Source organism: Aegilops tauschii, chromosome 1 (genome assembly GCF_002575655.3).
Source record: "Aegilops tauschii subsp. strangulata cultivar AL8/78 chromosome 1, Aet v6.0, whole genome shotgun sequence".
In the NCBI taxonomy this organism is placed as follows: Eukaryota; Viridiplantae; Streptophyta; class Magnoliopsida; order Poales; family Poaceae; genus Aegilops; species Aegilops tauschii.
The window spans coordinates 408,977,354-409,049,442 of NC_053035.3; the positions used below are offsets into that span (position 1 = coordinate 408,977,354).

Here is a 72,089-nt window from a genome sequence, read left to right on the forward strand (position 1 = left end):
TCAATGCCCGACCACTGCAGAAGATAGAGAGAAAATGAAAGTCATTCCCTATGACTCAGCCATAGGTTCTATCATGTATGCAATGCTGTGTACCAGACCTGATGTTGCCTTGCTATAAGTTTAGCACGGAGGTACCAAAGTAATCCAGGAGTGGATCACTAGACAGCGGTCAAGAACATCTGAAATACCTGAAAAGGACTAAGGATATGTTTCTCATTTATGGAGGTGACAAAGAGCTTGTCGTTAATGGTTATGTCGATGCAAGATTTGACACTGATCCGGATGACTCAAAGTCGCAAACCGGATACGTATTTATATTGAATGGTGGAGCTGTAAGTTGGTGCAGTTCCAAGCAGAGCGTCGTAGCGGGATCTACGTGTGAAGCGGAGTACATAGCTGCTTCGGAAGTAGCAAATGAAGGAGTCTGGATGAAGGAGTTCATATCCGATCTAGGTGTAATACCTAGTGTATCGGGTCCAATGAAAATCGTTTGTGACAATACTGGAGAAATTTCCTTGGTGAAGGAATCCAGATTTCACAAGAGAACCAAACACATCAAGAGACGCTTCAATTCCATCCGCGATCTAGCCAAGAAGGGAGACATAGAGATTTGCAAGATACATACGGATCTGAATGTTGCGGACACGTTGACTAAGCCTCTTCCACGAGCAAAACATGATCAACACCAAGACTCCATGGGTGTTAGAATCATTACTATGTAATCTAGATTATTGACTCTAGTGCAAGTGGGAGACTGAAGGAAATATGCCCTAGAGGCAATAATGAAGTTGTTATTTATATTTCCTTATATCATGATAAATGTTTATTATTCATGCTAGAATTGTATTAACCGGAAACTTAGTACATGTGTGAATACATAGACGAAACAGAGTGTCCCTAGTATGCCTCTACTTGACTAGCTCGTTAATAAAAGATGGTTAAGTTTCTTGACCATAGACATGTGTTTTCATTTGATGAACGGGATCACATCATTAGAGAATGATGTGATGGACAATACCCATCTGTTAGCTTAGCATAATGATTGTTTAGTTTTACTGCTATTGCTTTCTTCATGACTTATACATATTCCTCTAACTATGAGATTATGCAACTCCCGAATACCAGAGGAACACCTTGTGTGCTATCAAATGTCACAACGTAACTGGGTGATTATATATGCTCTACAGGTGTCTCCGAAGGTGTTTTTGGGTTGGCATAGATCATGATTAGGATTTGTCACTCCGAGTATCGGAGAGGTATCTCTGGGCCCTCTCGGTAATGCACATCACTATAAGCCTTGCAAGCAATGTGACTAATGAGTTATTCACGAGATGATGCATTATGGAACGACTAAAGAGACTTGCCGGTAACGAGATTGAACTAGGTATGATGATACCGACGATCGAATCTTGGGCAAGTAACATACCGATGACAAAGGGAATGACATATGTTGTTATGTGGTTTGACCGACAAAGATCTTCGTAGAATATGTAGGAGCCAATATGAGCATCCAGGTTCCACTATTGGTTTTTGACCGGATATGTGTCTTGGTCATGTCTACATAGTTCTCGAACCCATAGGGTCCGCACGCTTAACGTTCGATGACGATTTGTATTATGAGTTATGTGTTTTGGTGACCGAAGTTTGTTCGGAGTCCTGGATGAGATCATGGACATGACGAGGAGTCTCAAAATTGTCGAGAGGTAAAGATTCATATATTGGAAGGTTGTATTCGGACATCGGAATGGTTCCGAGTGATTTTGGTATTTTACTGGAGTACCGAGGGGTTACCGGAACCCCCCGGGGAAGTATTGGGCCAACATGGGCCTAAGGGAGAGAGAGGGAAGCCCGCGGGGGTGGCCGCGCGCCCCCCTCCTAGGGAGTCCGAATAGGAAAAGGAGGAGGGGGCGGCACCCCGTTCCCTTTCCCTCTCCCTCTCCTTCCTATTCCCTCCGGTGGAAGAAAGGAAAAGGGAGGGGGGGCGAATCCTACTTGGACTAGTAGTCCAAGTAGGACTCCCCCCATGGTGCGCCCCTCCTGGCCGCCGGCCTCTCTCCCCCTCCTTTATATACGTGGGCAGGGGGCATCCCAAAGGCACACCAAGATTTCTCTTTGCCGTGTGTGGTGCCCCCCTCTACAGTTTACTCCTCCGGTCATAGCGTCGTAGTGCTTAGACGAAGCCCTGCGCGGATCACATCACCATCACGATCACCACGCCGTCGTGCTGACCGAACTCTCCCTCGACCCTCTACTGGATCAAGAACTCGTGGGACGTCATCGAGCTGAACGTGTGCTGAACACGGAGGTGCCGTACGTTCGGTACTTGGATCGGTTGGATCGTGAAGACGTTCGACTACATCAACTGCATTAACATAATGCTTCCGCTTTCGGTCTACGAGGGTATGTGGACACACTCTCCCCTCTCGTTGCTATGCATCTCCTAGATAGATCTTGCGTGATCGTAGGAATTTTTTTGAAATTGCATACTATGTTCCGCAACACTATGCCAGTGCTGGCGGCGCTGAAGCTCAAAACGACTGTAAATCAAGGGTGGTGGCGGAGCTACCAGACGTCCGGCACGGGGGAGGAAGAAAAAAATGAGAGAGCAAATGGATTCGGTAGGTCGAGGGGGTGGATTTGGTGCAATTTGTGATGGGGTAGGCCTATCGGATCTGACGTGGTGGACGCGCTCGACGCTCCCGGACATCCCCATATCCGCCGTACATTCGGGCTGGATATGAGGAGTGCCGGTCAACCTAGGCGTTTGAGATCCGTTTGAGGCGTCTGTCTATGTTGATTTTTTTGACCGGTCAATGACCGGGGCGTCCGCCCGGGTGTTTTTTTGGGGGAGGGGGAGGGGTGAGGCGCCCGACTGTAGATGCTCTAATATACTCCCTCCGTCCCATAATATAAGAACGTTTTTGACACTATACTAATGTCAAAAACGTTCTTATAGTATGGGACGAAGGGAGTACTATTCTTTGCATTTTAATCCAAGGAGGAAATAATTCTATATAAGAATTTAACGTAGCATTAACCTTTTTCGAGATGGGCTGCACTACCTCGGTCGGATGAAGACTAGATTGGGTTGGCCGCCTCGGCAGCCGTTGGATTGCGCGTGAGACAGTCGTCTAACCCATCGCCGAGTCAGCCGCAACATTTGCAACAAGCACCATGTTGCGCTCGTTTGCTTTGCAATAGACCCCTTGTTGCAATTGATTGAAGTCCAATATCCCGCCGAGTGAGCCGCAGCCTTTGCAACAAACACCAGGTTGCGCTCACTTGCTTTGCAACAGTCCCCTTGTTGCAAATAATCGAAGTCCATTCTACCACCTAGTCAGCCGCAACGTTTGCAGCAAGTACCATGGCGCACTCGCTTGCGTTGCAACATACCTCCTTTTGCAATGGAGAAAAGGCAATAGGTGCGGGCGGATTAGATTGTTCAAAACAAACCGAATAGCTTGAGACGCGGCGGATGCCGCGACGTGTTCATTCAGAGCAAGTATAATAAGCTTATGTAAGCAGGTTGTAAGGATTGAAATGTAACTTTTCTACTGACGTGGAGGGAAAAGAAGAGGAGAGAGAAGAGGAGCCGGCTACAGAATAAGAGCCAGCTGCAGCACGTGCTCCTAGGCACTACTCCCTCCTTTCCGGTTTATAGGACTCAATTCAAAAATCTAATCAACCAAGGTAGATGGTGAGTGGTGGAATATTTTTTGTAGTTTGCAAAAACACCCAATTAATGCTCTTGTTTTCCTCAAAAAATAGTGTTTACCAATGTATTAATTGCAATACATGCATGCATAAAGTACATGCATTGGTCAATTTTCTTTTAATACTTGCATGCAATGATTTAATCCACCTTGGAATCTGAACATGTGATGGGGAAGAACCAAATTGGGCCTTATAAAATGGAAAAACTAAAATTTTGAGATAAGCCCTATAAACCGGAAAGGAGGGAGTATGTGAGAGTGGGAGGCGGGCCATTTATTAATGAAGTAGCACATCTTTGTATCTTACTATTATACTTGAAGGCTACAATGTTGACTATAGATGACATGGCAATGTCATATAGCCATCAGCTGGCTGTACTATTAACCATGCTCTTAGTGGCAAAATTTCGTGTTTTGACCCTTTTCACGTCTAAAATCGAGATCTGACCCCGTTATGGAAAATTTTCGAGATTTGACCCTTTTGCTACCGCCGGAGACCCCGGTGGTAGATGTGTGCAGGCTACCGCCGCCCCTCGTGGCGGTAGGTTCCCTGACGCCGTCTGGCCGTTAACGGCCGTGTACACGTGGCAAAGGGACCTACCTCCGCCGGCTACAGCGGTAGGCTGTTGCAACCTATCGCCGGGCTCTCTGGCGGTAGGATCCTGGATAAGGTTTTGAAGGAGGGGGATGTGCTGCTCCTGTTGGAAATATGCCCTAGAGGCAATAATAAATGGTTATTATTATATTTCTTTGTTCATGATAATAGTCTATTATTCATGCTATAATTGCATTGTCCGGAAATCGTAATACATGTGTGAATACATAGACCACAACGTGTCCCTAGTAAGCCTCTAGTTGACTAGCTCGTTGATCGACAGATAGTCATGGTTTCCTGACTATGGACATTGGATGTCATTGATAACGGGATCACATCATTAGGAGAATGATGTGATGGACAAGACCCAATCCTAAGCATAGCATAAAAGATCGTGTAGTTTCGTTTGCTAGAGCTTTTCCAATGTCAAGTATCTTTTCCTTAGACCATGAGATCGTGCAACTCCCGGATACCGTAGGAGTGCTTTGGGTGTGCCAAACGTCACAACGTAACTGGGTGACTATAAAGGTGCACTACGGGTATCTCCGAAAGTGTCTGTTGGGTTGGCACGGATCGAGACTAGGATTTGTCACTCCGTGTGACGGAGAGGTATCTCTGGGCCCACTCGGTAATGCATCATCATAATGAGCTCAATGTGACTAAGGCGTTAGTCACGGGATCATGCATTGCGGTACGAGTAAAGAGACTTGCCGGTAACGAGATTGAACAAGGTATTGGGATACCGACGATCGAATCTCGGGCAAGTAACATACCGTTTGACAAAGGGAATTGCATACGGGATTGATTGAATCCTCGACACCGTGGTTCATCCGATGAGATCATCGTGGAACATGTGGGAGCCAACATGGGTATCCAGATCCCGCTGTTGGTTATTGACCGGAGAGGCATCTCGGTCATGTCTGCATGTCTCCCGAACCCGTAGGGTCTACACACTTAAGGTTCGGTGACGCTAGGGTTGTAGAGATATATGTATGCGGAAACCCGAAAGTTGTTCGGAGTCCCGGATGAGATCCCGGACGTCACGAGAGGTTCCGGAATGGTCCGGAGGTGAAGAATTATATATAGGAAGTCCAGTTTCGGCCACCGGGAAAGTTTCGGGGGTTACCGATATTGTACCGGGACCACCGGAAGGGTCCCGGGGGTCCACCGGGTGGGGCCACCTATCCCGGAGGGCCCCGTGGGCTGAAAGTGGAAGGGAACCAGCCCTTAGTGGGCTGGGGCGCCCCCTTGGGCCTCCCCCCATGCGCCTAGGGTTGGGAACCCTAGGGGGGAGTTCCCCCTTGCCTTGGGGGGCAAGGCAACCCCTTCCCCCCTTGTGGCCGCCGCCCCCCCCCCCCCCTGAGATCTCATCTCCAGGGCTGGCGCACCCCCCCCAGGGGCCTATATAAAGGGGGGGAGGGAGGGAGCAGAGAACAGCCTTGGGCGCCTCCCTCCTCCCCTGCAACACCTCTCTCTCTCTCGCAGAAGCTCGGCGTAGCCCTGCCGGAGAACCGCTACATCCACCACCACGCCGTCGTGCTGCTGGATCTCCATCAACCTCTCCTTTCCCCTTGCTGGATCAAGAAGGAGGAGACGTCGCTGCACCGTACGTGTGTTGAACGCGGAGGTGCCGTCCGTTCGGCACTCGGTCATCGGTGATTTGGATCACGGCGAGTACGACTCCGTCATCCACGTTCATTGGAACGCTTCCACTCGCGAGCTACAAGGGTATGTAGATGCACTCCCTTCCCCTCGTTGCTAGTACACTCCATAGATGCATCTTGGTGAGCGTAGGAAAATTTTAAATTATGCTACGATTCCCAACAGTGGCATCATGAGCCAGGCCTATGCGTAGTTACTATGCACGAGTAGAACACAAAGCAATTGTGGGTGTTGAGTTTGCCAATTCTTCTTGCCGCTACTAGTCATTTCTTGTTTCGGCGGCATTGTAGGATGAAGCGGCCCGGACCGATCTTACACGTACGCTTACGTGAGACAGGTTCCACCGACTGACATGCACTAGTTGCATAAGGTGGCTAGCGGGTGTCTGTCTCTCCTACTTTAGTCGGAACGGATTCGATGAAAAGGGTCCTTATGAAGGGTAAATAGAAATTGGCAAATCACGTTGTGGTCATACGTAGGTAAGAAAACGTTCTTGCTAGAAACCTACAAACCACGTAAAAAAAACTTGCAACAACAATTAGAGGACGTCTAACTTGTTTTTGCAGCAAGTGCTATGTGATGTGATATGGCCAGAAGATGTGATGAATGATATATGTGATGTATGAGATTGATCATATTCTTGTAATAGGAATCACGACTTGCATGTCGATGAGTATGACAACCGGCAGGAGCCATAGGAGTTGTCTTTATTATTTTGCATGACCTGTGTGTCATTGAATAACGCCATGTAATTTACTTTACTTTGTTGCTAAACGCGTTAGCCATACAAGTAGAAGTAATCGTTGGCGTGACGACTTCATGAAGACACAATGATGGAGATCATGATGATGGAGATCATGGTGTCATGCCGGTGACAAAGATGATCATGGTGCCCCGAAGATGGAGATCAAAGGAGCATGACGATATTGGCCATATCATGTCACTATTTGATTGCATGTGATGTTTATCATGTTTTTGCATCTTATTTTCTTAGAACGACGGTAGCAAGTAGGATGATCCCTTATAATAATTTCAAGAAGTGTTCACCCTAACTGTGCACCGTTGCGAAGGTTCGTTGTTTCGAAGCACCACGTGATGATCGGGTGTGATAGATTCTAACGTTCGAATACAACGGGTGTTGACGAGCCTAGCATGTACAGACATGGCCTCGGAACACACGCAATACACTTAGGTTGACTTGACGAGCCTAGCATGTACAGACATGGCCTCGGAACACGGAGGACCGAAAGGTCGAGCATGAGTCGTATAGAAGATACGATCAACATGGAGATGTTCACCGATCTTGACTAGTCCGTCTCACGTGATGATCGGACACGGCCTAGTTGAATTCGGATCATGTTTCACTTAGATGACTAGAGGGATGTCTATCTGAGTGGGAGTTCATTATATAATTTGATTAGATGAACTTAGTCTAAAATCTTTACACTATGTATTGTAGATCAAATGGCCAACGTTGTCCTCAATTTCAACGCGTTCCTAGAGAAAACCAAGCTGAAAGATGATGGCAGCAACTATACGGACTGGGTCCGGAACCTGAGGCTCATCCTCATAGTAGCCAAGAAAGATTATGTCTTAGAAGCACCGCTAGGTGAAGCACCAATCCCAGAGAACCAAGACGTTATGAATGCTTGGCAGCAGCGTGCTGATGATTACTCCCTCGTTCAGTGCGGCATGCTTTACAGCTTAGAACCGGGTCTCCAAAAGCGTTTTGAGAAACATGGAGCATATGAGATGTTCGAGGAGCTGAAACTGGTTTTTCAAGCTCATGCCTGGGTCGAGAGATATGAAGTCTCCGACAAGTTCTTCAGCTGTAAAATGGAGGAGAACAGTTCTGTTAGTGAGCACATACTCAGAACGTCTGGGTTGCACAACCGCTTGTCTCAGCTGGGAGTTAATCTCCCGGATGACGCGGTCATTGACAGAATCCTCCAGTCGCTTCCACCAAGCTACAAGAGCTTTGTGATGAACTACAATATGCAGGGGATGGAAAAGACCATTCCCGAGGTATATTCAATGCCGAAATCAGCGGAAGGGGAGATCAGAAAAGAACATCAAGTGTTGATGGTGAATAAAACCACTAAGTTCAAGAAGGGCAAGGGTAAGAAGAACTTCAAGAAGGACGGCAAGGGAGTTGCCGCGCCCGATAAACCAGTTACTGGGAAGAAGTCGAAGAATGGAGCCAAGCCTGAAACTGAGTGCTTTTATTGCAAGGGAAGTGGTCACTGGAAGCGGAACTGCCCCAAATACTTAGCGGACAAGAAGAAGGCCGGCAACACCCAAGTTATATGTGATATACAAGTAATTGATGTGTACCTTACCAGTACTCGTAGTAGCTCCTGGGTATTTGATACCGGTGCGGTTGCTCATATTTGTAACTCAAAGCAGGAACTACGGAATAAACGGAGACTGGCAAAGGACGACGTGACGATGCGCGTCGGGAATGGTTCCAAGGTCGATGTGATCGCCGTTGGCACGCTACCTCTGCATCTACCCACGGGATTAGTTTTAAACCTCAATAATTGTTATTTAGTGCCAGCTTTGAGCATGAACATTGTATCTGGATCTCGTTTAATTCGAGATGGCTACTCATTTAAATCTGAGAATAATGGTTGTTCTATTTATTTGAGAGATATGTTTTATGGTCATGCCCCGCTGGTCAATGGTTTATTTTTGATGAATCTCGAACGTAATGTTACACATGTTCATAGTGTGAATACCAAAAGATGTAAAGTTGATAACGATAGTCCCACATACTTGTGGCACTGCCGCCTTGGTCACATTGGTGTCAAGCGCATGAAGAAGCTCCATGCAGATGGACTTTTGGAGTCTCTTGATTACGAATCATTTGACACGTGCGAACCATGCCTCATGGGTAAGATGACCAAGACTCCGTTCTCCGGAACAATGGAGCGAGCAACCAACTTATTGGAAATCATACATACCGATGTGTGTGGTCCAATGAGTGTTGAGGCTCGCGGAGGATATCGTTATGTTCTCACTCTCACTGATGATTTAAGTAGATATGGGTATGTCTACCTAATGAAACACAAGTCTGAAACCTTTGAAAAGTTCAAGGAATTTCAGAGTGAAGTTGAGAATCAACGTGACAGAAAAATAAAATTCTTACGATCAGATCGTGGTGGAGAATATTTAAGTCACGAGTTTGGTGCACACTTAAGGAAATGTGGAATAGTTTCACAACTCACGCCGCCTGGAACACCTCAGAGAAATGGTGTGTCCGAACGTCGTAATCGCACTCTATTGGATATGGTGCGATCTATGATGTCTCTTACCGATTTACCGCTCTCATTTTGGGGCTATGCTTTAGAGACTGCCGCATTCACTTTAAATAGGGCTCCGTCGAAATCCGTTGAGACGACACCGTATGAATTATGGTTTGGTAAGAAACCTAAGCTGTCGTTTCTAAAAGTTTGGGGATGCGATGCTTATGTCAAGAAACTTCAACCTGAAAAGCTCGAACCCAAATCGGAAAAATGTGTCTTCATAGGATACCCTAAGGAAACTATTGGGTATACCTTCTACCTCAGATCCGAAGGCAAGATCTTCGTTGCCAAGAACGGGTCCTTTCTGGAGAAGGAGTTTCTCTCGAAAGAATTGAGTGGGAGGAAAGTGGAACTTGATGAGGTGATAGTCACCCCTTCCGAACCGGAAAGTAGCGCAGTGCGGGAAGGACACGTTCCGCACCAGAGTGGTACGGCAACCCTGTCCTGGAAATCATGTTGTTAGACAACGGTGAACCTTCGAACTATGAAGAAGCGATGGCGGGCCCGGATTCCGACAAATGGCTAGAAGCCATGAAATCCGAGATAGAATCCATGTATGAAAACAAAGTATGGACTTTGACTGACTTGCCCGATGAACGGCGAGCCATAGAAAACAAATGGATCTTTAAGAAGAAGACGGACGCAGATGGTAATGTGACCATCTACAAAGCTCGACTTGTCGCTAAGGGTTATCGACAAGTTCAAGGGGTTGACTACGATGAGACTTTCTCACCCGTAGCGAAGCTGAAGTCCGTCCGAATCTTGTTAGCAATTGCCGCATACTATGATTATGAGATATGACAGATGGACGTCAAAACGGCATTCCTTAACGGCTTCCTTAAGGAAGAGTTGTATCTGATGCAGCCGGAAGGTTTTGTCGATCCTAAGAATGCTAACAAAGTATGCAAGCTCCAACGCTCCATCTATGGGCTGGTGCAAGCATCTCGGAGTTGGAACATTCGCTTTGATGAGATGATCAAAGCGTTTGGGTTTACACAGACTTATGGAGAAGCCTGTGTTTACAAGAAAGTGAGTGGGAGCTCTGTAGCATTTCTCATATTATATGTGGATGACATACTATTGATGGGAAATGATATAGAATTCTTGGAAAGTATAAAGGCCTATTTGAATAAGTGTTTTTCAATGAAGGACCTTGGAGAAGCTGCTTATATATTAGGCATCAAGATCTATAGAGATAGATCAAGACGCCTCATTGGTCTTTCACAGAGTACATACCTTGACAAGATATTGAAGAAGTTCAATATGGATCAGTCCAAGAAGGGGTTCTTGCCTGTATTGCAAGGTGTGCAATTGAGCACGGCTCAATGCCCGACCACGGCAGAAGATATAGAAGAGATGAGTGTCATCCCCTATGCCTCGGCCATAGGGTCTATTATGTATGCCATGCTGTGTACCAGACCTGATGTAAACCTTGCCGTAAGTTTGGTAGGAAGGTACCAAAGTAATCTCGGCAAGGAACACTGGACAGCGGTCAAGAATATCCTGAAGTACCTGAAGAGGACTAAGGATATGTTTCTCGTTTATGGAGGTGACGAAGAGCTCGTCGTAAAGGGTTACGTCGACGCTAGCTTCGACACAGATCTGGATGACTCGAAGTCACAGACCGGATACGTGTATATTTTGAATGGAGGAGCAGTAAGCTGGTGCAGTTGCAAGCAAAGCGTCGTGGCGGGATCTACATGTAAAGCGGAGTACATGGCAGCCTCGGAGGCAGCACAGGAAGCAGTCTGGATGAAGGAGTTCATTACCGACCTAGGGGTGATTCCCAATGCGTCGGGCCCGATGACTCTCTTCTGTTACAACACTGGAGCTATTGCCCTTGCGAAGGAGCCCAGGTTTCACAGGAAGACCAGGCATATCAAGCGTCGCTTCAACTCCATTCGTGAAAGTGTTCAAAATGGAGACATAGATATTTGTAAAGTACATACGGACCTGAATGTAGCAGATCCATTGACTAAACCTCTCCCTAGGGCAAAACATGATCAACACCAGGACGCAATGGGTGTTCGATTCATCACAACGTAACTAGATTATTGACTCTAGTGCAAGTGGGAGACTATTGGAAATATGCCCTAGAGGCAATAATAAATGGTTATTATTATATTTCTTTGTTCATGATAATAGTCTATTATTCATGCTATAATTGTATTGTCCGGAAATCGTAATACATGTGTGAATACATAGACCACAACGTGTCCCTAGTAAGCCTCTAGTTGACTAGCTCGTTTATCAACAGATAGTCATGGTTTCCTGACTATGGACATTGGATGTCATTGATAACGGGATCACATCATTAGGAGAATGATGTGATGGACAAGACCCAATCCTAAGCATAGCATAAAAGATCGTGTAGTTTTGTTTGCTAGAGCTTTTCCAATGTCTAGTATCTTTTCCTTAGACCATGAGATCGTGCAACTCCCGGATACCGTAGGAGTGCTTTGGGTGTGCCAAACGTCACAACGTAACTGGGTGACTATAAAGGTGCACTACGGGTATCTCCAAAAGTGTCTGTTGGGTTGGCACGGATCGAGACTGGGATTTGTCACTTCGTGTGACGAAGAGGTATCTCTGGGCCCACTCGGTAATGCATCATCATAATGAGCTCAATGTGACTAAGGCGTTAGTCACGGGATCATGCATTGCGGTACGAGTAAAGAGACTTGCCAGTAACGAGATTGAACAAGGTATTGGGATACCGACGATCGAATCTCGGGCAAGTAACATACCGTTTGACAAAGGGAATTGCTTACGGGATTGATTGAATCCTCGACACCGTGGTTCATCCGATGAGATCATCGTGGAACATGTGGGAGCCAACATGGGTATCCAGATCCCGCTGTTGGTTATTGACCGGAGAGGCGTCTCGGTCATGTCTGCATGTCTCCCGAACCCGTAGGGTCTACACACTTAAGGTTCGGTGACGCTAGGGTTGTAGAGATATATGTATGCGGAAACCCGAAAGTTGTTCGGAGTCCCGGATGAGATCTCGGATGTCACGAGAGGTTCCGGAATGGTCCGGAGGTGAAGAATTATATATAGGAAGTCCAGTTTCGGCCACCGGGAAAGTTTCGGGGGTTACCGGTATTGTACCGGGACCACCGGAAGGGTCCCGGGGGTCCACCGGGTGGGGCCACCTATCCCGGAGGGCCCCGTGGGCTGAAAGTGGAAGGGAACCAGCCCTTAGTGGGCTGGGGCGCCCCCCTTGGGCCTCCCCCCATGCGCCTAGGGTTGGGAACCCTAGGGGGGAGTTCCCCCTTGCCTTGGGGGGCAAGGCAACCCCTTCCCCCCCTTGTGGCCGCCGCCCCCCCTGAGATCTCATCTCCAGGGCTGGCGTACCCCCCAGGGGCCTATATAAAGGGGGGGAGGGAGGGAGCAGAGAACAGCCTTGGGCGCCTCCCTCCTCCCCTGCAACACCTCTCTAACTCTCGCAGAAGCTCGGCGTAGCCCTGCCGGAGAACCGCTACATCCACCACCACGCCGTCGTGCTGCTGGATCTCCATCAACCTCTCCTTTCCCCTTGCTGGATCAAGAAGGAGGAGACGTCGCTGCACCGTACGTGTGTTGAACGCGGAGGTGCCGTCCGTTCGGCACTCGGTCATCGGTGATTTGGATCACGGCGAGTACGACTCCGTCATCCACGTTCATTGGAACGCTTCCGCTCGCGATCTACAAGGGTATGTAGATGCACTCCCTTCCCCTCCTTGCTAGTACACTCCATAGATGCATCTTGGTGAGCGTAGGAAAATTTTAAATTATGCTACGATTCCCAACAGCTCGCCCACTCACTCATTCACCCCACTCTTCTGTCGAGCTCTCACTCTCTCCCCCTCTTCTCCCCCACCAAATCACCCACTAGATCCCCCTCCATTGCTTGAGATTTGTCCGGTGGATCGAGGCCATTTGCATCACCCAAGGTACCTCCCCCATCCCCCCTTCATTTGGTTGGTTCAAATCATGCATTTTGCTCATTTTGTTGGAATCACTAGTTCATGGTTTTGTTGTGGTGAAATCAATGTATATGATGCATTTAGGGTAATGTTTGTGCTTTGACAATGTATTGTGTCACTAGCATTGTTTGGGTAGTAAGAAATATCATTTAGGGTTTTGTTAGGGTTAATGACATGGTTAGGGTTAAGGTTGTGTTTATGGTTATGCTTAAGTAAATGCCTATATGACGAACTATTAATTAGGGTTTTGTTAGAGTAGGTACCTCTTGAATTATAGCTCCATCTACTCCTAGGGTTCTAGTTTTTGTCAAGAGACGGTTAGGATTTTTGCCTTGGATGATCGTTATAGTAATCCCTCGACTTGTAGGATGGGATCGATCATCTTTGTTGAGACTTCCGCGGAGGCGGCGGTGAAGCGTGAACGTGCAGTCATTGAGGAAAAGATGGACTTGTGGGCCAATTCCATTGATGCATTGAATGCGGCTTGTAGAGATTTTTCAAAGTATTATGTGTCGAAGTGCGATGATGCTAGAGTTAAGTTATACCAAGCTAAAGAGAAAAACATAAGCAACCTCAAGAATGAAGAGAAAAATCATAGACACGCTCTTGCAAGGCAAATTGCATTGTGTGGACCAAGGGATGAAGTGAATGAGATGGACTATAACAACCCTGGCCAGATCATTGATTGGCTAGTTAGGCAAGCATCGTCGGCGATACTTAGTCGGGCAACTCGTTGGGCTTGGGTCTGTTGGAAATATGCCCTAGAGGCAATAATAAATGGTTATTATTATATTTCCTTGTTCATGATAATTGTCTATTGTTCATGCTATAATTGTGTTATCCGGAAATCGTAATACATGTGTGAATACATAGACCACAACGTGTCCCTAGTGAGCCTCTAGTTGACTAGCTCGTTGATCAACAGATAGTCATTGTTTCCTGACTATGGACATTGGATGTCATTGATAACGGGATCACATCATTAGGAGAAGGATGTGATGGACAAGACCCAATCCTAAGCATAGCGCAAAGATCGTGTAGTTCGTTTGCTAGAGCTTTTCCAATGTCAAGTATCTTTTCATTAGACCATGAGATCGTGTAACTCCCGGATGCCGTAGGAGTGCTTTGGGTGTACCAAACGTCACAACGTAACTGGGTGACTATAAAGGTACACTACGGGTATCTCTGAAAGTGTCTGTTGGGTTGACACGGATCGAGACTGGGATTTGTCACTCCGTATGACAGAGAGGTATCTCTGGGCCCACTCGGTAATGCATCATCATAATGAGCTCAATGTGACTAAGGAGTTAGCCACGGGATCATGCATTACGGTACGAGTAAAGAGACTTGCCGGTAACGAGATTGAACGAGGTATTGGGATACCGACGATCGAATCTCGGGCAAGTAACATACCGATTGACAAAGGGAATTGTATACGGTATTGATTGAATCCTCGACATCGTGGTTCATCCGATGAGATCATCGTGGAACATGTGGGAGCCAACATGGGTATCCAGATCCCGCTGTTGGTCATTGACCGGAGAGGCGTCTCGGTCATGTCTGCATGTCTCCCGAACCCGTAGGGTCTACACACTTAAGGTTCGGTGACACTAGGGTTGTAGAGATATTAGTATGCGGAAACCCGAAAGTTGTTCGGAGTCCCGGATGAGATCCCGGACGTCACGAGGAGTTTCGGAATGGTCCGGAGGTGAAGAATTATATATAGGAAGTCCAGTTTCGGCCACCGGGAAAGTTTCGGGGGTTATCGGTATTGTACCGGTACCACCGGAAGGGTCCCGGGGGTCCACCGGGTGGGGCCACTTATCCCGGAGGGCCCCATGGGCTGAAGTGGGAAGGGAACCAGCCCTTAGTGGGCTGGGGCGCCCCCCCTTGGGCCTCCCCTGCGCCTAGGGTTGGAAACCCTAGGGGTGGGGGGCGCCCTAATTGGCTTGGGGGGGAAGCCACCCCTTTCCCCCTTGGCCGCCGCCCCCCCTTGGAGATCTGATCTCCCAGGGCCGGCGCCCCCCCCCCAGGGACCCTATAAATAGTGGGGGGAGGGAGGGCAGCAGCACCACAGCCCCTGGCGCCTCCCTCTCCCCCTGCAACACCTCTCCCTCCCGCTTGTGCTTGGCGAAGCCCTGCCGGGATCCCGCTATATCCACCACCACGCCGTCGTGCTGCTGGATCTCCATCAACCTCTCCTTCCCCCTTGCTGGATCAAGAAGGAGGAGACGTCGCTGCTCCGTACGTGTGTTGAACGCGGAGATGTCGTCCGTTCGGCGCTCGGTCATCGGTGATTTGGATCAAGACGAGTACGACTCCATCAACCCCGTTCACTTGAACGCTTCCGCTCGCGATCTACAAGGGTATGTAGATGCACTCCTTCCTTCTCGTTGCTAGTATACTCCATAGATGGATCTTGGTGATGCGTAGAAAATTTTAAAATTCTGCTACGATCCCCAACAGTGGTATCAGAGCCAGGCCTATGCGTAGTTACTATGCACGAGTAGAACACAAAGCAATTGTGGGCGTAGATGTTGTCAATTTTTCTTGCCACTACTAGTCTTATCTTGTTTCGGCGGTATTGTGGGATGAAGCGGCCCGGACCGACCTTACACGTACGCTTACGTGAGACAGGTTCCACCGACTGACATGCACTAGTTGCATAAGGTGGCTAGCGGGTGTCTGTCTCTCCCACTTTAATCGGAACGGATTCGATGAAAAGGGTCCTTATGAAGGGTAAATAGAAATTGGCATATCACGTTGTGGTTTTACGTAGGTAAGAAACGTTCTTGCTAGAAACCTATAGAAGCCATGTAAAAAAACTTGCAACAACAATTAGAGGACGTCTAACTTGTTTTTGCAGCATGTGCCTTGTGATGTGATATGGCCAGAAGATGTGATGAATGATATATGTGATGTATGAGATTGATCATATTCTTGTAATAGGAATCACGACTTGCATGTCGATGAGTATGACAACCGGCAGGAGCCATAGGAGTTGTCTTTATTTTTTGTATGACCTGCGTGTCATTGAATAACGCCATGTAAATTACTTTACTTTATTGCTAAACGCGTTAGCCATAGAAGTAGAAGTAATCATTGGCGTGACAACTTCATGAAGACACAATGATGGAGATCATGATGATGGACATCATGGTGTCATGCCGGTGACGAAGATGATCATGGCGCCCCGAAGATGGAGATCAAAGGAGCAAAATGATATTGGCCATATCATGTCACTATTTGATTACATGTGATGTTCATCATGTTTTGCATCTTATTTGCTTAGAACGACGGTAGTAAGTAAGATGATCCCTTATAATAATTTCAAGAAAGTGTTCCCCCTAACTGTGCACCGTTGCGAAGGTTCGTTGTTTCGAAGCACCACGTGATGATCGGGTGTGATAGATTCTAACGTTCGCATACAACGGGTGTTGACGAGCCTAGCATGTACAGACATGGCCTCGGAACACACGCAATACACTTAGGTTGACTTGACAAGCCTAGCATGTACAGACATGGCCTCGGAACACGAAAGACCGAAAGGTCGAGCATGAGTCGTATAGAAGATACGATCAACCTGGAGATGTTCACCGATCTTGACTAGTCCGTCTCACGTGATGATCGGACACGGCCTAGTTAACTCGGATCATGTTTCACTTAGATGACTAGAGGGAAGTCTATCTGAGTGGGACTTCATTGAATAATTTGATTAGATGAACTTAATTATCATGAACTTAGTCTAAAATCTTTACAGTATGTCTTGTAGATCAAATGGCCCACGTTGTCCTCAACTTCAACGCGTTCCTAGAGAAAACCAAGCTGAAAGATGATGGCAGCAACTATACGGACTGGGTCCGGAACCTGAGGATCATCCTCATAGCTGCCAAGAAAGATTATGTCCTAGAAGCACCGCTAGGTGAAGCACCCATCCCAGAGAACCAAGACGTTATGAACGCTTGGCAATCATGTGCTGATGATTACTCCCTCGTTCAGTGCGGCATGCTTTATAGCTTAGAACCGGGTCTCCAAAAACGTTTTGAGAAACATGGAGCATATGAGATGTTCGAAGAGCTGAAAATGGTTTTCCAAGCTCATGCCCGGGTCGAGAGATATGAAGTCTCCGACAAGTTCTTCAGTTGTAAAATGGAGGAAAATAGTTCTGTCAGTGAGCACATACTCAGAATGTCTGGGTTACACAACCGCTTGTCTCAGCTGGGAGTTAATCTCCCGGATGATGCGGTCATTGACAAAATCCTTTAGTCGCTTCCACCAAGCTACAAGAGCTTTGTGATGAACTTCAATATGCAGCGGATGGAAAAGACCATTCCTGAGATATATTCAATGCTAAAATCAGCGGAGGTGGAGATCAAAAAGGAACATCAAGTGTTGATGGTGAATAAAACCACTAAGTTCAAGAAAGGCAAGGGTAAGAAGAACTTCAAGAAGGACGGCAAGGGAGTTGCCGCGCCCGGTAAGCCAGTTGCCGGGAAGAAGCCAAGGAATGGACCCAAGCCTGAGACTGAGTGCTTTTATTGCAAGGGAAGTGGTCACTGGAAGCGGAACTGCCCCAAATACTTAGCGGACAAGAAGGCCAGCAACACCAAAGGTATATGTGATATACATGTAATTGATGTGTACCTTACCAGTACTCGTAGTAGCTCCTGGGTATTTGATACCGGTGCGGTTGCTCGTATTTGTAACTCAAAACAGGAGCTGCGGAATAAGCGGAGACTGGCGAAGGACGAGGTGACGATGCGCGTCGGGAATGGTTCCAAGGTCGATGTGATCGCCGTCGGCACGCTGCCTCTGCATTTACCTACAGGATTAGTTTTAAACCTCAATAATTGTTATTTAGTGCCAGCTTTGAGCATGAACATTGTATCTGGATCTCGTTTAATTTGAGATGGCTACTCATTTAAATCCGAGAATAATGGTTGTTCTATTTATATGAGAGATATGTTTTATGGTCATGCACCGCTGGTCAATGGTTTATTCTTGATGAATCTCGAACGTGATGTTACACATATTCATAGTGTGAATACCAAAAGATGTAAAGTTGATAACGATAGTCCCACATACTTGTGGCACTGCCGCCTTGGTCACATCGGTGTCAAACGCATGAAGAAGCTCCATGCAGATGGACTTTTGGAGTCTCTTGATTACGAATCATTTGACACGTGCGAACCATGCCTCATGGGTAAGATGACCAAGACTCCGTTCTCCGGAACAATGGAGCGAGCAACCAACTTATTGGAAATCATACATACTGATGTGTGCGGTCCAATGAGTGTTGAGGCTCGCGGAGGATATCGTTATGTTCTCACTCTCACTGATGACTTAAGTAGATATGGGTATGTCTACCTAATGAAACACAAGTCTGAAACCTTTGAAAAGTTCAAGGAATTTCAGAGTGAGGTTGAGAATCAACGTGACAGGAAAATAAAGTTCTTACGATCAGATCGTGGTGGAGAATATTTAAGTCACGAATTTGGTACGCACTTAAGGAAATGTGGAATGGTTTCACAACTCACGCCGCCTGGAACACCTCAGCGAAACGGTGTGTCCGAACATCGTAATCGCACTCTATTGGATATGGTGAGATCTATGATGTCTCTTACTGATCTACCGCTCTCATTTTGGGGCTATGCTTTAGAGACTGCCGCATTCACTTTAAATAGGGCTCCGTCGAAATCCGTTGAGACGACACCGTATGAATTATGGTTTGGGAAGAAACCTAAGCTGTCGTTTCTAAAAGTTTGGGGATGCGATGCTTATGTCAAGAAACTTCAACCTGAAAAGCTCGAACCCAAGTCGGAAAAATGCGTCTTCATAGGATACCCTAAGGAAACCATTGGGTATACCTTCTACCTCAGATTTGAAGGCAAGATCTTTGTTGCCAAGAACGGGTCCTTTCTGGAGAAAGAGTTTCTCTCGAAAGAATTAAGTGGGAGGAAAGTGGAACTTGATGAGGTGATAGTCACCCCTTCCGAACCGGAAAGTAGCGCAGCGCGGGAGGATGTTCCTGTGGTGCCTACACCGACTGGGGAGGAAGTTAACGATGAAGATCATGAAGCTTCGGATCAAGTTACTGCTGAACTTCGTAGGTCCACAAGGACACGTTCCGCACCAGAGTGGTACGGCAACCCTATCCTGGAAATCATGTTGTTAGACAACGGTGAACCTTCGAACTATGAAGAAGCGATGGCGGGCCCGGATTCCGCCAAATGGCTAGAAGCCATGAAATCCGAGATAGGATCCATGTATGAAAACGAAGTATGGACTTTGACTGACTTGCCCGATGATCGGCGAGCCATAGAAAATAAATGGATCTTTAAGAAGAAGACAGACGCGGATGGTAACGTGACCATCTATAAGGCTCGACTTGTCGCTAAGGGTTATCGACAAGTTCAAGGGGTTGACTACGATGAGACTTTCTCACCCGTAGCGAAGCTGAAGTCCGTCCGAATCATGTTAGCAATTGCCGCATTCTATGATTATGGGATATGGCAAATGGACGTCAAAACGGCATTCCTTAATGTCTTTCTTAAGGAAGAATTGTATATGATGCAGCCGGAAGGTTTTGTCGATCCTAAGAATGCTAACAAGGTATGCAAGCTCCAGCGCTCCATCTATGGGCTGGTGCAAGCATCTCGGAGTTGGAACATTCGTTTTGATGAGATGATCAAAGCGTTTGGGTTTACACAGACTTATGGAGAAGCCTGTGTTTACAAGAAAGTGAGTGGGAGTTCTGTAGCATTTCTCTTATTATATGTGGATGACATACTATTGATGGGAAATGATATAGAATTCTTGGAAAGTATAAAGGCCTACTTGAATAAGTGTTTTTCAATGAAGGACCTTGGAGAAGCTGCTTATATATTAGGCATCAAGATCTATAGAGATAGATCAAGACGCCTCATTGGTCTTTCACAGAGTACGTACCTTGACAAGATATTGAAGAAGTTCAATATGGATCAGTCCAAGAAGGGGTTCTTGCCTGTATTGCAAGGTGTGCAATTGAGCACGGCTCAATGCCCGACCACGGCAGAAGATAGAGAAAAGATGAGTGTCATCCCCTATGCCTCGGCCATAGGGTCTATTATGTATGCCATGCTGTGTACCAGACCTGATGTAAACCTTGCCGTAAGTTTGGTAGGAAGGTACCAAAGTAATCCCGGCATGGAACACTGGACAGCGGTCAAGAATATCCTGAAGTACCTGAAGAGGACTAAGGATATGTTTCTCGTTTATGGAGGTGACGAAGAGCTCGTCGTAAAGGGTTACGTCGATGCTAGCTTCGACACAGATCTGGATGACTCTACGTCACAAACCGGATACGTGTATATTTTGAATGGTGTGGCAGTAAGCTGGTGCAGTTGCAAGCAAAGCGTTGTGGCGGGATCTACATGTGAAGCGGAGTACATGGCGGCCTCAGAGGCAGCACACGAAGCAGTCTGGATAAAGGAGTTCATTACCGACCTAGGGGTGATTCCCAATGCGTCAGGCCCGATGACTCTCTTCTGTGACAACACTGGAGCTATTGCCCTTGCCAAGGAGCCCAGGTTTCACAGGAAGACCAGGCATATCAAGCGTCGCTTCAACTCCATTCGTGAAAGTGTTCAAAATGGAGACATAGATATTTGTAAAGTACATACGGACCTGAATGTAGCAGATCCGTTGACTAAACCTCTCCCTAGAGCAAAACATGATCAACACCAGAACTCTATGGGTGTTCGATTCATCACAATGTATCTAGATTATTGACTCTAGTGCAAGTGGGAGACTGTTGGAAATATGCCCTAGAGGCAATAATAAATGGTTATTATTATATTTCCTTGTTCATGATAATTGTCTATTGTTCATGCTATAATTGTGTTATCCGGAAATCGTAATACATGTGTGAATACATAGACCACAACGTGTCCCTAGTGAGCCTCTAGTTGACTAGCTCGTTGATCAACAGATAGTCATGGTTTCCTGACTATGGACATTGGATGTCATTGATAACGGGATCACATCATTAGGAGAATGATGTGATGGACAAGACCCAATCCTAAGCATAGCGCAAAGATCGTGTAGTTCATTTGCTAGAGCTTTTCCAATGTCAAGTATCTTTTCCTTAGACCATGAGATCGTGTAACTCCCGGATGCCGTAGGAGTGCTTTGGGTGTACCAAACGTCACAACGTAACTGGGTGACTATAAAGGTACACTACGGGTATCTCTGAAAGTGTCTGTTGGGTTGACACGGATCGAGACTGGGATTTGTCACTTCGTATGACGGAGAGGTATCTCTGGGCCCACTCGGTAATGCATCATCATAATGAGCTCAATGTGACTAAGGAGTTAGCCACGGGATCATGCATTACGGTACGAGTAAAGAGACTTGCCGGTAACGAGATTGAACGAGGTATTGGGATACCGACGATCGAATCTCGGGCAAGTAACATACCGATTGACAAAGGGAATTGTATACGGGATTGATTGAATCCTCGACATCGTGGTTCATCCGATGAGATCATCGTGGAACATGTGGGAGCCAACATGGGTATCCAGATCCCGCTGTTGGTTATTGACCGGAGAGGCGTCTCGGTCATGTCTTGTAACGCCCCGGATCCGGTGCGCCAGGTGTCTGCCAGTTTTTCGCTGTCGTTGCCATGTCATTTTCTTGCGTGCTGCATTTTGCCATGTCATCATCTGCATTTCATATCATGTCATCATGTGCATCGCTTTTGCATACGTGTTCGTCTCATGCATCCGAGCTTTTTCCCCGTTGTCCGTTTTGCAATCCGGCGCTCCTATCTCCTCCGGTGCACCCCTCTTGTTTTCTTTCGTGTGCGGGTGTCAAACTTTCTCGGAATGGACCGAGGCTTGTCAAGTGGCCCTAGTATACCACCCTTAGACCACCGGTCAAGTTTCATTCCATTTGGAGGTCGTTTGGTACTCCAACGGTTAACCGGGTAACCGCGAAGTCCGTTTTGGTCTTGCAGCAAAACCTCCCTTCTAACAGTCCCAAAACCCCTCTAAGTCTCCGCCATGCTCTCGGTCGTTCGATCACGATCGCGTGGGCGAAAACCGCACCTCGTTTGGACTCTCCTAGCTCCCTCTGCCTATAAATAGGTGCCCCTCCCCGATTTTTCGCGCAGATGAACCCTAGTTTTTCCCCTCTCGCCCGCCGGACATGTCCGCCCGCCGCTGGACGCCGTCCGCCGCCGCTCCCAGCCAATCCGGAGGCGACACGTCACCCGCGCCGACTCTCTCTCTCCTCCCCGCCGCCGCGGCCCGCGGAGCCCATCCGGGGCCCGCGCGGGCCCGAGTCGCCGCCGCCGACGTGGCCTCGCTGCCCGGCCACGGCGCCCGCCGCCTCGCCTCCTCCGGCCGCCGGGCTCCCGCCGCACCGCCGCCTTCACCGGCGCCGGCCGCCGCCCGGCCGCGCCTTGCCCCGCCGCCTGGCCACCGCCCCGTGCGCCGCCGGTGTGCCCCGCGCCTCCCCGTGCGTCGACGGAGCCTCGCCGGCCCCGTCCTCTCCCTCCTCCCTCGGCCATGGCGCCGCCCCGCGCCGTCCGGCGAGCTCCCCGCCGGAGCACTGCCGCCTCTGCCCCCGAGCTCGAGCAGCCCATCCTCGAGCCAGATCCACGGTAGCCCCCGTTGACTTTCCCTCTCTCCCTCGTTTTCACAAAGTCATTGTATTTTATCAGCATGTGCTCCTGTTCGAGATGCCATAACTCCGTGCGTGTAGCTTCTATTCGCGCGTGTAATATGTCAAATTGTTCGCCTCGTGATGCTCTACATTTTGTTCAATTGCACCATGTTCATTAGAGGTGATCTTGATGCCCAAATCTCTGTTGGAAGAGGGCTAGTTGCTGTTATTCTCTGGTTCTTATCAGAACTTGGAGATTTGTCATTTTTGTATGATTTAATCTGTGCATCTTTTGGGCATGAGCTCTACATGTGTTTTGAAGTATGCCATGCCATCTTTCCAGTGGTGTAGTCCATGTATTTTTGTGATCTCTGTGGTGACTAGCACAAGCATGCAAAGTAGGCTCCATAATATTTCTGATTTCAGGTACTTAGTGATTTCTCTAAGTCCTTGTCTGCTGTAATTTTGTTGCCATGTAAACTTGATGTTTCAGAGATATCCATGCATATTTTGGAGATGTTCAGTAAGGATGTTTTGTAGATATTGTTGTAGTTGATCCATTGCGGTCCTTGTTTGCTATTATGGAGTGCCATAGCATGACTCAATCTTGCTCTACTTTTGCTATAAAATATTTCTGGCATATTCTTAACATGATATTCAATTTTTCCAAGCTTATTGTACTTGATCCATACATGCTATGGAATTGTTCTTGCCATGGATAGCTTCATAAACATGCCATCTTGCTGTAGGTATGCTTGTTTTGTCATGCATTGCTCTGTAGTGAGTGCATCAAGCTCACAAAGGGGCCTACATATTATTATTTCTGCCATGCTCTGTTTTCTGCCAAGTCTGAAACCTGTTAACGAAACTTGCTATGTTTACATGCTTGGCATCATATCTTCTGGTCCCTTTTGGCTTATGATCAGTAAGGGACTTTTGTCATATGATTTGAGTAGATTCATGCCATGCCTTGTTTTGCCACGTTAAGTTCCTTTAGCATGTTGGTTTCGTGCTCTGAGCATTGCTACCTGATGTTATTTCTGCCATGTCCAGCAATTCTGCTAAGTCTGTGAACCTGTTATTATTTGCAATCTTGCCTTGTCCTTTTGAGCATGTTCTAGTGATTTCTGGAGATAGATCAGTGTACATGTTTTGTTGTGCTTTACCTGTACATCATGCCCATGCCTTTGGTTTTCATGTTAAGGTGCTGTAGCATATTGTTTTGATGCTTGCAAGTTGCCTAGTTGCTGTTTTGGACAGATTGTTGCTATGTCTTGTTTGGAGTGTATGTGTTGCACCGTTGCTCCGTTTTGAGCGTGCTCTAAATGAAACTTGCTTAGTTTTGCATGTAGTCTCATATTATCATGTTGCATCCTTGTTTTGAGGTGTTTGCTTGATGTTTGTATGCATTTTGCATCAATGCCTTGTTTATCTTGTTTTGCTCATATCTTCTAGGGCGTAGCTCCGAATCTAATGAACTTTATATGTAACTTGACTAGAATTTCGTGTAGATCATCATGGTGCTATTTAATTTGCCGTTTAACAACTTCAACTTAATGCTTATTCAGTTCTGGACCAATTTCGAAATATGCATATGAGGACTTACCGGATTTGTTATATGTTGAACCCGGCCTCATTTAAACTTGCCTTGATGTGTTGTTCTTGTATGCATCCTCTCTTGCCATGAGTAGCTTCATATAGCCTCGTCATGCATCATTCTTGTTTGAGCATCATGCCTTGTTCATGCGTGGTGTGTTTACCTTGTTGTGTGCTTCTTCTCGATAGTTCCCGTGTCGTTGCGATCGTGAGGATTCGTTCGTCTTCGTGGCTTCATCTTCTTCATGGATTCGTTCTTCTTCCTAGCGGGATTTCAGGCAAGATGACCGTCACCTTGGATCTCTTTACTATCATTGCTATGATAGTTGCTTCGTTCTATCGCTATGCTGCGCTACCTATTCATTTGCTCCTCAAGCCTCCCAAATTGCCATGAACCTCTAACCTTTGTCACCATTCCTAGCAAACCGTTGTTTGGCTATGTTACCGCTTTGCTCAGCCCCTCTTATAGCGTTGCTAGCTGCAGGTGAAGATGAAGATTGCTCCATGTTGGATTATGTTTATGTTGGGATATCACAATATCTCTTATATTATTAATGCATCTATATACTTGGTAAAGGGTGGAAGGCTCGGCCTTATGCCTGGTGTTTTGTTCCACTCTTGCCGCCCTAGTTTCCATCATACCGGTGTTATGTTCCCGGATTTTGCGTTCCTTACACGGTTGGGTGATTTATGGGACCCCCTTGACAGTTCGCCTTGAATAAAACTCTTCCAGCAAGGCCCAACCTTGGTTTTACCATTTGTCCAGCCTATTTCTTTTCCCTAGGGAGTCGCTCTCTCGAGGGTCATCTTATTTTAACCCCCCCCCCGGGCCAGTGCTTCTCTAAGTGTTGGTCCGAACTGAGTAGACTGCGGGGCCACCTCGTGGAAACTCGAGGTCTGGTTTTACTCGTAGGATGTCTCATCCGATGTTGCCCTGAGAACGAGATATGTGCAGCTCCTATCGGGATGTCGGCACATCGGGCGGCTTTGCTGGTTTTGTTTTACCATTGTCGAAATGTCTTGTAACCGGGATTCCGAGGCTGATCGGGTCTTCCCGGGAGAAGGAATATCCTTCGTTGACCGTGAGAGCTTATCATGGGCTAAGTTGGGACACCCCTGCAGGGTATTATCTTTCGAAAGCCGTGCCCGCGGTTATGAGGCAGATGGGAATTTGTTAATATCCGGTTGTAGATAACTTGACACTTGACCTTAATTAAAACGCATCAACCGCGTGTGTAGCCGTGATGGTCTCTTCTCGGCGGAGTCCGGGAAGTGAACACGGTTTCTGGGTTATGTTTGCCGTAAGTAGGAGTTCAGGATCACTTCTTGATCATTGCTAGTTTCACGACCGTTCCTTTGCTTCTCTTCTCGCTCTCATTTGCGTAAGTTAGCCACCATACATGCTTAGTCGCTGCTGCAACCTCACCACTTTACCCCTTCCTTTTCCTTTAAGCTTTGCTAGTCTTGATACCCATGGTAATGGGATTGCTGAGTCCTCGTGGCTCACAGATTACTACACCACCAGTTGCAGGTTCAGGTTATGCGATGATCATGATGCGAGAGCGATGTTCGCTTGTTTGGAGTTCTTCTTCTGCTTCTTCTTCGATCAGGGGATAGGTTCCAGGCCGGCAGCCTGGGCTAGCAGGGTGGATGTCGTTTGAGTTTCTGTTTATGTTTCATCCGTAGTCGGATGTTGATCTCATGTATGATGTATTGATGTATTCTTGCGGCATTTGTATGCCTTGTATGTATCCCCAAATATTATGTAATGTTGATGTAATGATATCCACCTTGCAAAAGAGTCTTCAAGATGCGCTTCTATCCTTGGTGGGACCGTCGAGTTCCTTTAGGATAGGGTCGCATCTTGGGCGTGACATGTCTGCATGTCTCCCGAACCCGTAGGGTCTACACACTTAAGGTTCGGTGACGCTAGGGTTGTAGAGATATTAGTATGCGGAAACCCGAAAGTTGTTTGGAGTCCCGGATGAGATCCCGGACGTCACAAGGAGTTCCGGAATGGTCCGGAGGTGAAGAATTATATATAGGAAGTCCAGTTTCGGCCACCGGGAAAGTTTTGGGGGTTATCGGTATTGTACCGGGACCACCGGAAGGGTCCCGGGGGTCCACCGGGTGGGGCCACCTATCCCGGAGGGCCCCATGGGCTGAAGTGGGAAGGGAACCAGCCCTTAGTGGGCTGCGGCGCCCCCCCTTGGGCCTCCCCTACGCCTAGGGTTGGAAACCCTAGGGGTGGGGGGCGCCCTACTTGGCTTGGGGGGGAAGCTACCCCCCCCTTCCCCCTTGGCCGCCGCCCCCCTTGGAGATCTGATCTCCCAGGGCCGCCCCCCCCCCAGGGACCCTATAAATAGTGGGGGGGAGGGAGGGCAGCAGCACCACAGCCCCTGGCGCCTCCCTCTCCCCCTGCAACACCTCTCCCTCCCGCTTGTGCTTGGCGAAGCCCTGCCGGGATCCCGCTACATCCACCACCACGCCGTCGTGCTGCTGGATCTCCATCAACCTCTCCTTCCCCCTTGCTGGATCAAGAAGGAGGAGACGTCGCTGCTCCGTACGTGTGTTGAACGCGGAGGTGCCGTCCGTTCGGCGCTCGGTCATCGGTGATTTGGATCACGACGAGTACGACTCCATCAACCCCGTTCACTTGAACGCTTCCGCTCACGATCTACAAGGGTATGTAGATGCACTCCTTCCTTCTCGTTGCTAGTATACTCCATAGATGGATCTTGGTGATGCGTAGAAAATTTTAAAATTCTGCTACGATCCCCAATAGGGTCCGTGAATGAAATGATGTCATTTGTTGCAACCTCGGGCCGTACGACAAAGATGTCTTGTTGATGGAGTATTTATGCAACCTATGTCATTTGAACCAGTGAGAACATTATAAATAAGTTATGCTTTGTGTTTGTATTGTATAATTTGATTTGAGTTATGGTTTGTTCCATTTCATGTAGCATGGAAAACATGACCCCGGAGCAGTTGAAGAAAGTATATGAGAAGTGTTGTGGCATTGCATCTAAGAGTTTGGCGGTAGCGTCTGAGAAGATTGTACCGGAGCGACAACTTGCTATCAAGAGGGAGCTTGAAGCATGGTTCAAGAGCAATGATGAGGAGTTTGCTGCCATGATGGATTTCAACAAGTATCCATTCATGGAGGAACCTTCTGATCTTAAGGAGAGAAAAGTTTTCCGTAGGCTTGTGAAAGAAAAACAGAAGATACTTGATGAGCTGCATGAGAAGGCATATGCTTGCAGACATTCTGTGGCAACGAAGATATTTTTCTCTGTGAACATAGAAGAATTCCGCGAGCTGGACTTGAGAAAACCTGGACGGGTCATTGGATGGGCAATCACACAAGGCAAGTCAGAGATTCCGAAACGCCGTGCTCGATGGGCCTGGTTCGACGAAACGAAAGGTGTGTTGGAGAATTGGGCGGGATCGTCGGATTATCAACTGAAGCCTAATCCTGATCGTGACGCACAAATTGAATGTCTTATGCGTTTTAGATCTTTCTTTCCGAAGTAGAAAATGTATGCTCCGAGCTTGAGCTTTGTAGTTTGAAGTTATGTCATTCGAATCGCTAGAAGGGGGACATGGACATGGATCAGTTATGTATGTCTTTTCTACTTGATCATTTCTAGTTTGAACTTATGTCATTCGAATCGTTAGAAGGGGGACATGAATCGTTAAAAAAGTGTCATTTGTGGATGTAATGAACGATGGTCAGTTATTGATGTCTTTGCTACTCGATCATTTGTGGATGCTTAGTTCATAGAAAGTTCTAAGAAATGGAAAGGCAAAGGGCTAAAAAATAACATAGATCAGCACCTACCGCCATAGGCTCCGGCGGTAGGGTGCCCAACCATACCGTAAAATCAGTGGCCGACTTGGTCACAGAAAAATGGCCAACCGTACCGCCATAGGCACCGGCGGTAGGTTGACCAACCCTACCGGAAAATTAGTGGCCGGCTTGGTCACAGAAAAATGGCTGCTAGGATGGCCAACCCTACCGCCATGATCCCTGGCGGTAGGATCCTACCGCCGAGCAGGCTGGTGGTAGGGTGCCCAACCCTACCGCAGAACAGGGGACCGTTTTGGTCACAGAACATTTCGCCAACCTACCGCCATACCCTCCGGCGGTAAGGTTTCATATCCTACCGCCATGAGGACTGGCGGTAGGGTGCTCTGTTTTTCTCTGTTTGCTCTATTTTTCTTCTTCATCACTTCAAGACAAATCAAGTCACAGCAACAGCAAAACAAACATAGTTCATGACATAGTTTCATCAAATCGAAGACGTAGTTCATGACAGGTTTCACAAATAAAGTACATAGTTCATGATAGGTATCACAAATCAAAGACATAGTTCATCACATGTTTCTCGAATCGAAGGCATAGTTCATGACTAGTTTTTCGAAACGAAGGCCTTATTGGGTCACATGAGGCCATTTTCCTTTTTTGTCGCGTGCCTCATCCTCCTCTTGGGCTTCACGAGCCCTTGCAAGCTTTCTTGCTCTCTCCTCTTGACGAACAATCTTCTCCTTGCGTGCCCTCTCCTCTTCACGCTTCTTGCGCTCCATCCTCTCCTTTTCACGACGCTCTTCATCCAAGCCTCTCTGAAATGCTTCTTCAAACAACCGTTGCCTCCTTAGACAATCTCAATGTTGATCTTTCTTAACATCTTCTGGCACATCTTGATCTATCCATGTGAAGTACTTACAAAGTGGAGGCGGCGACTAGGTACGAATAAAGAAGAAATGTGGTGTCATTACTAAGATAGATTCGATGGTTGGTGACATGTTTGAACTTGAACAACTTACCGGCGGTACATCATAGGCGTGAGCTGGACGAGGACGATCGTAGGCATAGTTGGGACAAACAAAATATCTTCTTCCTTCTGTCCATGATTTCTTGCGGTCGGTGGATACCTTAACTTTGCAAACATCTCCACACCAACATGATGGAGTTCTCATATCTTTGTCCTTCACCTTATCCAACTCGGCGTCTGTCCACTTGTCCGGCATATCCTCGCGGTTAGCACACGGTGGCCTCGTCACGGAACCGGAAGAAGCCATGCCTATAAAGACAAATTTGGTAGTTAGTAAAGTAAAATAACATGTATGTATGCAAAAAAAACAAATAAACAAGACCAAATAACAAGTACCATTCACCTTATTTCAACCATCTGGGTTAAGCAAGATGTCAATAGGCCTTCCTCTATCAACCCTTCTCGTCCTACGAGCACGGCCACCGGTACCCGACCGTCCCCCACGCCCTCTAATACTGTCTCCTCGTCCACTACCACCAAGATTCGTCCGTCCTCCACGCGCACCACTCCTGCCTCCTCGTCCACTACCACTCCTACCTCCTCGTGTGCCACCGGTACCTCCTCTTCGGGCACCACTTTGACTAGGATCCGGAGTGTTGGCATCGGTCCGTGGCTTTTTGGTGCATTTCCTAACATTGTGTCCTGGCTCGTCACATTTATCACAACTGTTGATGTCCGGTGCCTCCATGAAATGGCCGCTACCAAATTGTTTCATTCCAGTGTATCCAACTAGGTCATCCATGTCACCCCTAAACCTCTTCTTTCTTCTTCTTCCCTTTGTAGGCACCATGAGTTCGGGGTCGGGGACGATGTGTGGCCCATGATACTCAGGCCACTGTGACTGATCTAGGAAGGGAAGAAACCTAGGAGCCCATGTCAACCTCGTTCGTTCCAAAGTGAACTCATGCACCCGCAAGGTGGTACCATCGGATACTTTCAAGTTTCTGAACCTTGCGGCGGTCATCACATGCGAGCAAGGCCAATGATACTTGTGAGGTCTCTCGCACTGACACCACTGGGTCTTGAGGTGCACCTCATATGCTACCCCACCGTATGTCATGCTATCCCTTGTTGTGCCACCCGGCTCATCGACTTGGTAGATTTGTTCTTTTTCATTGAAACTAATGATTTGTTGACGCCAAGACTTGCGCGCTTGATGCTTCAACCAATCCTCAACTTTGAAGGGAAATTCCATTTTCTCACCTATCCATTTTGCCGTCTCTTCGGAATGCCTCAAAAAATACTCGTTGAGCTTGAAGAAGGTATATTTCACTATTGCAGTGACCGGCAAAGAACGGACACCCTTGAGCACATTGTTGAAGCATTCCACCATGTTACTTGTCATGTCTCCGTATCGGAAACCTCCTTCGTCGTAAGCACGTGACCACTTATGCTTCTCCGGAAAATTCCTTGTCAAGAATTCTCTCCCTCCTTTGTTCTTCTCCAACGCCTTGAATAGCTTATCATAGCGGCTTTGGAATGTGTCGGTGTTGAATGCCACACAAACATGGGTAAGATCTTTGCAAAACTCCTTACTCTTGCATGCACGGTAAAAGTTTGCCACGAAATGCCTCATGCACCAACGGTGTTGGAGCTTTGGATAGCCTGGAATGTCAACTTCTATTGCTTTGAGAATCCCATGATGGCGATCCGATATGATGCACACCTCTCTTTTGGGGCCAATCACCCTCGTCCTCACATGATCCATGAACCACTGCCAATTATCATCGTGCTCGGAAGGCACCAACGCAAATGCCACCGGCAACACATTGTCATTGGACGAGTGGGCCATTGCTACCATCAATGTGCCCTTGTACTTTCCGGTCAAGAACGTGCCATCAATTGACAACATGGGGCGGCAATGCCTAAATGCATCGATGCATTTCCCAAAGCTCCAAAAAGCTCGATGAAACACTCCCTCGATTAACTCGACCCTATGGCGCATGCCCGGGTTCCGATGAGCAATGGCTCCCAACATTCTCGGAAGAATGTTGTACGCGGCGACATAATCACCATGCAACATCCTTATAGCGTTTGCCTTCGCCATCCACGCCTTTCCATACTTGACCGGGTACCCGAATCTTTCGAAGACCAAACTCATGAGGAACTTCACCTTCACGGTTGGATCATGGGATATCTCATTCAACAATTTATAGCCTAGATACTCGAACGTGAGTTGGCCATGTCCCTTGCTTCGGTCCGCTTTCTCCGGCGGTATGCACTTGTGGGTGGCCACACAACTCTTCAACTCCCATTGCCCGGTTTCCTTGATCTTTCTTCCACGGACCTTCCATGGGCAACCTTCTTTGTCACATTTGATTGTGTAGCGCAATTTTTTGTTGGAATGACCAACAACGAACGGCCTATGGTTCCGAATGACATAGTCACTCAACCATATCTTGAACTCTTGCAAACAACCAAACTTGATCCCTTTCTTCAAATGAGCATTCTCGTCCTCACCCGGTGGCCTTGGATCACCCATCCTCGGGCAAGGCGATGGTTCGATCAAGCCCAACCTCATGCCACCATCAACAACGGCCTTGTCGGCAAGGCTAAGATCACGAAACAAAGAGGGTCCTCTTTCCTTCCCATTGACCTTCTTGTAAATTTGATTTTCTTGCGGCGTGAATCCATCCTCATCCAATTCTTCCGGTGGACCCTCATCATCCGACTCATACCTACACATACGGCTATAAGGTAGGTTCCGGTCCATGTCTTGTTGATGCACAATGACATCCAAGTCACCAATGGGATTGTAATGAATCTCTTCTTCTTCCGCATACACATCATCTTGAGCAATAGCATCTCCATCAACATGAGCAATGGCATCTTCATCAACAAGAACATTTGCATGTTCATCAACATGAGAACGGCCTCATCTTCAACATGATCATCACCTACAAGAACTATTGCTCTAGCATTGATGTCCTCTTCATTTGGTTGGCTACTTGGTGGTTGGCTAGCCGCATTGTGGTCATACACCACGACAGCATCATGTATTGGGGAGGACACATTCCGGTTCAAGTCAAGTAGTGGCCGAGGAACTTCAACCTTTACTTGTCTTGTGGCAAATAACTCAAGTGACTTGTCTTGTGATCCCTCAACTTTCTCCTTATAAACATCCCAATGCAATTGAGAGGTGATGGGCATACTATTTAATCGGGATCTTACTCCCACTCCCACATCATACCGTCCAATAAGCTTCACACCATCACTTGGGTTAATCCAATTGAGGACGTTTCTCACTTTCACGACAATGTCGTCATAGCTCGGGCTTGTGTCAAAAACCATGGCCTCCTCCCCTTCGTCGGCATTTCCATCCATGAAAGCCGCCTTGTCCAAATAATGCACATTCACTAGTTTATCCATCTAAAAACAATGGAACAAAATTGATTCATCCATGGACCGGTCATTTCATATGGATGAACTATCTAAAATATAAGATTTTGAATCTAACAACTAGTATACCTTAATCATAGTACTAACCCTAACCCTAACCCTAACCTAACTAAACCCCTAACCCTAACTCTTAAGCTAGCTTGCCACAACAAAGAGTGACACATATTACTTAGATCAACCATAAATACACCATAAATGCCCCATAAATGTGCCATAATGCACAATAAATGCTAAACTAGAGGGGTTGCAAAACTAGTTGATTCCAACAAAACTAGATGATTTGAACCAACCAAATGAAGGGGGGATGGGGGAGGTACCTTGGGTAATGCAAATGGCCTCGATCCACGAGACAAATCTCAAGCAATGGAGGTGGATCTAGTGGGTGCTTGGGTAGGGGAGAAAAGGGGGAGAGAGTGTGAGCTCGGGGAGGAAGAAGAAGAGTGGAGTGGGTGGGTGGTGAGTGGACCCCACCGAACCTTATCTCCAGGACCCTACCGCCAGAGACCTCGGCGGTAGGGTGTTGGAGCCTACCGCCGAAGGGTGCGGCGGTAGGTCCCTTTGCCACGTCAGACCCCGTTAACGGCCAGACGGCCGTCAAAGCAACCTACCGCCAGGGAGGACGGCGGTAGCCTGTACACATCTACCGCCTAGGGTTCCGGTGGTAGCCAAAAGGGTCAAATGTCGAAAAAAATTCAAACCGGGGTCAAATCCTGATTTTAGACGTGAAAAGGGTCAAACACGAAATTTTGCCGCTCTCAGTCGGTCATATAGCACAAAATCAAGAGGGGACAGGAAGAAGGACGCCACAGCAGGCGCCTATCCCTCTTCAAGAAGTATAGATGGGTCACGGCCTCACGGGTAGCGTAGCGTAGCCTCGGCCAAGCCGACAGCCGCAACGGCATGCGATCTCTCCGCGGAGTGCATGTCGTCGCATGCATCAGCTGGCAGCGCATGAGTGCCGGTGACGGGTCCCGTCCGCGGGGCGCACCGCCAGCCTTTCCCACCCGACGCCCCAAGCGCCTGCGCCCAAAAGCGCCACCCACGCCCCCGATCCCGAGCTGGCCGGTCCGCGACCGCGAATTCCTGTCCATCGGCACACCGCGCGACCCGCTGCCGATGACACTGTAGTTCAGTTCAGGTACGGCGCACGTCCCAGGCTTAATTGGACGGTCGCGTCGCGACGCCTGCGGGCCGATGATGCCGCAGCGTACGAAGGCGTGCGCGCCATCAGCGGATCGGAGCAGTATTCGTTCGGTAGTGTACATACACCGTACTTAGCCGCCGGGTGGTTGCACGCGTCGTGCTCTGGGAGGGGGCTCCGGGCTGTGGGCGGCGCCGGTGTGCCTGGCACAGCGGCATCTGCAGCCTTTCGGTTCGGGTGTCTCCTTGCAGGCGGGCAGCTTCCTGACTCCACTTTTTGACGGGTCGCCGATCCTGGGGCGGGCGGCCTACCTGGCTCGCTGCCGCTTTTGAAGTCTGGTCTGGGCAATGACATGACATGATGGCTGCTGCGTGCCTGCCCGCCTGCACAAGCTCAGCTTCTTCAACCTCTGTACAATCGATCGTATGCAGACAGTTTGGAGTGGCAGCAATACTACACAGGTCTATATACCTCCATTCCATAATATTAGAGCGTTTTTTGACTCTACATGCTCCCTCAGTTCCATAATATTAAAGCGTTTTTTGACACTACATACTCCCTCCGTCTCGTAATATTAGAGTGTTTTTACGCTACACTAGTGCCAAAATCCGGACTACTACCGTTTTGTTTGAAATATAGTACGTGCACGTCTGTGTTGTAGACCGGGAAATTCATTAGTTTCACACGACTTCTTGAAGCGGGCCAGACTTGCCTCGTTCTAGACGACAAGAAACCGAGAGAAACTCCAAACGAGTTTCCGAGCGAATCGTCAAAAGGGAGGAACGCCACGAACTTCATGTGGCGCCATTCTCCTGCCGCTGGGACTGTTCCTCGCGAGAATCGTATAACAGATAATGAGCACGAGATTTATTCCCCGTCATCATTGGACGAACGGACGGATGGCCGGAGGCGGCAGCAGGCTGCCCAGCAGCTTCCCTTCCCGGCTTGAGAAACGAGGTTTCGAGTAGCAGCAGCTGGTTTTGAGACCCCCACGAACGAATTCGCATCATTTCAGGCAGATTATAATTCTTTCGCCTTCCGTCTTGGTTCTTGGATCACCTTGAAGAGAAGAAAACCAGTGGGAGATTCCCCAAAAGGCATCTTAGAAAGTGCAATAAGGAGATGTTGCCATTGAGGCAGAGGATTAAACAAAGAGCAAACCTGCAAGTGCAATGAACATGCTGCGTGGTGTCCTTTTTGTCTTGCTTGTGCTGGATATGGCTGAGGCAAAATATTGCTACGTGCACTCCATTGGAAGGCATGGGTGGACATAATGATCTCCGTTTGTTAGACCCTGCGTCATGTTTAGTTAATTAGCTACTCAAGTGGAGTTTCTCTCTCAAAAAAAAGCTACTCAAGTGGAGTAACTTTCACCCCTAAAAAATTTAGATCAAAATTCGAAATTCACATAGAGAAACAAAAAAGACAATCTGAATTTGTCTTTTTTTTGTTTCTCTATGTGTATGTCCAATTTTGATTTGAATTTTTTAGCGTTTGTCGACATATGTGTTTTGAACATCCATGGTTTATTTCAGAATTTTTTGAAATATTTAGATTAATTTTTGTACGTTGGTAGCATGGTAGCATTTGGGGGTTCATATCACCTGATATTTTCCCGTTGTTCGTTTGCTCACTAATTTCTAAACATTGATTAGTCTCCGTGTAAAAGCATTTACCATTCATGAATGTTAATAAGTTATAGCACAATTTTTGTAAGAGTGAGCACGCTTCAACAAACTTTGCATATCTAAGGACGTTAATATGAGGGCAGTCTCAGTGCTTCATCTTGTACTATATGTTAATCATGACATCTAAGTAAAAAATTCTAATGCGGCTCTCTATTTAATAAGGAAACAGAGAGTTATCATATTTTAATTCAGATATATATCTCATAGCACCAAAACCAAGACAACTCATACTTTTCCTCTCACAAAACAAATTAAATGAGATTTCTTTAATAAGATACAATTATTTGGAGGACTACCTCTAAATTCTACAAATTTTATGCATTTGATATAGCTTTGCTCCAATGAATGCGTATTTATATATAGCTCCTACAATGAATTATGTATGTAGTTGGTTATAGATATCATACAATGAATTATATCTTACTATTGTAGTATATTTATGGATTAAACAGCTAAACAAGTATTTAAATATAGCAAAAATACCCAATGAAACCTAGGTCTAGGCACACCATAATTGAACAAAATATTTTTGAAAAATAGAAAATGTCAAGCAATTCCAAAACATTTTGTAAAGAATATGATATAGTTTTGTACTCACGTGTAAAATTTTGCGAAGAAATGACTTCTTGTGGTCGTTTGTGCGCAAATAAAAATCAATACTATATGAAAGTTACCATTCAAGTTTGTTGAAGTCGCATTTTTTTTCTGCCTAGAAGAACAACCAAGTTATTTCTTGGCAAAAACTTCATACAGAAGTAGCACACTCGATCATGATCATCACAAAATGGTTTCATAATTGTTTGGATTTTTTATATTTTTGAAATTAAAATGATATATACAATGCACCCGAAACTAGTGAATTATATCTTAGTGTAGTATATCTTTTTTTGCGGGCATTAATGTAGTATATCATAGGAATTAAACATGTATTTACATATATTATACTCCCCCCGTTTCTAAATATAAGCCGTTTTAGAGATTTCAACTGGACTACATACGGATGTATATCAATATATTTTAGGATATAGATTCACTCATTTTGCTCCGCATGTAGTTCATATTGAATTTCTAAAAAGACTTATATTTAGGAACTGAGGGAGTATCTTAGTATAGCAATGCATTGAGAGTGCCCCGACGGCAAAAATAGAGCATATCTTTTCGAATCTTACAAATTTAAAAACACATTTGTCCTAAAAATATTGGTTGCCTTTCTCTTTGACATTATATTATCACACACATATATAGGAGTATCATTTTGCTGGATTTCTTATTGGAAACCGCCCCCACAAAAATAATCTCCATGTCAAAAGAAGGATCAATGTGCAACCATGCATGTACCCGTTGCGTACTCATTTGGGCACACCATGCACCAAAGCAGATGCCCCCACTCCAAAACAGCTCTATATATACCCAAGACATGCCGGTCCGACCCAAGCCACACCCTTCATCATACCTGTCTCAGAGCCAAACAAGACAGAGCCACCACGCGCCTCCCCTCCCGGCACGCACGCACCAAGCAGAACAGAGCAGCCGCCGGCGAAGAGGAGAGGAAGGCGGCAATGGGGAACAGCCTGCGGTGCTGCCTGGCGTGCATGCTCCCCTGCGGCGCGCTGGACGTCGTCCGCGTGGTGCACCTCAGCGGCCACGTCGACGAGTTCACCTGCCCGCTCATCGCCTCCGACGTGCTGGCCGCGCACCCCAGCCACGCGCTCACCGCCGCGGGCTCCGCCGGCGCCGCCAGGAGGATCGTCATCGTGTCGCCCGACTCGGAGCTCAGGCGCGGCCGCATCTACTTCCTCATCCCCACGGCCTGCTCCGCGCCGGCGGCCGAGCTGAAGCGGCCCAAGCAGCAGCAGCAGGGCCACGGCGCGTGCCAGTCCAAGACGAAGAGGCGCCACGGCCACGGCCACCGCAAGGGCGGCACGGCGGTGGCCGCCGCGGCGAGCACGGCGGAGCAGGACAACTACCTGCGGGAGCTCCTGTCCGAGAAGCGGGAGTCGGGCCACCGGCGGCGGCGCAGCAGCAGCGCCCGCGCCGGCGTGTGGCGGCCGCGGCTCGAGAGCATAGCCGAGGAGTCCTCCGACTAGCAAGTAGACTGATTTTCCACTTCTTTTGCCTCTCTACTTCCGCTTTCGGTTTCGATCTTCCGCTGTGAATATGATTGATCGATTGCTGAGGAGCCTTTTTGTCTCTCCGTCAAAGCTTAATCTCCATAATCCTGATGAAAAGTGTAAGGATGCTCATTCATTCTGGCTCGGAAGTCGATGGGGAAATTGAAAAAATGAAAAGATCGCAAGATCTAGAGTTTGTACAAACAGAATGCGGACTAGGTTCGTTGATTTGTTTATTCGCGAGCTGTTCTCTAGTATACTAGACATGTTTGTTTTGGGTGCTGGGCTAGTGACCCAACAGGGTCTAAAACAGATTTGCTCTGAAGAATTAGCTGCCCAACTCGACACCACGCCGAGAGAGATCCGACCGTCGGGCGGCGCTCGAAGGCTCCTCGACGGGAAGATGCTCGGATCTCTCTCGGCGTTGTAGGCCCCCCGCAAAAAAACGTCAAGAGCAACGGCAGACAAACCTCGACATGGCCCTACAACGCTTTTTTTACGGGGGCCCTACAACGCTTAACAGGGTACTCGGCCCTCTTTCCGACTCGAGCATTATTTTGAGATACAAATTCAATAAAATTCTAGCTGCAGTTTGATTTCACTGGGATCTCAAATTGTATTCATTATGCTTACAATGTGAGATACAATTCACTCAACCGATGTTATATTCCACACATATTTCTGATATATTTTCACACGGTTGCATTGTATTCCACCGTCCAGTTCACACAATTTTAGAAACATTGCAGAGACGTTACACTCATATTTCACACGCAATTCCAATCCATTTTCACTGCAACACACAAATGTTTCACATATACTGAACAAATTTAAACTAAAATCACTACAATTATTTTGGGACGGAGGGAATACTTCACAATATGTTGATCCATTCAAATATCATAACCATTCCATGAATATTTCACACACATTTAACTAAAATTCAAACACATAAGCACATGCTCCGGTGCAGCACTAGAAAGATTTTACATAACTAGAAAACCATTCCACAACATTTTAAAAATTGCTATTAAAAAGCTATAATTGTAATGCAACTATTACACAATAATTTTAGTTTTTTCAGTTTTACCAACAACTAAAATAAGTCAAAATATTAATTTGGTTTGTTTTACTCCTTACTGTGGGGAAAACCCCCCACAGCTCAACCAAAACAAATTTTATTAAAGGTGTACAAGAGTCTAAACTAGGAAACAGAAACAGACACAATATCAAACTGGTATTGTAATGCAATTTTTGGATTAAGTAGATCTCCGATGCATATTTTCATACAACTTTAGTCGTGATTAAATAAATTTGATTTTAAGTCAGAATTTAGTTGTTTTCAATTAATATTCTTTAAATTTAAATTATCTTGTTTGAAGGTATTGCTCGGATATGTTCGAACTGATTTTTCAGGGTGAAATTTTAGATTCTGGCCATGTGCTTGGATCCGGTGACTGCGGCGCTTGAGTGTTGCTCTCTTCCTTTCCTCCCTTCCTTTTATCCGGTGAAGGGGTTGCTGTTGGAGAACATCGTTGTCCATGTGGTGTCATGAGATAGTTGGTGCGGATATGGTCATTGTTGTAGTTTGCCGACCGCATATCTGACCGCTTTTGGGCTTTCTTTTACTTTTTTCTCGCCTACACATAGCTTCGGTCTTATATGACTTTGCTATTTGTCTGCGTGTTTTCGCGTGTGTGAGTTGGTGTTAGTTGTGTGCATCCTTGCTATGCAGAGGCCGTATGTGTGCTCATCGTGTTATGTATCTTCTTGATGCTCCATTTTGAGCAAATAAAATCCACCCTTTGTCGAAAAAAAAATTAAATTATCTTTCACTCAAGTCCAATCACGATTCATTAAGTTTGAAATACATTTCAGAAAAGTTTCAGCAACGTTTCATGAACTATATTTGAATTCCTTAGATAATTGTGAAACTATAATTCCATTAACATTTTTATCCAAATTCAGTCACGTTTCATATGATTTTACTACTATTTGAACAAATTTCAATAACAACCCAGCCTTATTCGACACAAGTTACCATCATATTCCAATCTATTTTTACAATCATTCCAAATGTAGTTCGACAAACATTTCAATCATTATTTAACATTTCAAAAAGCCTTTTGATTAATTTTCTCACACAAATCTCAGAAAACCCTTATTTGTGGTGGATGCACCAATAGATGATATTGCGTGCATGTAGTTGCAGCAGTCATCGCGAGCAAGTATAGTACTTGCCGGACTTAGTTTGGTGTCCTAATATTCCATGATTGTGGCGTGAATTTGCACCTTCTATTTTTTCTGGCATTGGAGGTCGGGTTCGAACTTGTTGTCACAATGCTAGGAGAGACCCTATGCACGACGCTAATTGCGCAATTGGTGATCATGTCACAAACTTCTTTGGGTGGGTCGTGCAGCAGGCGATACTAGCTCCTCACGGGCGATTGGCACCTCCCCCAATGATACATCATTCATTTGAACACCACACAACTTACACTCCAACTACACATCATGATGAATCGAAGACAATTGAGTGGCTTGGTCAATGGTAATTGGCACATGCGACTCCACGGGAGCACGAATCTCTGGCTTGACGCCACAGAGGAAATGCGACAACAAGAAGTGGTCATCGTAGCCACCTCAAACAATAATTCCTCAAATTGCTTGCAATATTCATCCATAGACACGTTGTTTGAAATGAAACATCACATTCATTTACCTGTGAGTAGCGTCGGAACCAAACTTGTGCTCCACATCATTCCTAAATACATGCAACTCCAAGGTCTTGTGCGTGGCTTTGTATGTTTGGAGCGAGAGAGCAACCTTCCCATCCAGACACAAGCCAAAGATATGGGTGTATGTTGAAGACACGAAAATAATCAAAGCACATGTCCCTCCAGACACGTGGTTGCTTGTCGTCCAAGTAAGGGAAGTATATGACATCACCATTCAAGTTGTGTCATTCTGCTCCATTTTACCTCTGCCACACGATGCACCCCACCTCCATCACATAGAGACAATACATCACTGCCAAAACCCTCATCCAGACCCTACACGGTTGGTTAGGCCCATGGTGTGTTGCGATGCTAGTTGGGCACCTCATGCAAATCCTGCAGCCCCTTCCCCATCATAGGGAGAATGTTAGGATCAAGATAATTAATCCTTCATGTTGGATCACTCCAGCCACATATTCATAAGCTCGGCCACTACACCGCCAAGTCATGGAAGTGGTGTGCAACCGCATCATGGAATAGCTTCTCTGGATGACACGTGCGATGAGAGCTAAGTTGTTTCTGTGCGGTGTTGGTGTTGTCTACCTACGACTACAAGTGCTCGAAGCCATCTAAGAATTGCAACATTTTCTATTTGGTAAGTGTTGTTGCCTCACTCACCTTCAACATGAATTGGGTCTACAGTGATGGTTTGGGGGGCACCATGCAAACAAACGTACAACTGAGCTTCTCAGGTGTGATTGTATGGTCCACATGCTAATGCATGAAAGGTTATATCCGAATAATATAACATATCACATATCATCACCATTTAGCTTCATAATCTCTACTACTTCAAAAATAAGTAGTGTTTCTTTTCCTGCCAGGCAGAATTCATTGGCAACCAGTTCTCCCCTCGCACCATGTCCCTCTATCGATTTTTTTTCATCCAGTCAATTTTTTCCACCACAACATATTTGATCGCACCTTCCCAGTACGCCGCTCAACCACATTAACTTATTACCTTTTGCCGCATTACATCAACTTCACCTTAATTAACTTACCTTTTGCAATGACGTGGAATTAATGCACTCAATTCCACGCCATTTTCAACCGCATCTTCCCGTACGTCCCTCAATCAAATTAATTTATTACCATGCATGACCCAGTCACCCAGACTACCAAATTATAATGACGTCCAAAATCAAAATACTAATCCCAGTCTTTATATATTAAAAAAATTCACCCCCTGTGACAACGTAAAGGCACATACCTAGTAACACCAAAAGAAAATGGGTAAGGAAAACAAAACAAAAAGGGGACTTCAGTCCTTTCATCACCAGAAACAACAACAATAAATAAACTCAATGCGGCCCAGACGAAGGTTAAAACGCTTGATCAACATACACAATCAACAACCTCTTTGTTGGCTGCTTATCAATGAGAAATTGGAAGACGAAGAAGACCAACTATGTATGGAAGCTTGCAGGGGCATCACGGTTGAGCGATATTCATCGGCAGTGTTTAAGGGCATTGTCTGGGGTGCTCTATGGATAGCTCATTAGCCCGGTCCCTGAAGATCGTCGATATCGTCGCTCACTCCACCACAACGCTTGTAAAGCGAAAGGTTGTCTGTTTTCGCTTCATAATTTGCAACTTTGAAAAAAAAACGACTACTCAGACATCATCAGAGATCAAAGGAGCCATCAAGATTCAAGGCCTCACGTGTCCTCAATTCATCAGCATCCATAGATCGACATCGACCAGAGAGGTACACAACCACGTCAAACAACACTGATCTAGACCAATTGCCTCCGTCTCCAGAGGTTTTGTTTCCAGCTGCGTAGTGGTGATGGCTGATGAGCTTCAGAAGACACAGAAGGAAGTAGTGTCGCGGATGGATGATCAGGTACGGCTTTTCGCTGTGCTCAAGTGGAGTTGACTTCAGAATTATCACGAGATGATGCACTGGAACTAAAGGGAAAATAGAAGGACTCAATATAATAATAAATTAATAATGCCAAGAAACACAAAGTATACAACATTTTCAGGTCCCTGTCAGTTTAACATACGAGTCAGACCTTAACCTATCCGTAGTTCTGGACCACTCCAGAGTCATGCATATCTCAAACTTCTGCAACAGTTCAGCATATCTGGACCATAAACAAAAGCTAAAACCCAAACTTCAGCCCGTTTTGTCACGAGGGACAAAAGGAAATCCAACTAAAACTTAAATTCAACTCCTAAACACACAAACATTCTAGCATAGCACTTGTTTTCAACTGATCACGACGGTTGACTTAGGCCGTTGTTGGATAAAAACACACCTCCACATCAAATTGGCCGTACTTCAACATAGAGTCATCAGGGGAGCTAAGAACTCTGTCATTTCCACCCTGAAAAGTCCACTGGAAAACTGATTCCTCAACCTCTAACTGAACCTTCAATTCTCTCTCTGTCTTCGCAGCAACAACATGCTGGAAAACCTTCTTCCCGGTGAGTTTTCCGTCTTAGAGAACAATCTCATTGTCATAGCCACTGCTGAAAGCGACGAATCTCACATGGCAAGGACGGGTAACCTCTGCAGAGACATCGATCACTGCCTCAACACTCAGCGCAAGGCAGGCACAGTCTATTTCCAAGCTGACATTGTCCCCAGGGATAAAACCATATATGAACCCATCCTGTTCTGTGAGGACATCCAGCTCAAGGTATGCGGAAAGTAATTTTTGGTCGGCTGACCCATCCCCTTCCTTTTTTTATCCAAATATCAACTTCTAGCAATACTAGTTCATATGGTATGTACATTCCTCGACAAGGGCTACAGAGTGGCAAGGTAAACGGATCCTACAATTTAACAACTTGTTTAGAACTCAACAGGGCAAATCCACTTTCAAGTAAGTAAATTGGTATATGCACCAATGGAATAAACTCAACAAAACATGCATGCTCATGTTTACATATAAAAGAGTTATGTTTGAAATATATATTCCCATTTATTTCAAAAAGGTAAATTGGTATATGCACCAACGGCTTTGAAATATACTTGCGGGCAAAGATTCACACATATTTTTATTCTATTGCTTATGGTTTCCATTTGTGAGAATAGAAATCATAGGAGTTTTCCGATGGCCTATTTTGCATGCAATACCATTAGGAAAATTTCCATTGACCCTCATGAAAATTTATTGTGTTTTTCATGTGGCGCAGCCAAACAGCTTGTATTGCAGATTCTTTGCTTTTGATTCATGTATGATTCAACATGCCATGACATATATCAATCCTATATTTTTTTTCTATTCCTATGTTTTTAAAATCCTGCGAACCAAATAGCATTGTTTATAAAGCGTCCCGCTTCAGACGCTTAAGCGACAAGGCGCCCTAGCAGCACCTTAGAAACTTGCCCGCTTTAGGCGCTAGAGCGGGTGGTGCTCTCTTTAGATCGCTTTACCGCTCTATAAACCATGCCAAATAGGCTTTAAGACCCTTGAACATGATTGTTCCATTTTAAAAACAAACAAGCCTTGATTACCTGGTCAACCGTGACAGGGTCATCTCTGGAACGGTTGAAGACATGGTTTCGCAGTGGCTCCACTACATCCCGAACAGCGAATACTCCATATACACTGATGGGGCAGGAATAGGACACAGAGAAGCTTGATAAGCGCAGAAAGAATATCTGTAGCATCATTTCTGGTTCGGCATATCCAAGATCTGAATCAGCTACAGATGTTAAGAATAAGAGTAAGTTGGTAAGCAAAGTACGTGCATCAAGAGCAGATTAATACCACTACTAGCCTGGAATCAGCCTTACTGGTGGAAGTATCATGGGTCCTGTATTCAATGTGGTAGCAGCGACCCCTTTGGACGCATAAACCTGTTGCCTCAGGGAACACATCTAAAGGAACAGGAGGGAGATCAGAATCCTCGTCCTGGCGCAGAATCTCCTGGCACCGCGCGTCGTATTTGTCGTTCTGTTCCACCATACTCCTTATCCACGCGTTGTCGATTTTCTTTCCTAGCTGCAAGGGGATGTTTCTCCCTGAAGAATTTTGGAGCATCAATGGCGGTCAATTAACCGTACTATTACTGTTTCAATATAGGTACTAGTGGGAAGAGAAAGGATCACCTGGGCAATTTGTCTCCACGTCTGCAAGCTTAGCGCATTCTTCATCCTCCTGCACAACATAATCGTCGCTGTTCTCTGAGCGGATGTCATCCCAGAGAAGTGGATCGCCCGTGAGCGGCCGGGCACCAAAGATATCATATTCAGTTTCATAGTGGCAGCTGACGGCACAATGATCTGCGAACATGTCCTCTAGATAGACGTCGTCACGCCCAGTTCCACACGGTTGTGATTCTGCACAGTGAGTACTACTAATCGGTACGTGATCTTGACTAGTTGGCGCAAATCGATCAAGTAGCATATACCGTAGAACGAAAGATATGCTCACCGCCGTTTTGGCCACAGGACTCCGTCTTCTCCTCCTCCCGCAGATCATGGTCCATGTCTGACGGCAATCCCAAGTCGGACATGTCCGCGCAGACGCTGTCGAGGTAAGCCCCCGCCGGGATTGGCGAGGCGGAGCCCCTCGGTTTCCACCGATCCAAGCCGCAGGTCCTCCGATGAGGTATTCGCCACGCGAGGGTTCTGTTGGCGGCGGCGGCGGCGGCGGAGCGTGCGCGTGGGGAACGGGTTCGCAGGACGTGCTGATTCGGTTCGTCATGGGAGCGTCCGACCGTGAGACTCGTTTTTGCGAGAGGTCCTATACAGCGCCCTATGCGCCACCTGGCCAGCCGGCGCTCACCCGCCTCGTTGGGCTAGCCCGTCAAGCACGGGCGACTGCTCGATAGCTCAGCTCGCTCGATGGTGGTTGTTTCGCTCGGTCGCCCCTTTGGCTTTGACCACTGACTGTTGACTTCTCAAATATTGAATTTGAAGAAGTTCACGAGTTCAAAAAAAAAAACCGCACGTTAGAAAAAGTTCATGAATTTGCGAAAATGTTTGTTAATTTGAATAAGTTTATGAATTTAAAAAAAGCTCATCCGTTTGAAAAGATTCATGCATTAGTAAATGTCCATGAATTTGAAAATTTTAATGAATTTTTAAAAATTCACAGATTTGAAAATTTTCATGAAATTAAAAAAAATAAAGAATGGAAAAAGTTCACGAATTTGAAAAACGTTCACCGGGAACACAACAAGCGGTCATTATCTACATCAGCAAAACGAAAAACAATTGCATACATAAGTTCACCAAAACATCAACCAAATTACCAGCAAATGGCTTCAAGCAAAAACAAAAACATGATTATCTTTGAAGGCAATAACATGTTTGGTTGGAAACATAGAAGCAAAGGTATGTTTGGTGAAATACCATGGAGAATATGTGTATGTTTGGTGAAATACCATGGAGAATATGTGTATGGTCAAAGCAAAAAAAACTAGCATTTAGAAGAAATTATAAAGTAGTATGGAAGCATATAGAATTACATCAGAATGCGATGACTTGAAAAACCTGGACGGCTTAATTTTGTTAGGAAGCATCAGAGTATATAATGGAAACAACATGAAAATATAGAATGAAATCATGGAAGCATAAACTTATATACATGCATACAACCATGGAGAGAGTGTGAAGAGAGGATCTTCAACATAAAATAAATATGCAAGCACTTCGTATCGTGACATCAACACGGAATATATACATTACTATTAGAATTAATTACTCAACCACAACCTGAAAGGGCTATTGCCAAAAAGATATTCACACACGTCAGGACATGGATCCTTTGCAACATAAAATGAGAAATATAGGAAGCGGGCTAATTTAAATTTGAAAGGCTATCTATGCTCTCGAAACAATAATACTAAATCAAGAAGCACATTTATAGTGTCACGATGCATCGGTACATAAGAATTACACATATGAGACCTAGAAAGCATGGATGCCTTGAAGCAATTTTTTTGGTATAACAACATACATGATACTTATTGGAAGCACGTAAATTTGAAAATGCAAAATAGCATGCTTGCACCAAAGATCTGGGTGCAAAAATTTGTTACACAATATCCAATTTCATCAACCAAATTGGGACTTATGTGAACTTACATCAAACAAAATGTGCAAAGACATGAAATCAACATAGTTATCAATTTATATAACAATACACTGAAAACATGAGCGGATTTAAACTTCAATACTACAATATCAATTGCTATCCATCTGGATATGCACTCCAAAATTGCAAAAGAAACCTAAGCATAGAACAAGTTGAGGATACACCATGGCTTGGTAGAGTAATGCACGCGTACTACGTGTGAGGTGACAAGCGAGCCACTGGTGCGGGGATGGGATGCGAAAACGCATGATGCAATCTAATTTAAATTCAGATGGCTATCTATGCACATGAATTAATAATAGGAATAAATTGAGAAGCTATAGTGCCACAATATATTAGTACATAAGAAGCACATATATGTCACCTAGGAAAGCATGGATGTTCTGAAGCAAAATTTTGTCGGTATCAAAGTGGAAGCTTGGAACATTGAAAATGGAAACAAACTGATTTTGCAACCAACATGAGTATGCATGTTTAGTGTCACCTATGTACACAACTGACAATATTATTTCTTTTTTTCCAATGCAAGCAAACTTTCTACTCCACAGAAGCGTATATTACAATTAAGAAGCAACGTGAGCACAAAGCATGAAAATGGTTATGTGGAAACATAACTAGTGTCAGTTGAAAGCATGGGAATGCGAAAATGGGACAAAAAGTAGTATCGCCGCCAACATGGTGATGCATATTTGTGTGATGTACGCATGGAATTCCCATAAACAGATTGATAGTTTAGTGATCCAATAGGCAGTGCACAGTAAATATCAAACCCAACATACATATCAATCTAGGTATCAAGACAAGGTGATTCAAAACCTAGGTCCAATGAAGATGGTGAGGGAGGCTTCGTTTCCAAACCGGGACCCCGAAGAAGATGTGAAAATGATTGGAGAAAAATCCTGACCACCACTCATGCTATCGGCCGCCTAGTTGTCCTTCACGAAGCCAGGTGAGACAAGCATTGCCCTAGTGATGGCAGGCATAAGCGCGGCAGTTTAAACTCGAGTTGGAGCATCGGGGGGAGGGGGGACTAGAGGATGCATCGGATTGTGGTGCGGGGCAGGGGATCCAAACCTAGTAGCTTCGGCAGAGAGATCAGAGGGGGCGAGGAGGATTGCGAGCTCGACGGTATGGTGTGTCAGAAGCCGGCCACGAAGGGTGAGCTCAGCAGTGGCGGGGGTCGGACACTGGCGGAGGAGAACCAGCGCGGCTGCGGAGATGGGTCATCATTGATGGCGTTGACAAGAAAGAAGGAAGGGCGAGATTTGGGTATAGAGATGGAGGTTTTTTTTGTAGATGGTGGGAGACAACGTTAAGCAATTAGTCTGACATTTGCTTTCTATCAACCGTATGATAAACAGTGTTTCCCAATATAATAATGCCAAGCAACACAGGATATACAACATTTTCAGGCTCCTGGCAGTTTAACATACCAGTCAGACCTTAAATGTGACGCCCCTGATTCAATCGTACACTAATCATACGCGCAAACGTGTACGATCAAGATCAGGTACTCACGGGAAGATATCACAACACAACTCTAAAAATAAATAAGTCATACAAGCATCATAATACAAGCCAGGGGCCTCGAGGGCTCGAATACAAGTGCTCGATCATAGACGAGTCAGCGGAAGCAACAATATCTGAGTACAGACATAAGTTAAACAAGTTGCCATAAGATGGCTAGCACAAACTGGGATACAGATCGAAAGAGGCGCAGGCCTCCTGCCTGGGATCCTCCTAAACCACTACTGGTCGTCGTCAGCGGCCTGCACGTAGTTGTAAGCACCTCCGGTGTAGTAGGAGTCGTCGTCGACGGTGGCGTCTGGCTCCTGGGCTCCAGCATCTGGTTGCGACAACCAGGAAGAAAGGAAAAGGGGGAGCAAAGCAACCGTGAGTACTCATCCAAAGTACTCGTAAGCAAGGATCTACACTACATATGCATGGGTATATGTGTAAAGGGGCCATATCGGTGGACTGAACTGCAGAATGCCAGAATAAGAGGGGGATAGCTAGTCCTGTCGAAGACTACGCTTCTGGCAGCCTCCATCTTGCAGCATGTAGAAGAGAGTAGATGGTAAGTTCACCAAGTAGCATCGCATAGCATAATCCTACCCGACGATCCCCTCCTCGTAGCCCTATGAGAGAGTGATCATCGGGTTGTATCTGGCACTTGAAAGGGTGTGTTTTATTAAGTATCCGGTTCTAGTTGTCATAAGGTCAAGGTACAACTCCGGGTCATCCTTTTACCGAGGGACGCGGCTATTCAAATAGATAAACTTCCCTGCAGGGGTGCACCACATTACCCAACACGCTCGATCCCTTTTGGCCAGACACACTTTCCTAGGTCATGCCTGGCCTCGGAAGAACAACGCGTCGCAGCCCTACCTAGGCACAACAGAAAGGTCAGCACGCCGGTCTAAATCCTATGGCGTAGGGGTCTGGGCCCATCACCCATTGCACACCTGCACGTTGCGTGGGCGGCCGGAAGCAGACCTAGCCCCCTTAATACAAGAGCAGGCTTACGGTCCAATCCGGCGCGCGCCGCTCAGTCGCTGACGTCACGAAGGCTTCGGCTGATACCACGACGTCGAGTGCCCATAACTGTTCCCGCGTAGTTGGTTAGTGCGTATAGGCCAGTGGCCAGACTCAGATCAAATACCAAGATCTCGTTAAGCGTGTTAATTAAAGTATCCGCGAACGCTGACCAGGGCCAGGCCCACTTCTCTCCTAGGTGGTCTCAACCTGCCCTGTCGCTCTGCCACAAAGTAACAGTTGGGGGCCGTCGGGAACCCAGGCCCACCTCTACCGGGATGGAGCCACCTGCCCCTTCATCCCCCATCTCCGAATAGTATCATAAGTAATGTAACAGTACAAAGTATATAACATATGCCCGTGATCACCTCCCGAGTGATCACGGCCCAATAGTATAGCATGGCAGACGGACAAGAATGTAGGGCCACTGATGGAATACTAGCATCCGATACTAAGCATTTAGGATTGCTGTTAAGGGTAACAACTGTAGCAACAATGACAGGCTATGCAACATAATAGGATTAACCGAAAGCAGTAACATGCTACACTACTCTAATGCAAGCAGTAGAGAGAAGGAATAGGCGATATCTTGTGATCAAGGGGGGGCGGGCTTGCCTGGTTGCTCTGGCAAGAAGGAGGGGTCGTCAACACTGTAGTCGACCGGGGCAGCAGCGACGTCGGTCTCGTAGTCTACCGGAGAGAAGAGGGGGAAGAAACAATAAATATAATGCAAACATAAGCATGACGATGCATGACAAGACTACGAGCGGTGCTAGGTGTGCCCTAAAGCGATAGTAGGTGATATCGGCGAAGGGGGGAAACATCTGGGGAAGTATCCCCGGTGTTTAGTGTTTTCGGACAGATGAACCGGAGGAGGAAAGTTGCGTGTTTGCTATGTTGGGGATGTGTGGCGGGTGAACGGGTTGCATATCCGGAATCGTCTCGTCGTTCTGAGCAACTTTCATGTACAAAGTTTTCCATCCGAGCTACGGTTTATTTTATATTAATTTTAAAAGATTTAATCATTTTAGAATTTACTTAATTACTTTAAATCAACATTATCCAGAATAGTGTAAGCTGACGTCATCATGACGTCAGCAGTCAACAGGACGTTGACTGGGTCAAACTGACGTGTGGGTCCTGCATGTCATACTTTGTTTAGGTTAATTAGGATTTAGCTAATCTAATTAACGTTCAATTAAACTAACTAGTTAATTAGATTAATTAAACATGATTACTTAACTTAGTTAATTCACTAATTAATTAATTAATTGATTATTTTATTTTAATTTTATTTTACTTAAAAAAACATTCTGGGGCTGGGCCCCGTTTGTCATAGGCCCTAGGGGCCTAACGGGTGTTGGGCGTAGCAGGTGTGGGCGCTGGTGAAACGGGGCGGAGCCCCGGGGTGCGGGTGTAACCAGCCCAGGTGACGCGGCAGAGCCGGGTGCGGGCGCCGGCGGCCAAGGGCCGCACGAGCGCCGACCGGAACAGGGCGGCGGGGCGGAGGGGACCGGAGCCGTGGGCGTGCCTGCGCCGGCGAGCGACAGTGCGGCGCAGGAGGCCGGGGCGGACGGGCGAGGCGCGGTGGCCGCACGTGCAGGCGGCGACGGGCGCAGCGGAACGACGGGGGCATGGCGAGGGGAGCGAGCGCGCACAGGGAGGTTGGCGGGCGCGGGTGCCAGCACGCTCCGGCAGAGCGCGGGCGCGGCTGGGCGGAGGCGGCGCGGCCAGGTGGAGGCGGGTGCAGCGGCGGGGGAGGCCACGGCGGAGCCAGCTTCGGGCGCGGGTGCGGGCGGAGGACACGGTGCGCGGTTGACGAGCGTGCAGCGGGTGGTCGGGCGCGCGTGGGCACGCGCCAGGTCGATGCCAGGCGAGCAGGGGCGACGGGGCGGGGCTACGGTCATGCGCGCGCGAGTGGACGGCGCCGGTGACAGAGAACAAGGGGAGAGAGGGAGGGAGGCCGGAGCTCACGGGTGTTGGGGAACATAGTAATTTCAAAAAAATTCCTACGCACAAACAGGATCATGGTGATCCATAGCAACGAGAGGGGAGAGTGTTGTCCACGTACCGTCGTAGACCGAAAGCGGAAGCGTTAGCACAACGTGGTTGATGTAGTCGTACGTCTTCTCGATCCGACCGATCAAGTACCGAACGCACGGCACCTCCGAGTTCAGCACACGTTCAGCTCGATGACGTCCCTCGAACTCCGATCCAGCCGAGTATTGAGGGAGAGTTTCGTCAGCACGACGGCGTGGTGACGATGATGATGTTCTACCGACGCAGGGCTTCGCCTAAGCACCGCTACGTTGTTATCGAGGTGGACTATGGTGGAGGGGGGCACCACACACGGCTAAAAGATCAATGATCAATTGTCGTGTCTATGGGGTGCCCCCTGCCCCCGTATATAAAGGAGCAAGGGGGGAGAGGTGGCCGGCCAGGAGGAGGCGCGCCAGGAGGAGTCCTACTCCCGGTGGGAGTAGGACTCCCTCCCTTCCTAGTTGGAGTAGGAGAAGGGGGGAAGGAGGAGGGAGAGAGGAAGGATAGGGGGCGTCGCCCCCCTCCTTGTCCAATTCGGACTAGAGGGGGAGGGGGCGCGCGTCCTGCCCTGGCCGCCCCTCCTCTTCTCCACTAAGGCCCATGTAGGCCCATTAAACCCCCGGGGGGGTTCCGGTAACCCCCGGTACTCCGGTAAAATCCCGATTTCACCTGGAACACTTCCTATATCCAAATATAGGCTTCCAATATATCAATCTTTATGTCTCGACCATTTCGAGACTCCTCGTCATGTCCGTGGTCACATCCCGGACTTTGAACTATCTTCGGTACATCAAAATACATAAACTCATAATATAACAGTTATCTAACTTTAAGCGTGCGGACCCTACGGGTTCGAGAACTATGTAGACATGACCGAGACACGTCTTTGGTCAATAACCAATAGCGGAACCTAGATGCTCATATTGGCTCCCACATATTCTACGAAGATCTTTATCGGTCAAACCGCATAACAACATACGTTGTTCCTTTTGTCATCGGTATGTTACTTGCCCGAGATTCGATCGTCGGTATCTCAATACCCAGTTCAATCTCGTTACCGGCAAGTCTCTTTACTTGTTCCGTAATACATCATCCCGCAACTAACTTATTAGTTGCAATGCTTGCAAGGCTTATAGTGATGTGCATTACCGAGTGGGCCCAGAGATACCTCTCCGACAATCGAAGTAAAAAATCCTAATCTCGAAATACGCCAACCCAACAAGTACCTTCGGAGGCACCTGTAGAGCACCTTTATAATCACCCAGTTACGTTGTGACGTTTGGTAGCACACAAAGTGTTCCTCCGGTAAACGGGAGTTGCATAATCTCATAGTCATAGGAACATGTATAAGTCATGAAGAAAGCAATAGCAGAATACAAAACGATCGAGTGCTAAGGTAACAGAATGGGTCAAGTCAATCACATCATTCTTCTAATGATGTGATCCCGTTAATCAAATGACAACTCATGTTAATGGTTAGGAAACATAACCATCTTTGATTAACGAGCTAGTCAAGTAGATGCATACTAGTGACACTCTATTTGTGTATGTATTCACACAAGTATTATGTTTCCGGTTAATACAATTCTAGCATGAATAATAGACATTTATCATGATATAAGGAAATAAATAATAACTTTATTATTGCCTCTAGGGCATATTTCCTTGAGTCTCCCACTTGCACTAGAGTCAATAATCAAGATTACACAGTAATGATTCTAACACCCATGGAGCCTTGGTGCTGATCATGTTTTGCTCGTGGAAGAGGCTTAGTCAACGGGTCTGCAACATTCAGATCCGTATGTATCTTGCAAATTTCTATGTCTCCCACCTGGACTAGATCCCTGATGGAGTTGAAGCGTCTCTTGATGTGCTTGGTTCTCTTGTGAATTCTGGATTCCTTTGCCAAGGCAATTGCACCAGTATTGTCACAAAAGATTTTCATTGGACCCGATGCACTAGGTATGACACCTAGATCAGATATGAACTCCTTCATCCGACTCCTTCATTTGCTTCTTCCGAAGCAGCTACGTACTCCGCTTCACACGTAGATCCCGCCACCACGCTTTGTTTAGAACTGCACCAACTCACAGCTCCACCGTTCAATGTAAACATGTATCCGGTTTGCGATTTAGAATCGTCTGGATCAGTGTCAAAGCTTACATCGACGTAACCATTTACGACTAGCTCTTTGTCACCTCCATAAACGAGAAACATATCCTTAGTCCTTTTCAGGTATTTCAGGATGTTCTTGACCGCTGTCCAGTGATCCAATCCTGGATTACTTTGGTACCTCCCTGCTAAACTTATAGCAAGGCACACATCAGGTCTGGTACACAGCATTGCATACATGATAGAGCCTATGGCTGAAGCATAGGGAACATCTTTCATTTTCTCTCTATCTTCTGCAGTGGTCGGGCATTGAGTCTGACTCAACTTCACACCTTGTAATACAGGCAAGAACCCTTTCTTTGACTGGTCCATTTTGAACTTCTTCAAAACTTTATCAAGGTATGTGCTTTGTGAAAGTCCAATTAAGCGTCTTGATCTATCTCTATAGATCTTGATGCCCAATATATAAGCAGCTTCACCGAGGTCTTTCATTGAAAAATTCTTATTCAAATATCCTTTTATGCTATCCAGAAATTATGTATTATTTCCAATCAATAATATGTCATCCACATATAATATTAGAAATGCTACAGAGCTCCCACTCACTTTCTTGTAAATACATGCTTCTCCAAAAGTCTGTATAAAACCAAATGCTTTGATCACACTATCAAAGCATTTATTCCAACTCCGAGAGGCTTGCACCAGTCCATAAATGGATCGCTGGAGCTTGCACACTTTGTTAGCTCCTTTTGGATCGACAAAACCTTCCGGTTGCATCATATACAACTCTTCTTCCAGAAATCCATTCAGGAATGCAGTTTTGACATCCATTTGCCAAATTTCATAATCATAAAATGCGGCAATTGCTAACATGATTCGGACAGACTTAAGCATCGCTACGGGTGAGAAAGTCTCATCGTAGTCAATCCCTTGAACTTGTCGAAAACCTTTCGCAACAAGTTGAGCTTTATAGACAGTAACATTATCGTCAGCGTCAGTCTTCTTCTTGAAGATCCATTTATTCTCAATGGCTTGCCGATCATCGGGAAAGTCAACCAAAGTCCACACTTTGTTCTCATACATGGATCCCATCTCAGATTTCATGGCCTTAAGCCATTTTGCGGAATCTGGGCTCACCATCGCTTCTTCATAGTTCGTAGGTTCGTCATGGTCTAGTAACATAACCTCCAGAACAGGATTACCGTACCACTCTGGTGCGGATCTTACTCTGGTTGACCTACGAGGTTCAGTAACAACTTGATCTGAAGTTTCATGATCATCATCATTAACTTCCTCACTAACTGGTGTAGGTGTCACAGGAACCGGTTTCTGTGATGAACTACTTTCCAATAAGGGAGCAGGTACAGTTACCTCATCAAGTTCTACTTTCCTCCCACTCACTTCTTTCGAGAGAAACTCATTCTCTAGAAAGATTCCAAATTTAGCAACAAAAGTCTTGCCTTCGGATCTGTGATAGAAGGTGTACCCAACAGTCTCTTTTGGGTATCCTATGAAGACACAATTTTTCGGTTTGGGTTCGAGCTTATCAGGTTAAAGCTTTTTCACATAAGCATCGCAGCCCCAAACTTTAAGAAACGACAACTTTGGTTTCTTGCCAAACCACAGTTCATAAGGTGTCGTCCCAACGGATTTCGATGGTGCCCTATTTAACGTGAATGCAGCCGTCTCTAAAGCATAACCCCAAAACGATAGCGGTAAATCAGTAAGAGACATCATAGATCGCACCATATCTAGTAAAGTACGATTACGACGTTCGGACACACCATTACGCTATGGTGTTCCGGGTGGCATGAGTTGTGAAACTATTCCGCATTGTTTCAAATGAAGACCAAACTCGTAACTCAAATATTCTCCTCCACGATCAGATCGTAGAAACTTTATTTTCTTGTTACGATGATTTTCAACTTCACTCTGAAATTCTTTGAACTTTTCAAATGTTTTAGACTTATGTTTCATTATGTAGATATACCCATATCTGCTTAAATCATCTGTGAAGGTGAGAAAATAACGATACCCGCCGCGAGCCTCAATATTCATCGGACCACATACATCTGTATGTATGATTTCCAACAAATCTGTTGCTCTCTCCATAGTTCCGGAGAATGGCGTTTTAGTCATCTTGCCCATGAGGCACGGTTCGCAAGTACCAAGTGATTCATAATCAAGTGGTTCCAAAAGTCCATTGGTATGGAGTTTCTTCATGCGCTTTACACCGATATGACCTAAACGGCAGTGCCACAAATAAGTCATTATCAACTCTGCATCTTTTGGCTTCAATATTATGAATATGTGTATCACTACTATCGAGATTCAACAAAAAATAGACCACTCTTCAAGGGTGCATGACCATAAAAGATATTACGCATATAAATAGAACAACCATTATTCTCTGGTTTAAATGAATAACCGTCTCGCATCAAACAAGATCCAGATATAATGTTCATGCTCAACGCTGGCACCAAATAACAATTATTCAGGTCTAAAACTAATCCCGAAGGTAGATGTAGAGGTAGCGTGCCGACCGCGATCACATCGACTTTGGAACCATTTCCCACGCGCATCGTCACCTCGTCCTTAGCCAATCTTCGCTTAATCCGTAGTCCCTGTTTCGAGTTGCAAATATTAGCAACAGAACCAGTATCAAATACCTAGGTGCTACTGCGAGCATTAGTAAGGTACACATCAATAACATGTATATCACATATACCTTTGTTCACCTTGCCATCCTTCTTATCCGCCAAATACTTCGGGCAGTTCCGCTTCCAGTGACCAGTCTGTTTGTAGTAGAAGCACTCAGTCTCAGGCTTAGGTCCAGACTTGGGTTTCTTCTCCTGAGCAGCAACTTGTTTGTTGTTCTTCTTGAAGTTCTCCTTCTTCTTCCCTTTGCCCTTTTTCTTGAAACTGGTGGTCTTGTTGACCATCAACACTTGATGCTCCTTCTTGATTTCTACCTCCGCAGCCTTTAGCATTGCGAAGAGCTCGGGAATCGTCTTATCCATCCCTTGCATGTTATAGTTCATCACGAAGCTCTTGTAGCTTGGTGGCAGTGATTGAAGAATTCTGTCAATGACGCTATCATCCGGAACATTAACTCCCAGTTGAATCAAGTGATTGTTATACCCAGACATTCTGAGTATATGCTCACTGACAGAACTATTCTCCTCCATCTTACAGCTGTAGAACTTATTGGAGACTTCATATCTCTCAATCCGGGCATTTGCTTGAAATATTAACTTCAACTCCTGGAACATCTCATATGCTCCATGACGTTCAAAACGTCGTTGAAGTCCCGGTTCTAAGCCGTAAAGCATGGCATACTGAACTATCGACTAGTCATCAGCTTTGCTGTGCCAGACGTTCATAACATCTGGTGTTGCTCCTGCAGCAAGTTTGGCACCTAGCGGTGCTTCCAGGACGTAATTCTTCTGTGCAGCAATGAGGATAATCCTCAAGTTACGGACCCAGTCCGTGTAATTGCTACCATCATCTTTCAACTTTGCTTTCTCAAGGAACGCATTAAAATTTAACGGAACAACAGCATGGGCCATCTATCTACAACAACATAGACAAGCAAGATACTATCAGGTACTAAGTTCATGATAAATTTAAGTTCAATTTAATCATATTACTTAAGAAATCCCACTTAGATAGACATCCCTCTAATCCTCTAAGTGATCACGTGATCCATATCAACTAAACCATGTCCGATCATCACATGAGATGGAGTAGTTTCAATGGTGAACATCACTATGTTGATCATATCTACTATATGATTCACGCTCGACCTTTCGGTCTCAGTGTTCTGAGGCCATATCTGTTATATGCTAGGCTCGTCAAGTTTAACCTGAGTATTCCGCGTGTGCAACTGTTTTGCACCCGTTGTATTTAAACGTAGATCCTATCACACCCGATCATCACGTGGTGTCTCAGCACGAAGAACTTTCGCAACGGTGCATACTCAGGGAGAACACTTATACCTTGATAATTTAGTGAGAGATCATCTTATAATGCTACCGCCAATCAAAGCAAGATAAGATGCATAAAAGATAAACATCACATGCAATCAATATAAGTGATATGATATGGCCAACATCATCTTGTGCTTGTGATCTCCATCTTCGAAGCACCGTCATGATCACCATCGTCACCGGCGCGACACCTTGATCTCCATCGTAGCATCGTTGTCGTCTCGCCAACTTATGCTTCTATGACTATCGCTACCGCTTAGTGATAAGGTAAAGCATTACAGGGCGATTGCATTGCATACAATAAAGCGACAACAATATGGCTCCTGCCAGTTGCCGATAACTCGGTTACAAAACATGATCATCTCATACAATAAAATATAGCATCATGCCTTGACCATATCACATCACAACATGCCCTGCAAAAACAAGTTAGACGTCCTCTACTTTGTTGTTGCAAGTTTTACGTGGCTGCTACGGGCAGAGCAAGAACCGTTCTTACCTACGCATCAAAACCACAATGATAGTTCGTCAAGTTAATGCTGTTTTAACCTTCTCAAGGACCGGGCGTAGCCACACTTGGTTCAGCTAAAGTTGGAGAAACTGACACCCGCCAGCCACCTGTGTGCAAAGCACGTCGGTAGAACCAGTCTAGCGTAACCGTACGCGTAATGTCGGTCCGGGCCGCTTCATCCAACAATACCGCCGAACCAAAGTATGACATGCTGGTAAGCAGTATGACTTGTATCACCCACAACTCACTTGTGTTCTACTCGTGCACATAACATCAACGCATAAAACCAGGCTCGGATGCCACTGTTGGGGAACGTAGTAATTTCAAAAAATTTCCTACGCACACACAGGATCATGGTGATACATAGCAACGAGAGGGGAGAGTGTTGTCCACGTACCCTCGTAGACCGAAAGCGGAAGCGTTAGCACAACGCGGTTGATGTAGTCGTACGTCTTCACGATCCGACCGATCAAGTACCGAACGCACGACACCTCCGAGTTCAACACACGTTTAGCTCGATGACGTCCCTCAAGCTCCAATCCAGCCAAGTGTTGAGGGAGAGTTTCGTCAGCACGACGGCGTGGTGACGATGATGATGTTCTATCGATGCAGGGCTTCGCCTAAGCACCGCTACGATATTATCAAGGTGGACTATGGTGGAGGGGGGCACCGCACACGGCTAAAAGATCAATGATCAATTGTCGAGTCTATGGGGTGCCCCCTGCCCCCGTATATAAAGGTGCAAGGGGGAGAGGCGGCCGGCCAGGAGGAGGCGCGCCAGGAGGAGTCCTACTCCCACCGGGAGTAGGACTCCCTCCCTTCCTAGTTGGAGTAGGAGAAGGGGGGATGGAGGAGGGAGAGAGGAAGGAAAGGGGCGCGCCGCCCCCCTCCTTGTCCAATTCGGACTAGAGGGGGAGGGGGCGCGCGGCCTGCCCTGGCCGCCCCTCCTCTTCTACCATGTAGGCCCATTAAACCCCCGGGGGGGTTCCGGTAACCCCCGGTACTCCGGTAAAATCCTGATTTCACCTAGAACACTTCCGATATCCAAATATAGGCTTCCAATATATCAATCTTTATGTATCGACCATTTCAAGACTCCTCGTCATGTCCGTGATCACATCCGGGACTCCGAACTATCTTCGGTACATCAAAATACATAAACTCATAATATAACCGTCATCTAACTTTGAGCGTGCGGACCCTACGGGCTCGAGAGCTATGTAGACATGACCGAGACACGTCTCTGGTCAATAACCAATAGCTTGGCTCCCACATATTCTACGAAGATCTTTATCGGTCAAACCGCATAACAACATACGTTGTTCCTTTTGGCATCGGTATGTTACTTGCCCGAGATTCGACCGTCGGTATCTCAATACCTAGCTCAATCTCATTACCGGCAAGTCTCTTTACTCGTTCCGTAATACATCATCCCGCAACTAACTTATTAGTTGCAATGCTTGCAAGGCTTATAATGATGTGCATTACCGAGTGGGCCCAGAGATACCTCTCCGACAATCGGAGTGACAAATCCTAATCTCGAAATACGCCAACCCAACAAGTACCTTCGGAGACACCTGTAGAGCACCTTTATAATCACCCAGTTACGTTGTGACGTTTGGTAGCACACAAAGTGTTCCTCCGGTAAACGGGAGTTGCATAATCTCATAGTCATAGGAACATGTATAAGTCATGAAGAAAGCAATAGCAGAATACAAAACGATCGAGTGCTAAGCTAACAGAATGGGTCAAGTCAATCACATCATTATTCTAATGATTTGATCCCGTTAATCAAATGACAACTCATGTCAATGGTTAGGAAACATAACCATCTTTGATTAACGAGCTAGTCAAGTAGAGGCATACTAGTGACACTCTGTTTGTCTATGTATTCACACAAGTATTATGTTTCCGGTTAATACAATTCTAGCATGAATAATAGACATTTATCATGATATAAGGAAATAAATAATAACTTTATTATTGCCTCTAGGGCATATTTCCTTCAACGGGGGCCGTAGGGGTTTTGGCAGCGGGGCTCGGGGTGGAAGACGAGGACGACATGCGTTGATGGAGACGACGGCGGGGCAGCTCCGGCGAGGTGACGATCCTGCGAGCGGTGGGGGTGACGGGGGCGCAGTCGATGGGGCTGAGGACGTGGACGACGAGGTCCAACGGTGACGGGGTGGCGACGGCGAGCGATGGGGCGCGGCATCGGGGTCGGGGCAGTGACCAGATCCAGATCCAGAAATGGGGAAGCGGGGAGGAGACCGGGAGGAATCGTGCGGGTGGGGGGAGTGGTGTTCGTGGGCTAGGGTTCGGTGTCCCCAGGGGGGCTAGTAGGTGAGGTGGGGTGGGCCGGTCCAGCCGGGCCTACTGGAGTGGCCAGCTGGGCTGGTTGGCCCCGGGGGAGGTCTTTCTTTTCCTTTCTTATTGTTTTACTATTTTCCTTTTATATTTCTTCTACTTTTTTCTGTTTTAGTTTTGTTTCCTATTATTTTAGTTTTAGTAAAATATACACGCAGCATCTAAATTAGTATTTCAACTTAGCCCATAGTCACAAAAAGTCTAGTCCTCAAATAAATTAGTTTGACATTTTATTAATTACAAAAGGTATTTAAATAATTGTTTTTATTGCTGTTTTATTCATCTTATAGTACTTAAACATTTTATAAAGGTGTGGTTTCTCCACCATAATTACCTATGCAATATTTGGTTCACTCCGAACATTTTAGTTTTAATATTTGAAAACTTTTATTGTTTGCTTGATTTTGAATTTGAATTTGAATCGGTTTCGAACTAACACGAGATTAGCAACAGTAATCGAAGTGACGTGGCATCATTAGCGGAGAATTACTGTAGCTTAATTATCCGGGCGTCACAATTCTCCTCCACTACAAGAAATCTCGTCCCAAGATTTAGGAGCGGTTATAAGGGGGAAGGGATCTGGTTACGAAATTCTAACGATTCTTCTCGGTCATAGTTGCTCTTCCCGAAGATGTCGATCCATTACATTGATGTCTTCATTTCTCTGCTTGAGGTCATCATGATGAAGTTGTCGCCCTTCCTTCAGGATCTTCACAGCACTTACGAAAGGGTAAGAGGTAACTCGAAAGAACGAAACTTTGCACGGTTTCTTATTCGGTAGATAACATTAGGGAAGGTGGCGAAAAGTTACTCTCGAATTGAAATTGAAGAAATTATCGAGAGCAAAGTAAGAAGGTGCAAAGTAGAAGTTGCAAGTGCATAGGCAGTCGTTCGTTGCCTGATCAGAAGGTGAAAGGGGTTCTGAGCAATGAGAATAAGTATTGCGTCTAATACCCGAATAGATCACTTGGCAGGTGACCCCGTGAATTACATATGAAGTCTATCGCGAGGATTAACTTTGGCAACAGGGGTGGTGTACTCGAGAGTCAGGTTTCGATCCTGTGGAACTATGGGTTATGGGCCCACCATGTGGTTAAAAGTAGGAAGGTCGGTGACATCTTGCACGATCATGTAAGCAAGGCATGTCAGAGGATAGTCTATCGGTTATGTCGGCAACAACATCGGTACCAAGGGCGAGGGACGAAGAGAACCATTTTCCTGCTCGTTGAACGAGGCGGACCAGTAGGCAAAGTTCTCGTCCATTGGTGGTTACCGGAATGTCATCAAGAAAAGTAACAGGGTCTTTCTAAAAGAATTGTACACCGAGGTGTTTACAAAAGCAGGAGAATATTACTGCTTAGATCATATAAATCACAAGAAAGGTTAAACCAAACCAGGGAAAGGAAGATATGATCATCATATTTAAACAGAACAATGGAAAGGAAAATGTGTTCAAACACATATTTCAAGGGTATATCCTTCCCAAGGACAAGCAGAGCATGATATCCAGGACAGGATATAATGTAGAAAACTCTTTAGGTAAGGTGAGAGAAATTTCATGACATTACCCATACAACGGTGTTTGGATAATTGAGCGAGAAACATTTAGCATTGGGCTTCAAATGTTCTTGTTGAAAATCGGATTACCACAGACATGCTTCGAGATAGCATTGACATGGTCTTCGAGCAAGGTCGGACTTTGGATACACAAAGGATCCATCAGGAAAAAATTATAAAACAAGTCATTCAATTTCCTCATGGAAGAATGGTTATCCTTGCTATAAAGGAAACTGTAACACTAGGTCCTCCGGCCAGGTGTGCTAGGCATGACATCACCTTACCGGGTCATATGAGGACTAATGTTATAACTCTTGAAAATATGTTCCAACCATCATATCTGACCGAGATTCAGATCTGATTGGTGTCGGGATACCTTAGGCTCGGGATGCCTGAGAAGAAAAAGGTGCAAAACAAATTGACGAGACGACATTGTAAGATTCTCGGGAAATGTACTATGGAGGCGAGTTCCCAAACAAGAGCTCATCCTTAACCCAATGAAGGGATAACGAGGTAGTTGATGAACTCAGCGACAATTCATCGAGACTTCCAAAAGATGGGTTTCCACAATTATGTGAACAAGGAGATAACATTAGTCAGGTCAAATGATATAATGATGTATGTTCGAGGAAATCATACACAATTAAACAATGGTTGAAAAATGCACCCGAAATATGGGCGTAGGTAGCAGGATCAATGTTAGAATGGTGATTCAATAACCAATAGACTAAGGATCAAGCTATCAACCATTTACTTCAAGCAATAAGGTTGCTAGAAGTTTTTTGGAATTACACATCACAGTCCATTTGTCGGTATTCCGATTAGAAACAACACGGGGACCAAGAGATGAATGTAGATGGCGAGATGTATCAATTGTATCAAGAATTCTTAAGAGGTGGTGAAATTCTCACAACATTCTTGATATATAAGATGGTATTACTTCAAGGTAGGACATAAGATAAGCTGGATAGCCAGGAACTCAAGGTACAGCCACAACACTAACAAGTTTGTGTTGGAGAGAAGGCAAGCAAGTAGTCGATGACAACACAAATTCCAAGGGACAAGGATGGTATTTCTCATCATGAATTTGATTGATATTCTAGAAGAGCTCAGAATGTTGATGATGATCATGACATATTTGTCGAGAGATCACCTGAAGATGTAATCGATCGGCGATGACATCAAGTCAAAGGAATGACGAAGTGAAAGGTTATTGGAACCACGAATACGACACAAACTCGAAACCAAGCTTGCGGTTCAAGGCGAAATGATATGATGAGGAAGATCGACGTAAGCTTAGCTCATCATCGAAAATTGTGCTCCGGGAAGGACCAGGTAGCACAGTTAAAATTTAGCACGATAAGGATATAGCCAATCAGGCTAGGAATGACTTGAAGGATTATTAAACTCATAAGCAACGAAAATTACTTAGAGTTATCGTATCGAAGGTCGGAGCGCGGAATCGATTCACTTATCGATGTTCTCGGTTGACCACAACCCAGAACCCGTGGAGACACTATGACAGGGAAGGTACTACTTCATCAGAAATTCATAAGATATATCCTCGAGATACCATCGGGGTAATACAAGAAAGTGGATCAAAATAGAGATTGGGCAGGCGTATTGATCTGCAAAAGGTAAGTACTCTAACTTGTCTGAGAAATGGAATCAAGAAGAAAATATGGTCGGAACCACGGTTGCAAAAGACCAATTCCCATATATAAGATGAACTTATACCAAAGAGGGTTTAAGAGAAGCATCAATGATAAGATCAGCATCGTGTCCATGAGCATGAATGCAAGGTTCAAGGTCGACTCCCACTTCTCCAATACACAACTTCTCATTTACTGCTCTTAGTTAAGAATGTTTAGAGTTTGAAAGTTTAACTGGCGGAATACCAGAAGGTTATGACCCATTAAGATTTTTGGGTTCACACAAATTAAGGAAGGTATATGTTCAACCCATCGGGGCATCTTAGAAACATATACCACAAATTTCAAGAGTAAATATCACCAGCTCGAAAGCAGAGCATAGTTGACAGAACAGAGGATACAAGTTACCAAAGGCATTATATAACAGAGAAATAACTTCCAAAGTGATTGATTATGAAGGACGTTGTCGGATAAAATCCAACAAAGGATCCGGTGGTCCTCAAGGTATCTGATGTGAGCATCGGTACTCAACCAGAGGAGGAAAGAATGCTAGGAGATCAGATTATAGAAACAACTAACTGATTCAATGCTCAAAAGCAAAGGAATAATGATTCCCAAATCAAGGGATCAGAAGCAAACGCTCTGATTAAGGATGGATAAGATGAGTAAGCTTAGGGGTACAATCGACGACAATTTGATTGGTCGAGATCCAACTCATGTTTAAAATGACGTCTGAGCCGGAAGGGTAAATCCCGAGGATTGCGAGCATCCGCAACATATTGAATCAACAGAGTCAAAATGATAGTGACAAAGGATGCCAATAAGATTACTAGACTTATGGGATTAACCATAATGTAAGCAAGCAAGAATTTCAAGAGCAATAGGCTCCTGAGGATTTACAGAAGATCGAATGGTATTTCGAAGATTGGTGACATACATGAATCAACTGGGGATGAGTGGATACTCGGTAAGTGCGAGAAATTATCCGTAGGGATATTCATGTGGCAAGAACTGCAAGGCAGTAGGCACAAAGTATTCTCGGAACATTAGAGAGAATTTCAGGGTATCTTGTAATAACAAGATCAACGGGGAATAATTGTATGAATGGCAAGTGTACTTGGTTATCCATTGGGGTTTATCGATGGAATGGAATTGCAAGAGGGATGGCACAAAGTATCGAGGGAACATCGGAGAGTAACTTCAGAATCTTCTAGTGTATCAAGTGATCATCTGTATCGAGTGGCCCTCCGGGAGGAAGTAGTTACGAGAACCTAGATTTACAGTTAGTAAAACCATTTAACCCGAGTAGAAGAGAGATAAGAGTCCCAGAGTATAGACGAGAAATAAAAGATCCTAATACCACCCAATGGCGACGTGGGCCCGTAAGCCGCACAGCCATGTTAGTAAAAGTTTTTCAATGTCTAGACTCAACTTTGGCCAAGGAGTGTGGAAGGGGGATTCCTACAGGCAGTCGGCTCTGCTACCAACTTGTGACGCCCCCGATTCAATCGTACACTAATCATACACGCAAACATGTACGATCAAGATCAGGGACTCACGGGAAGATATCACAACACAACTCTAAAAATAAATAAGTCATACAAGCATCATAATACAAGCCAGGGGCCTCGAGGGCTCGAATACAAGTGCTCGATCATAGACGAGTCAGCGGAAGCAACAATATCTGAGTACAGACATAAGTTAAACAAGTTGCCATAAGATGGCTAGCACAAACTGGGATACAGATCGAAAGAGGCGCAGGCCTCCTGCCTGGGATCCTCCTAAACCACTACTGGTCGTCGTCAGCGGCCTGCACGTAGTTGTAAGCACCTCCGGTGTAGTAGGAGTCGTCGTCGACGGTGGCGTCTGGCTCCTGGGCTCCAGCATCTGGTTGCGACAACCAGGAAGAAAGGAAAAGGGGGAGCAAAGCAACCGCGAGTACTCATCCAAAGTACTCGCAAGCAAGGATCTACACTACATATGCATGGGTATATGTGTAAAGGGGCCATATCGGTGGACTGAACTGCAGAATGCCAGAATAAGAGGGGGATAGCTAGTCCTGTCGAAGTCTACGCTTCTGGCAGCCTCCATCTTGCAGCATGTAGAAGAGAGTAGATGGTAAGTTCACCAAGTAGCATCGCATAGCATAATCCTACCCGACGATACCCTCCTCGTAGCCCTGTGAGAGAGTGATCATCGGGTTGTATCTGCACTTGAAAGGGTGTGTTTTATTAAGTATCCGGTTCTAGTTGTCATAAGGTCAAGGTACAACTCCGGGTCGTCCTTTTATCGAGGGACACGGCTATTCGAATAGATAAACTTCCCTGCAGGGGTGCACCACATAACCCAACACGCTCGATCCCATTTGGACGGACACACTTTCCTGGGTCATGCCCGGCCTCGGAAGATCAACACGTCGCAGCCCTACCTAGGCACAACAGAGAGGTCAGCACGCCGGTCTAAATCCTATGGCGCAGGGGTCTGGGCCCATCGCCCATTGCACATCTGCAAGTTGCGTGGGCGGCCGGAAGCAGACCTAGCCCCCTTAATACAAGATCAGGCTTACGGTCCAATCCGGCGCGCGCCGCTCAGTCGCTGACGTCACGAAGACTTCAGCTGATACCACGACATCGAGTGCCCATAACTGTTCCCGCGTAGTTGGTTAGTGCGTATAGGCCAGTGGCCAGACTCAGATCAAATACCAAGATCTCGTCAAGCGTGTCAATTGAAGTATCCGTGAATGCCGACCAGGGCCAGGCCCACCTCTCTCCTAGGTGGTCTCAACCTGCACTGTCGCTCCACCACAAAGTAACAGTCGGGGGCCGTCGGGAGCCGAGGCCCACCTCTACCGGGATGGAGCCACCTGCCCCTTTAGCCCCCATCTCTGAATAGTATCATAAGTAATGTAACAGTACAAAGTATATAGCATATGCCCGTGATCACCTCCCGAGTGATCACGGCCCAGTAGTATAGCATGGCAGACGGACAAGAATGTAGGGCCACTGATGGAATACTAGCATCCTATACTAAGCATTTAGGATTGCAGGTAAGAGTAACAACTGTAGCAACAATGACAGGCTATGCAGCAGAATAGGATTAATCGAAAGCAGTAACATGCTACACTACTCTAATGCAAGCAGTAGAGAGAAGGAATAGGCGATATCTTGTGATCAAGGGGGGGGGGGCTTGCCTGGTTGCTCTGGCAAGGAGGGGTCGTCAACACCGTAGTCGACCGGGGCAGCAGCTATGTCGGTCTCGTAGTCTACCGGAGAGAAGAGGGGGAAGAAACAATAAATATAATGCAAACATAAGCATGACGTGTTGGGGAACGTAGTAATTTTAAAAAAATTCCTACACACACGCAAGATCATGGTGATGCATAGCAATGAGAGGGGAGAGTGTTGTCCATGTACCCTCGTAGACCGAAAGCGGAAGCGTTAGCACAACGCGGTTGATGTAGTCGTACGTCTTCACGATCCGACCGATCAAGTACCGAACGCACGGCACCTCCGAGTTCAGCACACGTTCAGCCCGATGACGTCCCTCGAACTCCGATCCAGCCGAGTGTTGAGGGAGAATTTCGTTAGCATGACGGCGTGGTGACGATGATGATGTTCTACCGACGCAGGGCTTCGCCTAAGCACCGCTACAGTATTATTGAGGTGGACTATGGTGGAGGGGGGCACCGCACACGGCTAAAAGATCAAACGATCAATTTTTGTGCCTTGGGGTGCCCCCTGCCCCCGTATATAAAGGAGCAAGGGGAGGAGGTGGCCGGCCAGGGAGAGGCGCGCCAAGGGGGAGTCCTACTCCCACTAGCAGTAGGACTCCTCCTATTCCTAGTAGGAGTAGGAGAGGGGGAAGGAAAGGGAGAGGAGGAGAAGGAAAGAAGGGGCCGGCCCCCCTTGCCCTAAACCAATTCGGTTTGGGCCTTGGGGGGGGCGCGCCCCACACTCCCCTTGTTGCCCTCTATTTCCACTAAGGCCCATGTAGGTCCATTAAGCCCCCCCCTGGGGGGGGGTGGTTCCGATAACCCCCGGTACTCCGGTAAAATCCCGATTTTACCCGGAACACTTCCGATATCCAAATATAGGCTTCCAATATATCAATCTTCATGTCTCGACGATTTCGAGACTCCTCGTCATGTCCGTGATCACATCCGGGACTCAGAACAACCTTTGGTACATCAAAACATAGAAACTCATAATATAACTGTCATCGAAACTTTAAGCGTGCGGACCCTACGGGTTCGAGAACTATGTAGACATGACCGAGACACGTCTCTGATCAATAACCAACAGCGGAACCTGGATGCTCATATTGGCTCCCACATATTCTACGAAGATCTTTATCGGTCAGACCGCATAACAACATACGTTGTTCCCTTTGTCATCGGTATGTTACTTGCCCGAGATTCGATCATCGGTATCTCAATACCTAGTTCAATCTCGTTACCGGCAAGTCTCTTTACTCGTTCCGTAATACATCATCCCGCAACTAACTCATTAGTTGCAATGCTTGTAAGGCTTAAGTGATGTGTATTACCGAGTGGGCCCAGAGATACCTCTCCGACAATCAGAGTGACAAATCCTAATCTCGAAATACGCCAACCCAACAAGTACCTTCGGAGACACCTGTAGAGCACCTTTATAATCACCCAGTTACGTTGTGACGTTTGGTAGCACACAAAGTGTTCCTCCGGTAAACGGGAGTTGCATAATCTCATAGTCATAGGAACATGTATAAGTCATGAAGAAAGCAATAGCAACATACTAAACGATCGTGTGCTAAGCTAACGGAATGGGTCAAGTCAATCACATCATTCTCCTAATGATATGATCCCGTTAATCAAATGACAACTCATGTCTATGGCTAGGAAACATAACCATCTTTGATCAATGAGCTAGTCAAGTAGAGGCATACTAGTGACACTCTGTTTGTCTATGTATTCACACATGTATCATGTTTCCGGTTAATACAATTCTAGCATGAATAATAAACATTTATCATGATATAAGGAAATAAATAATAACTTTATTAGTGCCTCTAGGCCATATTTCCTTCAGTCTCCCACTTGCACTAGAGTCAATAATCTAGTTCACATCGCCATGTGATTTAACACCAATAGTTCACATCACCATGTGATTAACACCCATAGTTCACATCGTCATGTGACCAACACCCAAAGGGTTTACTAGAGTCAGTAATCTAGTTCACATCGCTATGTGATTAACACCCAAAGAGTACTAAGGTGTGATCATGTTTTGCTTGTGAGATAATTTTAGTCAACGGGTCTGTCACATTCAGATCCGTAAGTATTTTGCAAATTCTATGTCTACAATGCTCTGCACGGATCTACTCTAGCTAATAGCTCCCACTTTCAGTATGTATCCAGATTGAGACTTAGAGTCATCTGGATCAGTGTCAAAAACTTGCATCGACGTAACCCTTTACGACGAACCTTTTTGTCACCTCCATAATCGAGAAACATATCCTTATTCCACTAAGGATAATTTTGACCACTGTCCAGTGATCTAGTCCTAGATCACTATTGTACTCCCTTGCCAAACTCAGTGGTAGGGTATACAATAGATCTAGTACACAACATGGCATACTTTGTAGAACCTATGGCATAGGGAATGACTTTCATTCTCTTTCTATCTTCTGCCGTGGTCGGGCTTTGAGTCTTACTCAATTTCACACCTTGTAACATAGGCAAGAACTCTTTCTTTGACTGTTCCATTTTGAACTACTTCAAAATCTTGTTAAGGTATGTACTCATTGAAAATAACTCATCAAGCGTCTTGATCTATCTCTATAGATCTTGATGCTCAATATGTAAGCAGCTTCACCAAGGTCTTTCTTTGAAAAACTCCTTTCAAACACTCCTTTATGCTTTGCAGAATAATTCTACATTATTTCCGATCAACAATATGTCATTCACATATACTTATCAGAAATGTTGTAGTGCTCCCACTCACTTTCTTGTAAATATAGGATTCACCGCAAGTCTGTATAAAACTATATCCTTTGATCAACTTATCAAAGCGTATATTCCAACTCCGAGATGCTTGCACCAGTCCATAGATGGATCTCTGGAGCTTGCATATTTTGTTAGCACCTTTAGGATTGACAAAACCTTCTGGTTGCATCATATACAACTCTTCTTTAATAAATCCATTAAGGAATGCAGTTTTTGTTATCCATTTGCCAGATTTCATAAAATGCGGCAATTGCTAACATGATTCGGACAGACTTAAGCATAGATACGAGTGAGAAACCCTCATCGTAGTCAACATCTTGAACTTGTCGAAAATCTTTTGCGACAATTCTAGCTTTGTAGATAGTAACACTACTATCAGCGTCCGTTTTCCTCTTGAAGATCCATTTAATTTCAATGGCTCGCCGATCATTGGGCAAGTCAATCAAAGTTCATACTTTGTTCTCATACATGGATCTCATCTCAGATTTCATGGCCTCAAGCCATTTCGCGGAATCTGGGCTCATCATCGCTTCCTCATTGTTCGTAGGTTCGTCATGGTCAAGTAACATGACCTCCAGAACAGGATTACCGTACCACTCTGGTGCGGATCTCACTCTGGTTTACCTACGAGGTTCGGTAGTAACTTGATCTGAAGTTACATGATCATCATCATTAGCTTCCTCACTAATTGGTATAGTAGTCAGAGGAACAGATTTCTGTGATAAACTACTTTCTAATAAGGGAGCAGGTACAGTTACCTCATCAAGTTCTACTTTCCTCCCACTCACTTCTTTCGAGAGAAACTCCTTCTCTAGAAAGGATCCATTTTCAGCAACGAATATCTTGCCTTCGGATCTGTGATAGAAGGTGTACCCAACATTTTCTTTTGGGTATCCTATGAAGACGCATTTCTCCGATTTGGGTTTGAGCTTATCAGGTTGAAACTTTTTCACATAAGCATTGCAACCTCAAACTTTAAGAAACGACAGCTTAGGTTTCTTGTCAAACCATAGTTCATATGGTGTCGTCTCAATGGATTTAGATGGTGCCCTATTTAGCGTGAATGTAGCTGTCTCTAATGCATAACCCTAAAACGATAGTGGTAGATCGGTAAGAGACATCATAGATCGCACCATATCTAATAAAGTACGGTTACGACGTTCGGACACACCATTACACTGTGGTGTTCCAGGTGGCGTGAGTAGTGAAACTATTTCACATTGTTTTAACTGAAGGCCAAACTCGTAACTCAAATATTCTCCTCCATGATCAGATCGTAGAAACTTTATTTTCTTGTTACGATGATTTTCTACTTCACTCTGAAATTATATGAATTTTTCAAATGTTTCAGACTTTATGTTTCATCAAGTAGATATACCCATATCTGCTCAAATCATCTGTGAAGGTCTGAAAATAACGATACTTGCCGCGAGCCTCAATATTCATCGGACCACATACATCAGTATGTATGATTTCCAACAAATCTGTTACTCGCTCCATTGTTCCGGAGAACGGCGTTTTAGTCATATTGCCCAAGAGGCATGGTTTGCAAGCATCAAGTGATTCGTAATCAAGTGATTCTAAAAGCCCATCAGTATGGAGTTTCTTCATGCGCTTTACACCAATATGACCTAAACGGCAGTGCCACAAATAAGTTGCACTATCATTATTAACTTTGCATCTTTTGCTTCAATATTATGAATATGTGTATCACAACGATCGAGATCCAACGAACCATTTTCATTGGGTGTGTAACCATATAAGGTTTTATTCATGTAAACAGAACAACAATTATTCTCTAACTTAAATGAATAACCGTATTGCAATAAACATGATCAAATCATATTCATGCTCAACGCAAACACCAAATAACACTTATTTAGGTTCAACACTAATCCCGAAATTATAGGGAGTGTGCGATGATGATCATATAAATCTTGGAACTACTTCCAACACACATCGTCACTTCACCCTTAACTAATTTCTGTTCATTCTGCAACTCCCGTTTCGAGTTACTACTCTTAGCAACTGAACCAGTATCAAATACCGAGGGGTTGCTATAAACACTAGTAAAGTACACATCAATAACATGTATATCAAATATAGCTTTGTTCACTTTGCCATCCTTCTTATCTACCAAATACTTGGGGCAGTTCCGCTTCTAGTGACCAGTCCCTTTGCAGTAGAAGCACTCAGTCTCAGGCTTAGGTCCAGACTTGGGCTTCTTCACTTGAGCAGCAACGTGCTTGCCGTTCTTCTTGAAGTTCCCCTTCTTCCCTTTGCCCTTTTCTTGAAACTAGTGGTCTTGTTAACCATCAACACTTGATGTTTTTCTTGATTTCTACCTTCGTCGATTTCGGCATCATGAAGAGCTTGGGAATTACTTTCGTCATCCCTTGCATATTATAGTTCATCATGAAGTTCTACTAACTTGGTGATGGTGACTAGAGAATTCTGTCAATCACTATTTTATCTCGAAGATTAACTCCCACTTGATTCAAGCGATTGTAGTACCCAGACAATCTGAGCACATGCTCACTGCTTGAGCTATTCTCCTCCATCTTTTAGCTATAGAACTTGTTGGAGACTTCATATCTCTCAACTCGGGTATTTGCATGAAATATTAACTTCAACTCCTGGAACATCTCATATGGTCCATGACGTTCAAAACGTCTTTGAAGTACCGATTCTAAGCCGTTAAGCATGGTGCACTAAACTATCAAGTAGTCATCATATTGAGCTAGCCAAACGTTCATAACGTCTGCATCTGCTCCTGCAATAGGTCTGTCACCTAGCGGTGCATCAAGGACATAATTCTTCTGTGCAGCAATGAGGATAACCTCAGA

At 45.9% G+C, this 72,089-nt stretch overlaps 1 protein-coding gene and 1 pseudogene across 1 annotated transcript; one reads left to right on the plus strand and one right to left on the minus strand.

Annotated features, from left to right (window-relative positions):
* Positions 1 to 36,695: 36,695 nt before the first annotated feature.
* Positions 36,696 to 37,838, plus strand: LOC109748211 (uncharacterized). The gene has a single exon (XM_020307242.4). The coding sequence runs from the start codon at positions 36,879 to 36,881 to the stop codon at positions 37,635 to 37,637; it is 759 nt and encodes a 252-aa protein (XP_020162831.2). The 5' UTR covers positions 36,696 to 36,878; the 3' UTR covers positions 37,638 to 37,838.
* A 4,512-nt stretch (positions 37,839 to 42,350) lies between these two features.
* Positions 42,351 to 45,124, minus strand: LOC109748207 (uncharacterized; annotated as a pseudogene).
* Positions 45,125 to 72,089: the final 26,965 nt, after the last annotated feature.

Excerpts from the sequence above, each read along its gene's own strand:
- LOC109748211 (XM_020307242.4), top strand. The coding sequence starts at position 36,879 with ATGCATGTACCCGTTGCGTACTCATTTGGGCACACCATGCACCAAAGC.